The 60948-nt window shown below is 37.4% G+C and overlaps 2 protein-coding genes and 1 long non-coding RNA gene across 4 annotated transcripts; all 3 read left to right on the top strand.

Annotated features, from left to right (window-relative positions):
- Positions 1–2996: 2996 nt before the first annotated feature.
- LOC110859550 lies at positions 2997–4890 on the top strand. Its single transcript, XR_002548870.2, has 2 exons — positions 2997–3336; positions 4308–4890. It is a non-coding gene; the product is annotated as an uncharacterized LOC110859550 (long non-coding RNA).
- A 10804-nt stretch (positions 4891–15694) lies between these two features.
- LOC110859494 lies at positions 15695–18150 on the top strand. Its single transcript, XM_022108451.2, has 2 exons — positions 15695–16351; positions 16670–18150. Exons 1-2 carry the CDS (start codon positions 15757–15759, stop codon positions 17932–17934), a joined length of 1860 nt encoding a protein of 619 aa, XP_021964143.1. The 5' UTR covers positions 15695–15756; the 3' UTR covers positions 17935–18150.
- A 20317-nt stretch (positions 18151–38467) lies between these two features.
- Positions 38468–42645, top strand: LOC118438827. Of its 2 annotated transcripts, XM_035859599.1 has the most exons (7): positions 38468–38838; positions 38925–39194; positions 39256–39283; positions 39360–39441; positions 39508–40108; positions 40221–40923; positions 40995–42645. In XM_035859599.1, the coding sequence occupies exons 6-7, from the start codon at positions 40352–40354 to the stop codon at positions 42262–42264; spliced, it is 1842 nt and encodes a 613-aa protein (XP_035715492.1). In that variant the 5' UTR covers positions 38468–38838; positions 38925–39194; positions 39256–39283; positions 39360–39441; positions 39508–40108; positions 40221–40351; the 3' UTR covers positions 42265–42645. The 2 variants fall into 2 exon arrangements, with proteins under 2 accessions (XP_035715492.1, XP_035715493.1); XM_035859600.1 differs by lacking the exons at positions 40221–40923; positions 40995–42645 and having other exon boundaries at positions 39508–40127.
- Positions 42646–60948: the final 18303 nt, after the last annotated feature.

Genomic DNA, 60948 nt, shown 5'->3' with positions numbered 1-60948 from the left:
ACAACGGAAAATTACTTCCGGCTTAACCACTTAATTGTGCACGAAGCTCCTAAAGTTTTCAGACCAGTATTGACCACTCTTCTATCCGCCCACTACGGAAACAACGTGTCGACATTTCTGGCGACTAAGTACGGAAAGAACCTCTTCAAAGATAGTAAGCGAAGGCAACAGAAGAATCTTACTTCAGGGGATGTCACTCTTTGGGACCTTCCACTCATCTTGGACTGTATCGTTTCCATTCAGAAACAACAAAACGTTCAACAGGATAACAAAGATTTCCAGAAATTGAAAGAAATTCGTAACGTGCTGGCACATTCGCCATCCGGAGAGTTATCCGAGGATGATTTCATCAAGGATTTTACAACGGCAAAACACATCCTGGAGAGATTTGGGTACATGGTGACACGCAAAATACAAATCCGAATGACAATGGAGGCACAAAGCGGAACGGATATTTTATCGAGATGCTATAGTCTTTTAAAATTCGGGAATAAATGCTTTATTGATAACAAAGTGTGGAAAGCAATCAAAGCTTACACGGAGGGAATACGGCTCTTGAACAATTATGAGCGCCGTGGCCCTCTCTGGAAGTTGTACGAAGGGAGATCGATCGCTTTTTGCACGCTACCACGACAGTTTTGGAGTTATGGAAAAATGGACGCGAAAACCTTGGTGGCTCTCGACTCTAAAGGAAGTACGGGATATCTTCGGTTAGCTGCGATTTATGATAAATTGGGGAAATTTACCAAGGCCAAGATCAACTATCAGGTGGCTGAGAGGTATGTGATTTTAATGGAAAAATCATGTCGCCGGGTTTGGAGGGATGGTGAGGGATGGGTTTCGAGCGATTGATATGATATACAGAATTTGTGTGTAATTAAACTGACAATGCGATGACGCCAGCGGTCTCGCTCCGATTATGACGAAACGACGATAATTATGCAGCCTTAGATAAATAATTAAACACGTGTTTCAGGATTTTTCATAATGCTCAGTTTAAACGAAATTATGACGAAATCCGTGAGCGAAAATTCCCATTTTCATCGTGACATTTTGCTCGCGAGGGAGAAAAATACAGATTCTCGCTTACGAATTCCATCCTAAATTCACTTAAAAGGCGTGGGCATGAAGTGTTTTTTTTCGATTTGAAATTGCTGTCATAGATTTTCAAATTTTGAAAAATTTTGAAAATTTTGAAAAATGCAACACGCCAGAGATTTTGAAAAATTGAAAGTTTCTGAAAAATATGTTTCTAACATTACGCAATGTAATTATGTGGAAAAATGTTCTTTCATTTTTGAAATCGGGTAAAAATTGAAAAATTAACAGCATTTAAAAAAATCCTGATTTTGTCTGAAATTTTATTTGAAAATTCTGCCACAACTGAAAGTGCGCATTCAGAAAAATGCATAAATTTGGTTCCACTTATTTCCTTGTATGAACAATATAAAATTGGTCCGGTCAAAATCGGAGAAAAACACTTCATGCCCAAGCATTTTACGTTTAAATGAATTTAGGATGGAATCCGTAAGCGAGAATCTGTATTTTTCTCCCTCGCGAGAAAAAAGGCACGGTGAAAATGGGAATTTTCGCTCACGGATTTCGTCATAATTTCGTTTAAACTGGGCATTATGAAAAATCCTGAAACACGTGTTTAATTATTTGTCTAAAGCTACATAATTATCGTCGTTTCGTCAAAATCGGAGCGAGACCGCTGGCGTCATCGCATTGTAAGTTTGCCTAATAAATAAGAATGAGTTGAATTTCAACTGTTTCAAAAAGGTAAATAAAGATAATTTGGTACCCAAACTCTATCGTAAGACTCCACAGTTTATCAGCAGCAGCTAAACGTCATGATACAAAATTTAGTTGCAGCGATGAACTATTTACTGAAAAGCACAATTCCGATAGGAAATCTGCTTCTGTTTACATTATTTTGAGAGTGAAACCAGCTTAAATTCTCCGCTCGTTAAGGTCAAGTTAGCCATACGGGCTTTGCCACGCATGTTAAATACCGTAATGTATGACAGAATCAAGCATCAATGATGAGATTCATATGCACATAATTCAATAAGATAATAAATACACTGTTGTAGCGCAATATGTTCCGTATATGTAAATGTAAGTTCAGTTAACTACTTATGTATATACGAAAAATGAATCCGTGTGAAAAGTGGTGCTTGATATGGAAATACAAAAATACCTGCCAAGTTATTTAATCTCACTGTCCATGGCTTTTATCATGAGAGCTTAACAATGGTTTTTTATGAGAAGGAAGCAACATGACCTGGATTTCAGTTTAATATCTGTTTAGCCTCCATTGATATTTGCAATATTATTGTGCTTATGTTGTCTGAAATTTGCAACCGATTGTGCTGAAGGTTTTTTTTCTACTATTTAATATTTAAAAAATTATGAAATGTAGACTTAAGAAATTTTGCAACAATTTGCAGTTTGCAAAAAAAGTTTGTAATTTGCAAAAAAATACAATTAAGCAATTTAAAAAAAAATTCGCATATTCATGATCCGTATGAAATTACGGATCTATAGTCTATAAAATCATTGAAAAATGCCCGTTTTGAATTAACTTTTGCCAAGTATTTTGCGAGAACATGATTTTTCAGGTGCTATAACAAAGTTTAAGTTTCACTAGATTATCTATCGATTAAGGCTGTTCGGAAGTAAATTGATCTCGTTGGGAATAATAAGTTGTAGTCCAGAATATGGGGAATCCCATGTAGGCAGTTAATCATGAAAAAAAAAATTGTATGCAGGTCAAAAAAATTCGTGAAACAATTCTCAAAATAAATGGAACACCCTCTGTAAAAAGAATGATCAATGTTTGTCGTAAAAAAACCTTGCGTAATGTACTTGGAAAATTGGATCAACAAGTATCTATCTTATCATACATTAACAAACAGGTCTGCAAACAATTAATGTGGAAACATATTTCGTTGAAACTTAAGGCTACTACCTAAATTATTCAGGAAACAATTGTGTTAAGGCAAAAGTTTATCCTAATTTATTTGAGATAAATATGCCCCCATTTCCTACAACCAATTGGACTGACGCAATCAGGTGCATATATAAAGAACGGAGGTATGTCTGACAAACCTCATTAGTCAACTTTCTACGAATCCTGGTCAACATGGTGTTGCGAATATTTTGTTTTTTCGCCGTGCTCTACTCTGCGCACGGCTTCCTGCAGGAGTTGACCTTCTACACAGAACCTGACGCGGGAGGGAATGCGTTCGTGTTCCGAACTAAAGAGCCTGATCTTACGCCACACTACTCGAAATTGTTAAATGGTGTAAAGTCAGTTTGCCATAGAGGACGGTAAATAAAATTCAACAACTTATCATAAAGTAGTTTTTGCTAAACTCATTTGTTGAAAACAAGCGAAAATTTAGAACAATATGGTTTTCTACATTGAATATACATTCATATAGAAGATGTAGAATAATAAGAATGCATAAGCCACATAGAGACCCAAACTGACCAATAGGAAAGGGGACGAGGTTTCGACCCGTCCCACCTAGCGCCTGCCAATAAAAAATACTTTAAATTAAATATTATTTAGGATATCTTTTTTTAATTTTCGGAGTCCGACTTTACCAAAAATGCAGTAAATTGTACAGTTTGTACGCCAAGAGTGAAATCAGTTTATATTTGTGATTGTTTAATAAGCTGAAAAAAATTGAGAGGTTATGGGGAAAAGGTGGAGGAGGGAGGGACAGAAAACCTCGTCCCCCCTTCCTATTGGTCAATTTGGCTCTCAACGTGGCTTATGCATCCGTATGGAGTTGAGTCTTCTAGGTTTTACTTAGGTATCTACTTTTCTCTGGTTTTTCTAGAACTTACAATGGAGAGGTGTAAGGTGGTTAGTACCGATCGAGTTCGACTGCATAAACATTCATTTTTTTTTAATTTCAAAAATTTGATATTTTCACGTTTTTTGGAGTTTTTTAAAAAAAATTTTAAAACTGAATGTATATATCTTCATGGAATTAATTCTGAACAAAAATTGGGTTTAATTTTTTAAATCGGCTTAAAATTCGAATGGTTAGAGCATTTCAAAAAATCCTTTCTTTGGCTGAATTTTTATTTAATTCCGCCAAAGGCGAAAACATGCCCATTCAGGGAAACGCAAAAATACGGGTACAAAAATACCGCTTATTTCTGGGCCAATTAAAATTTCCGGTCTCGATCGGTAATAACCACCTAACACCTCACCATTGTTAGCCAAACATCCCAAATAATTTAACAGTTTCAAGGATAAATAATTATAGTCATACATATGTTCATAGATGGGGAGGGTTTAGTGAAAAAAATTACACTAATTTGTGGACGATATCCGTTCTACATCTTCTGTTCGGTATCTGCTGATGGGACTTTGCTTTGCCGTAATCAAACACTTTTCCGAACAATGAAGTCTTTGAGGTATCTTGGACCATTGGACACAACAATACCTTCCATTTCCATTTATAGCGGGACTGATTCTGACCTTGCTGGTGGGATCGAACGCACTTTTACTGGTTTAGCAGCCAATGATTTTGGTTTCCTTCCTGCTTGGATGCTACTGACAGGAAGGTCAAGTTGGACTGGCTTTTCTAGCCCTGATTTTTCTGGCAACTCGACGTGTTTCTCAACCTCAGAGCTAATGGGAGGGGCCCAGGTAGATGGTAACCCGATGAGGTCATTAATCAAAGGATGTAACTCCAAATATAGGAGTGATTATTGGAATGTAGATAAGCTTACATAGAAGGAATAATGCGCGTGTGTATTTCACGCATATTTATTGTACAAGTTTAAAAAAATAACCTGATAAACGAAATGCTTTGGTGAATAGATGAATTGCAACGAAAAGTTAAAAATAAAATTATTTAAATGTCAAATATTTAAATTTTTTGCAGCACTGCACCCTGCATTTTTGCCACTAATAGAAAAGTTTTAAATATGTCTATAGAGGTTTAAAATACTGTTCACGCAACATTCTCAACACATTCTGAATTTTTGAAATTTTGAATTTTTTCATTTTCTGCAACGGTTTCGGCCAGACTAACAAGGGAAAATACTGAGGTGTCCAACTAATTGAGTGTCGACACCTACATATACCAAAATGACCACGATACATGACTTGAATTGTTCAACAAACTGAAGGAGTTTCCGTGTAAAATTCTCTTTTCGTCAAGTTGTAACGATTTTTGTAACGAGCCTAGGACCATCAGCCGCATAGGGTGGCCGCCTGGTTGGTACGAGAAGTCGGCCGGTGAACATTAAAAATTCAGCCATTTATTTTTTTAAATATAGAATATCTGCAATTTGAACAATTTCAGAGAATTACACAATTTCGAAAAATATGTACATGCATAGGTACAAGTTCAAAAAATCAGTATGATTTAAAAACACAATGTGGCAGATTGTTGATAAATGGTTTGAAATATTGAAGAAATTTTTAATATACCCTGAAATAAGTGTTTATCACGAGTCGCACAATGTTTCTATTAGAAACTTTCTAAATGAGTTTGATCAAGGTAACAAGGTTGTTGCGTTATTTACATATGGCGTTATTTACATAAGTTGCTATAACATGCCACATATGTAAATACGTAGAATGTTGTGTGATAAATTGAAGTAAATATAATACGTAAGTAACTGTTTCGAGTCTCCAATTGCGATGTTGTGTACCTTTACAAGTTTCCATTTGTCTGAATAAACCAAATGTGGCCATGCCAAAGCATTTCCCAAACTTCAAGCTGAGAAGCCTCCAAAGAAATAATTGTTTTCCAAATGGCCACATATGTATGCGACACTAGTTCTCCAAAATTTTGTCAGCCCATCTTCAATTGCGCTAGGATGGTTGGACTTGGGGAGATATCCACATCAAAAGAGACCAGGTCGAGGCGCATGATGCTGTCGTATGGTTCGGAACCTTGTCCGAGGACGTCGGCAACCCTATTCAAAATCATTTTTCGTGCCTCTATTATGAAACATACTGCATAAAAATATCCATAGTTCTAAGTTTTCGAAATAATGCACAATGGGCCAGGACCTATGATTTGGTGGCCAAAAATACATACACGACGCACTTAAAGTCATAAAAATAATTGGTTGCGTACAAATATAAAGTAAAGTATGGGCTATCTGATTCAATGTTAAGTGGCAACCTGGCACACCCCCAGGGGGTGTGGCCATCAACACCTTCTTTAGTTTAAGTAAACCCAGGCATGCGATATGTCATTCTTCTTGACTTCATGATGGGATTACGGTGCAGAAAACGAAATTCAAAAACCCCATTTCCAGGGGGTGTGGCCATCAACGCAATATTGTCAAAGAGAAACCCAAGCACGCGACATTTCATTCTTCTTGGGTATATCTATTGATTCAGATGGAATGTATGAAATTCCAAAACCACATTCGAATGTGGGCCATGAGCTTCAAATTTCAAAATTTCAAAATATTACCAGAGTCACACGCGTCGACAATGGCAAAATTAGCGGACGCTCAATGTGCATTATGAGTAACTAGCGCATAAGCCAGTCTCGCCCGGGCCATAGTAATTTTGATTTCCATGTTCCACCAATTAATACTATTTCTTTCTCTGCATTCACTTCCGTCACGGAAAATTGCTTATAATTTCGTTGCAGACAAACATTTCCAGCTTATAATATGGATTACCAGGTTCAGTGAGTACAAGCTTTCATCAACAAAATCTTGTTATAGATATGTATCTATTTATTGTGCAAATTTTAAACAATTCATTGGTAACCTTAACATTAACAAGAATTCTAAGTTGTGTACCCCTAATAATCATCTCACTCACTCTCATACTGATCTTCCACTTCACTCGAGATAAGGTCATCCAAATGCATAAGCGTCTGTACTAAACCACTATGGTCGACAGAATCTTCTTCGTCCGTACCGGAGGACAAATCTTGATCGTCCTGACTTCCAAACATATTTATGGCATACTTGAATAAAAATAATTCAACTTAAATCGTCGACCGTCACGTTCCCCCTCACTTTAAATAAATTTTCGGAAACGCGCATACCTAAGTAGCATCAAATTCACTTTACCCCAACCACTCCCATCGCAGGAACACTCTATTTCACTGTATTTCATCGATAAATTAAATTTCAGTGAAAATCCTATTTTCCCCCAGACCACACCCCCAAGAACTAAGGGGTGTGGCACAACTCGGGAACACTTAATTTTATCCTATGTTATGTATAGATTAAATTTCACTAAGAATCTCATTTTCCCCAGACCACACCCCCTGTCGCCAAGGGGGTGGTCCGATTGACCCCAAAAGTTGATTGGATCCTCCCCCTGGGCTCATATGTATGATGCCAGTGTTGGTTGTATTTATTAACTTTTACTCTCACGGGTTTAACAAATCCTTTGAACAAAAAAAGACGTACAATCTGATGTACTATATGACTCCGTAAATTTTGAAATTTCGAAAAGGTGGACGATGTCGGGTCTCTATCGTAAACAACAAGACCAGAAGTAACCTATGATAGGACAAGATCAACCGGAACAGCCGGTGGCGAGTGGTGGCGCCCTTTGAAACTTGTTTCCAATCATCCCAATGCTTTCTGAGATTGCTATAGTCCTGTTACTTCAAAGCCAGAGCTCAATAATCAATAGAATTTTACAACAATGTTAATGGACTAATACTCTATTCATTCAGTGCAAAATTTACCCCGTAGTTCACATTCAGTTAATGGCCACAAAATCATAGGTCCTGGCCCATTGTGTAATGGTTTAAAACGATTTTTCCACAAACAACCTTAACATTCTCAAAGAGTTATATTGTACTTTGCAGACTCATGTCAACATCCTTACTTTGCAAAGGAGGAAAATCAAACTATTTGTTTAAGCTAGAAAATTCATGTGATTCAATTCCACAAATTGGTCTCAAGGATCTAAATAAATAGAAGTACAAATGAATGTGTCTGCAAATTACACAGAAATAATATTTACATAAATTTACATAAACTCATACAAACATCCACGCACAAGACTTCAACAGGGGGAAAACGTTTCGAAATATTTAGATGGAAGGCTTTCATTAAGTGTATTTCTAAACTAAACATATATCATTTCATGCCAAACTATGTAAATTGGTATTTATGTGGCGAAGAAATTTAAACTTGTGGATGGCTAGTAACTAATTTTCACAGAACAAGAAATACATATGTAAGAATGCTGGGATAAAACTACACAAACAAGAAACCCGAGAGGGGCAAATTAATATAGGTAATATGGTCATTAGAGCAGCCTTTGTTATCGGACAGGCAGCCGCACTAGCATGGAGTGATTACGAAAAGTATTAAATTAACCAGAGTTTATAACATAATTTCTAGTTCGGTTTAAATATTTCGACCTACATATGTACTGATGGCATCAATTCATACAATGCAGGAAGGTAGTTATTGCTAAATTTAAACTTTTTATAATGTTTCTTCACTACTGAAACGTACCTCAGCCTCGATGCTATTGTATCGGAGTTTCTTTGTAGTTGAGAATTTACATAAGTACGAAAATTATTCAGGATACATAGTAAAAAAAGGAGTGTTGGGCACTCTTATAAATAATTCTATATCTCTGAAAAGTGAATGCTAGCAGAATTATGTATTATGGAATTATACCAATTTAAGAATAAACTTTACTCTGCATCGAGTCATCACGATTCTGGATTAGAGACAAATAATTTACTTAATATATAATTCAGACTGCGTTTACGTTTACCACCTAGAACTGTAAAGAATAGTGCAAACGGATGAATTTTACAAGGAGATTAGAGTTTAGTGGGTTGGACACTTTCTCTAATCAATGCGAACAACATTTCGGTTGAAAAATATCCATCGGAATAGAATAATTCAGATTCGTTACGGATGAATTCTTGTAAGTCCGAAGACTACTAAATAAACGAATACTACATATCTACAACTAGTAACAGTATTTGTGTCAGAAAATTAGTCAAAATAGTACAAACTCAATGAAACGATTCATATAAAATTACTTATTTTTCTCAAATTGCGAAAGGATAAGTTTTTCTTAAAAAAGGACTGGAAATTTGATAAGACGGCGATGTCAAATATTTAATGGTACTTATGTATATTGGGCCCAAATTTTTCGTATTCAACATTTTGCTTTAAACCGTAATCGGCGTAAAATAAAGTTACGAACGAACGATTTCGTCGAATTTATTTTTGTGATGTTTTGCTATTTGACAGTTCCTTTAATTTAAGTGTGTTTATGGCTCTATCTTTTGACAACATTTTTTGGACCCCCCTATACATATGTATGTAACTATGATGTGCGACGCAGTTGGCGCACAAAGAGTGCAGCAAAATACAAGTGGTGCAACATTATGTAATACAGAATTTACTAAAATCATACCTGTTTTCAACCTTGTGTCGAACAGATCGTCTACATACGTACTTCAAAGGCTCGGTATTTGGCGTTTTATAAAATTTTCCATGATGAGTGCAACTCTAAAAATTATAATTTTTCAACTATCCTTACTTTTCAAGAAAAGTACACAAACCCTCCCCAATTTTAGCTTAGACTCCAACTGCCTGCTCCTCGCTGGTTTAGCGATACATGAAAATTCGTCAAATTTATCTCTTCTCGATTTCCACCGGTATTACGGAGAAAATTTAGCATTCTCTAATAAAAGAAGAATCCCCGTAAAGTTTGTGCTTCCAAGCTACACTCGAAATAAGGACGAGTTTCCCTCGTGGAGACAAAACTGCTTTCAAATCGTGCTATTCGAAGACAATCCCACATATTATGGAAAATACTTTGATGAACTTTTAAACTGGGGAAATCGCAATAACGTCGTCATCTACTTGGCATTGAGCATAACTAGATTTGAAAGTTTGATACGATCGAATTTGCGCAACCTTCTGTGCACAATGCCAAGTCCGGTTTACACAATTATTTTACATCGGAGCAAAATTGATTCTCGACTCGTTATCCGCACGACGATGCTTTCTCCCACGAAGGGTTTCAAGAATTGGCGACATTTCCCGTCCGGCAGGGGCAAATTGTTCCCTTCACCGGAAAAACTAACAAGTTTGAGACGAGGGTTGGATTATAGTCAAGATATGTTCCGTATGCCGCTAAACCCGGACTGGATAAGAGTATTCGGAATGGTTAATTGCGAAAATCACCGGGAATTTATCCGTGAAAGAACGATTTGTTTTAATGCGTATGCCCCATTGCAACTGGTCTCGAGAAAGTTGAACTTTACGTTTAGTGAAATAAGGTAAAAAAACGCTATTGTGTTTGTCACATGAATACAATTTGACTGGATTTATACTTCAATCAGGTCAAATCCGACGTCCAGTTTTTGGATCGGTCAACAGCAAAATGAAATTAGCCTTCTAAAGGGGGAGATATTCTTCATTGAGAAGGCATTAGATTATTTCGTTCTCTACTGTCAGAAGAATCCGACGATATCGTCCGTTGTTATTTGGCAATTCTTCACAATCGTGGACGAATATACTTGGCTGATATGTGCCCTACTTTCGTTTATCTTGGGAGTATCCAAGCTGGGCAAATTTATAGATTTGGGTGCAGCTTTTTTGCGCCAAGGAATTCAAAGAAGGTAACAATTTTAAAATAAGGTGCAAGATACATAAATACATAGGAAGCTAATATATTTGGTATACTTTGCGCCTTAATTTCTATTACAAGATGATGAACTTACCAAATCTAATTTAAATAGTAAAGTTCGTGTGTAAATATATTTTCAGGAAAAAGTCTTTTGCCGCCGTTCTGGCAATTCTTGGAGCTACAATCCTTAGTTCATGGTATGATGCTTGCATAACCTGTGAGTTAACAGAACCCTTGGAAAAATACGTGATTACCACAATTTCCGAGATCTTTAACGATTTCGGGTTTAAGTTTCACTCGGCGCATCATAACCGAGACGTCGAAATGTTTAGAATGTCGCTTCGACGACTGGATGGCAACCGGCATCTAGTCAAACAAAGTAAACTACAAAATTCTCTGAAGATTTGAACCGGAATTAAATTTATAAGTATGTTCTCTTTTCAGGACTTTCGCCAAATCTCACTTTATTCTACGAATTCACTGCTGCCGCCATATTCGCTGACGACATTGCTTTCGAACCAAATTCAGCTCATGTTCAGGCCGTGTTATATTTTCTTAAATCGAATTACCCGAACGTCACATGCAACATTGTGAAGGAGATATTTTACAAGAGAAACGTTGTCTGGGAATTCCGATACTTTGGGGGGCGTCAATTACTGGCAGTTTTGCAAGCGCTGAGTTCCAACGGAATATTTACGTTGTACGAAAATCTTTGGAGGTTCGTGGACGAGCGGAACGCTAGACGTCATCCGATTATTACAAGTACGGAGATTGGGACATTTCAGAATTTATTGGTGGCATTTCAACTGTATCTCGTGTGCATAGCTGCCACATGCTTTTGCTTCAGTATTGAATATGGAATAAGTTTAAGGTTTAAAATAGCTGGAATTGTGAGTGGTTTAGGTAGGCTGGTGTACATTTGGTGGAATTACCTCATGCTTAATTCAAAGCTACACCTTAGGTTTTTTGACTTGATTAATTATCTGACGTACGTATAGTAAATGACTAATTGTAATTGGTCCCATGGGACGCAATAACTACTTTGTCCGTAAATGTCAAAATATTAATACTCGTGTAACATGACATTTATACGACTTTATTGAGAATTATTAATATCTATTAATTTACAATCAGTGGTGAATAATTCTGAATCAGAATTTCTGATTGTAATTATTATAACATTATGAATATCGAAAGCTTGCAACAATAAATACTTCAAGTTAAAATGTCCTCTGATGCCGATGTAATGGATCAATATTATAACATTATTGAAATAACATTTATGCATTTATTTGTATCAAACTTTTCTGCTTTATCCAATCAGACTTTATGGTTAGCAGTATTCATTCATGTAATTTACCTTCTTACACTCAAACCCTGCGCAACCTATTCAAAAAATAATCTGGGTTGAACAGGGCCTGCCCCCCCTTATTTGTAGACATATTTTAACTAGATGTATAATAAATATGCAATTACAATTTGTCTTATTAAACTTATCACATGTGCAATTTATCACCTCTCCATACGTAAATCATTCCGGGTTCAGGTGGTTATATGAAAATGATGAATCGATTATCTCATTCGTCAATACATATGAACTTGCGCAATATTTGCAGTCGTTGCACAACACACTAGTGACGTCAATACAGATACATAATAATGATACTAATGGGACGTCTATAAATTATGTGACATGGCAACAAAACATTTTTTCTTGGTTTATCTTGATCAATTAAGAAAGTGTGGCTTCATTTAAGGAAACGTGGCATCATTTATTTTATGCCTAAATTTCTGCATAATATCCTCGAAAGCTTTCGTGGGGTGTAGTAGCGGGCCATGGAGTCAAACCAGTTTTGGGCTGACCAAGTATAAAACTTAGAATGGAGGTCTCCCAACGTATGCTCACGGATTTGGATCAAACTAGTGTCAATCGTTCACAAATATAATTAGTATGAAATTTGCAAATGCCACCATCTGCCCATGTTCAAGTTTAGCGCAGATATGTAGTTGTATAAAAAGTGTATAAAATGCAACTTTTTCATTTTCAAAATTTTCTGCACCTTTTTCCATTTTCCTTAGCTCGATTTGAAAATTTCCTATATTTGAATATTTGTGATCGATTGACACTAATTAGGTCTAAATATGTTAGCATACGTTGGGAGACCTTCATTGTTAGTTAAGAAGAATCGAGAGGTGGATTTTTTGTAAGTTACTACACAAGAACTGATGCCAGATTAATTCGGCGAGCCCTATGATTTGAGGGGTTTGAGAGTAACTCGAGTTAGAATTAGATAAATACATAAAACATAATTCCTTATACGCAATTATGAAATATGTAAATCGATACTGATATCTTATCTCTAATTACACAATTCGACGTGTTTGTCATACCAAATTGGTTTTTGCACTCGAACTATTTCTCGACTCTCAAATTAATTTCTGTCATTACGCGAGCATTTTAGCAAAAACATGATCCTACACCTACAGTATCCCACTATTGTACTAAATATGTTATACCCAGTGGGCTGATGCTAGCTGTAAGTAGCTCATAACGGGAAAACCACGGTTTTTAACTGATTAGAAAGCATATCAGCAGGGAAAATCTTGAAATGACGCGGGTGGTGATAATTTTTCACTTAAAAAATGGCAAGAAAAATGGTGAATATGAAAAGTTTGACAGGAATCGAACGTGGTCTTTAATTTAGTCCAACGAACCATAAAAACATTCATCTGGACCTGGGCTACTAAGAACAGTCGAAGTAAGAATTTTTTGAAAACCTACAAGGACGATACCCATGCTGAAGGCGCTGAAAGCCGAAATCAGGAGGAATCTACGAAATTCCAACGGAAAATAGCCTCACAGCTGACATTGTCGATGCACCATATTCAACGAGTGCTCAAACTGAACCTTGAACTTAAGGCTTTGGAACGTAGCACTTGCCGCATGCTTACCATCCCCCAAAAGAAAACCAGGTTAAAGAAATGCAGGGCTCTCTTTAAGCGGTACGCTAAAAAATAGAAAAAATAATTATTGTTGCAGATGAGCAGATTTTTATTGTAAAGAATTTTTTTAACCCAACAAAATGACTTCGTCCATGCAAAATAGGCCACAGATATCCCTCAATATGAAAAAAAGGTCAAAAGGTCCCGTTATCCATGTTTTGCAATGGTTTTTGTAGGTGAGCGCTGATTAGGGGTAATTTCTCCACATTTTGTTGATACGGGGAGGAAGGTCAAAGATAAAAAATTCTTGAAATATGTTTTTGAGTCCGTGGTACATCTACTAAATGAGATCCAAGTCAATGGAGTCGAATGGACCTCGCTATAGGACACAGTACCACTACATATTCCAAAAAATGAGCCAAGGGACGCTATAAACCAAATTCCGAACTTTATTTCCGCTGGGGAATTGTCGTCCTCCTTGTTGGATTTGAATCTCTGGACTATGAAAAACGGTCAAAGTTAGGGGCGAATGTGTGTTCTAAACCTCGTAGAAGTGTCGCGGCTTTAAAAAATTATTTGACCCTGAAATGATACAATTTGTCCATGGATTCAGCGTGTGCTCCAGTCGAGGACTGGAGGCGACATCTTCAGCGCTGCATTAATGGAGGGGGAGTAAATTCTGAAAACTAAAAATTGTTTTCTACTCAGAAATTAACTGGCTTTCCATTAAAATTAACTAGAAATGTGCAGCACAAAAACCGTTGATGCTACAGCGCTTCATTTCACTTACAGTTACTGAGGGCCACCCTGTAGATGCAATGCATTCATGCAGCATATGACTTATGTACCAATACTATATAACGGGTTAATACTTTCAAATTATTTTTAGTCCATTTATTAACAATACTTCATTCTATAATCGTCCAAAATTTGAAATGGATTTGGCCAAGAGTGATAAATTTATGGATATATACATATTTAAACGCCAAAAAGTTATACATGCAGCTACATAAATTGTCCATTCAATATTTTTATGACAACTTTGCTGAGCATCGATTCCACCTGTCTATTACGTAGTGACGCTTAGGTCGATCCTCCCCTCTCTTCTGGTGGGTTTCCCTTGGTTCGCCCGCCCGACGCTTCGGGGTGTCCCATAAAAGCCCAATCGGGTTGTGGACCACTACTCTCATTTTCTGTTGTCATAAATTAGTTGGAATATTGATATTTAAATTTATGGGTTAAACTAGGCTAACTTAGATTTAATATAGGCTAATTTATGTACTAGATTCTAACTACACCCTAAAAAATCAGACCAAGACACATCATCATAATTATTATATCTTTAAAATAATTATCTTGTGATTGTAAAGGCTGACGCCAAATCAATCTGAAATAAACTCTCTATCTATCTATCTATCTACCCGGAATAAGCATTCCCAAATAAAATGTGTATCCAGACTGAAAGATTGGGCATCGTAATTAATTAAACTCTGTTGCATTTACAATTTTGTAGTGTTCGATTTACAACTTTTTGACATTTAAATATCCATCAATATACCAGTTTTAACCCAGTTCGTTTGAAAGTTTGCACGAAGTGGTATGAAATATGGTAAATAATTGGGCTAAAAATAAATTTGAAATATTAGCAAGGTAAGAAGTATGTATTTGTGATTTATGTATATACTGCGTGCGTACACTGCATCTGCAATTATGTGGGATACTGTACATAAGATGTCATTAGATGACTTCATAATTTACAAACCGATAAATGCCAATTGTACATACGCTTATGTTTGTATGGAGGTATACGTAATTTTATTCATCTCTCTGATAAGCGTTTCCTTGTCACTGCCGGCAAATGATTAATGTTAATCGATTAATTGAACTGAATTTAGGCTTGACATGATTTTTAGTTTATCGGCCATGCTTGTCTGATGAAGAATTACTCTACATATGTATGTATATTCGAAAGCTTGCAAGATAATAAAAAATCCCACAATCAATATGTCCTCCGATTTAAACAACAAAAATGATTAATGTTGCTTATGGAACTCAAGATAAGAGAAAATTAGAAACAAATACTGCATCCAGACAGGAAACCTTCCATTCTGGTCCCAACCTTGGCCATAGCTTTGCCTATTTTTTGTCCATTTTGTCCCATCGGGCTTTTCTCCAGCAAAAAAATGCTAGGTAAACTTCTCTCAAAAAAGATGGAAGGCACCCCAGATCCACATTTCCTAGCCTCCCTCAAGAACCATTCCCTCATCGGTTATGGGAGCTACGGCGTCGTGGCGAAAACAGTATATCCCACCGTACATAATCCAAAAATTATGAAGCAAGTGGCAACTAAATTCCTCTTTTTGAGTGACACCCTAAAGGTCAATGAACACGAAGGAATCCTCCAAGAGTTTAACAAGTTGACGTCTCTCTCCCATCCAAACCTTGTCGAAAGACAGCACCTCGCAGGGAAACAGTTCACCGCGACGGAGGTGGCACACCTAATGAAACGTTTCTCGAGTGAGGATCAGAGCTCAAAATTATGGTATGTCGTGGAAGCCAAAAATGCTAAAAGAATTGCAGGGATCACCATGGTGATGGACCTTTACGGGGAAAATTTGCAACAATGGGTGAACCAGGTGCCGGAACGGATTGATCGACGGGTTGAATTCACTCAAGTTCAAGTCTGCCTAGACGTGAGCAACGGGTTGAAGTATTTGCATGAGCAGAAAATCCTGCATCGTAATTTGAAGCCGAAAAATATCTTATTTTCTGAAGCAGGTATTCAAATACATCTTCTTATATTATAAGCTGGAAATGTCTGTCGGCAACGGAAGTGAGAGAAAATATTCTGCAACGGAGGTGAAAGCCAAGTTTCGAATCCTGGGGTGGTTACCTTGGGACATTTAACAATGGGGCGTCAGACATTTAATTTATTTGAATTTTCGCGCTATTAGTAACTTGACTTTCTTACTTTCGCTTCCTTTGCCGAGAGACATTTCCAGCTTATACTGCTCGCTCGCCCGGCGGGAGACGGGCTTATGTGCTAGTATATTATATGTTTGAGTTATCGAGCTACTATTTTTTGTTCCCCGCCAGGTTTTAAGCTTCCCATGAAACTGGGTGATTTTGGGTTCCCCGCCTTACCCCCGATTCGTCCATCGAAGTCACAAACAACCAAGCATACCATAAATTTGGACTATACGGCACCAGGGTCCTTATCGAGGACGTACACCCCACAAGACGACCTCTTCTCGCTTGGCTTAATAATTTGGGAAACTGTGCAACTACTGAAATTTGTCGAGCGGAAGAATTTGTTCGATAGGCTGGTTAATGGGAGGGATGAGAATTTGGTAAATGACAACAAAGTCATGCCGAAAGTCAGAGAATTAGTTGTTGGCCTGGTGGTGAATAAGAGCATGAATTTTGAACAAGCATTACGAATAATTGGGAACTGGCAGGTTGCCCAAAATGTGGATGAATTCCAGTATTGCTTAGACCACGTAACGGCAGGTGGAGTTATTCAATTGGTGGATGTTGTGTACGAGGGTAACTTTGTGCTGGAAAAGGACAACGTGCGGATTTTTGTGTTAGAGGGGAGAGGAGGAAAGCCCGTCATCAAAGGGCAGATTGGTCGGTCAGCTGCATGCTTGGAAATTTCTAGTGACAATTGTTCCATCTCGGGAATTAAAGTAGTAGGAAATGAGGGGACGACAGGGATTTTTTTGAAGGGGTCGAGAAATACGGTGCAGGATGTAGAATTGAGCGGAGGAAGTAGTTACGGTGTTAGGTCGGAAGGGGTTGAGAACAAACTTGAGAATTTGACCATTTCCGATTATTCAGATATTGGAATCCAGATAAGCGGGGGAAATAGCGTTGTTAATAAGATAAAATTAGAGAATATAACATCCCACGGGATCTACGTTTACTCTGACAACAGCACCGTTTCAAACGTGACTTGTTCCAATGCCAAAAATGGAATTGAGGTTCTTGGCTCCAGCAACAAATTTGGCAACATCAAGCTAGATAAGAACAGTGGTAAGGAGAGGTTTAGCGGGGTTAAACTGTACAAGAATGCGCATGACACGACGATTGAAAACCTAACTTGTTCCGGCTACTTGAGGGAGAAGGGTGATTGGGGCTTGGAAATTGAGTCGTTGAATACCACCGTGAATAACAGTGGGTGTGGACCTATACGGCTGAAAAGGCGAGATGTCACCCTCACTAATGTTGACGGTGGGGAAGTCATCCAAGTTGGTGAAGACGTTGTAAACGTTAAGTTAATAAATTGTCGTGCAGAGAAGTTAGTCTCCAAAACAGAAGTTAAGACGACGGATTGCAAGTTCCGGGAGGTTTCGCAATAAAAATGCGAAACCATTACAGAATAAATGAGTTGAATCGATGGTCAGTTGTTAGGATAACTATTTATAATTCAAATAATTCTTAATTGCTCACTTACATATTTGGTGTAGCAAGTCACAGGTTATTATTATTAACAAATCCTCACGTTTTTCTGAGAAATCTTTTATTTACGAATTACCTATTCAATTAATAAAACGATCATATTGAATTTAAAAGTTGCCGCATCAAACTTTGACTAGTTTGCGATATTTCACCTGCATACTTCTTTAAAATAGATGTAAAACTTACTCCAAGCAACTTTGTGGGGCTTCTTAAGGTTGCAGTAATTAAATCTTGGTACTCAATGGCAACATGTGTGGGTGGAAATGACCCCCACCGGCCTTGACCGATCATGCCCATCTCCGAACCCATCCTAACTTTCACCCGAAGATGAAGCACGCAAAATTTCAAGTCGATAGCTTTTGTTTAAAGAGTTATCGTGCCTACAGACGGATGGACAGACGGGCGGACAGACAGACATCTTGACAAATCTATAAGCCCATCTTAAAAGGCCTAAAAATATATTTGTATTCGATGGCACCTAAGAAACTATGTATCAAGTGTACATAACATGATCTGCCAGAGTTGTTCAAAATCATTACGCTAAACAGAGACTTTCAGTTTGGTTAAACATTTATAAAAATAAATATGTATGTTTTAAACAAAGTAAATGCATATATTTAACTTAGGATTAATGCATCATTTAGAGATCCCGTACTATACAGTGGCGATGGGTAACTTTGACCTAACAATGGTCAAAACATGATTATAAAAATCTCAAATTTTGGCATAATATGTCAAGTACTTACATATATCTGACCATATGTCCCAAAAGTTTCATAAGTTTACCTTGACAAATAAATTTCCTACACCATTTCAAAGCGAGGAGGTCGGGAACATCGATCGGATATTTTTCGTACTCCGTACTCCGGCCAACAATGCGTACACCGGCCTCCGCGTACTCCTTACTCAAACAAAAGTCGCGTACTCCGGCCTCCGGAGCACGCGAGTACGTACCCCAAGCCCGGATTACTCCGAACCATTATCGCCACGTGGTCATGCCAAAATTTCTTTAGGTATGTTCCTTATGTTATTGCAATGGAAAGCTTAAAATATTAGTTAAACCGTTCTCTGGATATTGAATTTTTAATCGCTGTTATTGTTGTTCTAAATTTCTAGGTTGGTATTTTGTGTTGTTCGAACAAACACAAACCAAACAAAAATACGTAGCTTAAGTGTGCATGCACAGATTCTACGAGACTTTACGTCAACCTGCGCCACAATCGGCCCTTGTTCATGGACATTCGGCCCAGAATAATTCGAGACATAGAGGGGTCGTCCCGGGAAGTGTTGATCAGATTGTAATTAGTAGCAGGGTAGAACGAAATAATTTTAGAGATCTGTTTTTTTCGTATAATATTGTAAACGTATCTAGCTCCATGCCTCAAAAATTTCGGAAGTTTTGCTGGGAAGAAAAATTTCCTACGCCAATTTAAAGCAAAGAAGTCGGGAAACGAATTTTTTGTAAGTACCAAAATCTGCGGGACGGAGACTCGAAGAAGGCTTGACTAAATTTGTATGGAGAATGTGGTGGCCGTGAAAAAATTAAGACTTACATAAAAAAGTATGGAGAATCCGAAAATGTCTACCTCAAATACGTACCATGAGAAAAAACCTTCATAACGACCCCTTGAAAGTTAAAAACGATTGAATTTATTTTCGGAAAATGTCGCTCCAAGATTAATACAAACTACTTGTATCTTATTAAAGCCCATAACTTGTGGGTCAAAGTGTATGCAAAAATATCTGCCCCAAAACATACAGAAAATCGGGAAAAAATGGTAAACGCAAGACGTCCCTAGGTTTACAACAAAATCTCACCAAAAAAATTGGTCACTGACAATGTCCTACGTGCTTAAAAATGTGCCAGAAACTCCGGAAAGGGAATTTTTTCATGGCAAATATATCTCTCAAGTGAATACCGAAGAGAAATTAAAATGTTGTTAAAAATTTCTCATGAAATTTGCGATTTGGCTGGCGTCAAAATGCATGGTGATTAAATGGCAGTTTGATTTTGGAAAATGAAAACCCTCCAAATGTCCCTTATCTTCGTCCCATTGAAACATTTTGGACATTATTTAAGAAGTAATACTCCCTGCTTTGTGAAATAGTCGATATTTTAAGAAAATTTCGGTTCCGGTAGGAAAAAATTAAAAATGAAGTTGCAAAATCTTCGGGAAAAGTATTATTGGCGGACGCGACTAAAAAACCTAAATACGAAGTAGATAATGGATTAAAGTCTCCTTTGTTCGCGGATGTATAACGTCAAATGTATTTAACATATTGTATCAAAATTTGAGATTTGTAAAATCATTTTTTGACCATTTTGAGGTCGAAATTCCCCATCCACACTTCCCAGGGCGACCCCTCTATGTGCTATATTTTCTTAAATCGAATTACCCGAACGTCACATGCAACATTGTGAAGGAGATATTTTACAAGCGAAACGTTGTCTGGGAATTCCGATACTTTGGTGGGCGTCAATTACTGGCGGTTTTGCAAGCACTAAGTTCCAACGGGATATTTACGTTGTACGAAAATCTTTGGAGGTTTGTGGATGAACGGAACGCTAGGAGTCATCCGATTATTACAAGTACGGAGATTGGGACATTTCAGAATTTATTGGTGGCATTTCAATTGTATCTCGTGTGCATAATTGTCACATTTTTGAGCTTCAATATTGAATATGGAATAGGTTTAAGGTTTAAAATAGCTGGAATTGTGAGTGGTTTAGGTAGGCTTATGCACGTTTGGTGGAATTACCTGGTGTTTAATTTAAAGCTACGCCTCAGGTTTTTAATCTACAGATCTATGTATGCATATCTGTATGCAAGTAATGCCGTGTGTGTAGTAAATTACTAATTGCACTAGGTACATAGTACGAGTCCCGTGAAATGCAACCACTACTTTATCCGTAAATGTAAAACTACTTATACTCTTGTAACATAAAATTTATACGACTTTATTGATTATTATTATCTTATTTACAATCAATGGTAAATAATTCTGAATTTCCTGATTGTAATTAGTATATCAATATTTAAATAATATTATTGCATTTATTTGTTTAAAGCTTTCCTGCTTCATCCAATCAAACTTTATTGTTAGTAGTTTTTATTTATGTAATTTAGCTTCTTACAATGCGAATGCAAACCATGCGCAACCCATTATACGACGGAAATAATTGGTTTTTCAGATCTCTCAGTTCCCTAATTTTGTATGGCGACTTTGACACCATAAACAGGGACCAGCGATAAATTATGTATGGAACCCAAAGTTAATGTGACGTAATATTTACTTTCAAACTATGTTGGAAATCGGAACAAATGATATAGTTGAAAAAATTATTTCAGAGAACAATTTAAATCGAACTTCAGAATTTCTCAATCAGCAATCCCATTTAACGATAAAGTCATTAAATAGAACAACCACACAAATAATTATGTATACTAATACAATATAAATCATGCGAATATGACAAAAAAACAGTGAATATCGTTGCAAAAATATTGTAACAATAACTTCTAACACCACATAACAATAACTTCTGTTAATATGATAAAAACGGAAATTATTACACTACCAGCCCAGACATAGAATCCGAGTAAAATTTTAGAGTTCAAATCCGGCCTGGCCTCCCGTTCAACTACTGGCGACTTCCACTCCTTATAGTGATGAAACAATTTTTTCGGTCTTACAATCTTAAACCAATCAACCCAATGTTTATAAATTCCTGACGATTGCATTACGCCAAGCTTTTTGAAGGGGTCGTTTTCCCTAACTTTTACACTAAGCCATCCCCATGTTTGGGTAAAAGGTCCGTCCTCCGTCTTCAAGAATACGGCAAGGTTAACATTGTCGTTCATGAAGGGCAGAATAGCCTCAATGCTTTCCTGAGTATCGATATACCCCAGTTTTCCACAATTCGACATGTTTCTCAAGAAAGTATCGGACTCCTGGTACGAAATGGGCCTAACCCGTATCAAACCTTCATCCATATCAGGAAACCACATGTTCGGAATGCCTCGCATGAGATCTAACGCGAATTTTTTGTAACCGACGAGTCTGCTCGAATTCCCATGATAGTCTGCAAGCAAACCCAGTTTTCCTTCTAAAGGATGGTAGAATGTGGTTAAGTCCCATCTTTTGGTTGAACTGTTATCCTCAAATCCGTCGTAGGGTCCATCAAAAAGAGGCATAATGAACTTAAAATCGGTAAGATCAGTGATACCGTGCCATGGTTTTGTGTACTTCGTGGGTAGTATCATATCCATTGTAAAGGCCGACTTATACCAGTTGGTTAGCACGGTCCCGATAAAAAGTAGCCAAACGGTAACGATCATTCTAAAACTGGTGTTATGTTTACCTTCAAATTTAAGTTCGTCCGAATTTTCCAGGCAAACCCGATACATGAAAAAAATCGAGGTACTGGTAGCCTTCTGTGAAATTAAGGCAAACAATCCCGCCGTTACGGAGAAACTTGTTATGATTAAAATCCAGCCGGAAAGGTCGAAGGGACTGAGTAGAACGTTTAAAGCGTCTTGACGAGGCCGTACTTGGTGACAGGATATGACACGGGATGGTTTTATCGATTCGAGCATAAACGACATGTGCATTCCGGCCTGATCCAGAGGGATGCTGGAGAATTGACGGAGAGAAGGAAACCATATTTTTGGAGGGGGTCGTTGTGAAACATTTTTACAATCTTTGTGAAGAATCCCACCAGCCAGGAATTCAGGGAACGTGATAGAATCATGTATCCTGTGGGGGTTACTCTTCCCACAAAAAATATTTAAGACTTGTTCGAGACGATTCGGTTTTTCAGAGAGAACTTGGGCACCCCAAAAGTATCGTTGCAAGCGGGAAATCTCATTTCGGACAGAGAACAAGTTTTCGGAGCATTTCCGATGACATGTTATGATGTACCAATCCGTACCGAATTGCTCGGAAGCTTGGATGTAGTACGGGTTTGGGTTTTAGCGTTTCTTAGATTTGTTACGGCCGCTGAAACTGTAACTAATTCACGGAGCCCATTCAATAAAAATTTGGGGTTGTTAACCTTCTCAAATAATTTTGGAATTCGAGGGGAACCGTTGTCCAAAATATGTAGAACTGATTCGGCCAAAATTCATGCATAATGTAGCGCTTCCTGTTGAGATAGTGGTCAAACTTCAAGTACTCGGATGGTACGAGATTCACGTTCGGAAAGGTGACATCGTGTTCTGGTAAAAGGAAGAAATACGCCCAGCAGTTCATGGATTTTGGCCGTTTCTTGAACAACAAAAATTGTAGCGGGATTCGGAACATTGGCTGCCAGCCAGTGTACATGGATGAATCGATAATTAACCGGGGTGTTGTGTCCATAAGTCCATAAGTAATTAAATCAAATTTAAGTTCATTTGTAGTGTTTGTTAGTGGTAGTACAAAAAATGTGGTGCAAGGCGAAAGAGGTGTGAAAACCTGTCCTTCTGTTAAGCACATTTTATACAGAATTACTAACCGGATAATTCCAGAACAATGTGGAGAAATTATTTTGAATCTCATTTTCTAAAAATTATCCTGGTGGAATATCTGCTTCCGCGCTAAATACTGATTAATGACTAGTATTATGAAGGAATTTACGGGGTCTTGAATTTGAAGCCAAGATATGTACATGCACGTGTATATATGTATGTATGTATTTACATAGAATAATAATATTTTATTGTACTGATTTATATATATGACCATGAGGTGCAAAGAAAATGGTTAAGGCTAAAGAAGGTGACTCTACATACCTTAACTGTAGACTATAAATAATCAACATGCCATGTTTCAACAGTTTACATCCTACCTAAGCCATTACTACGACCGTCTTTAATTGACGTCCAATCAATAATGTTATCCCAATGAACCTTCAAAACAGTTCTTAACTAATGTGTCAAATATTTACTCAGCACGATTGGAGCCATATATTTCAAATGGGCTTCAGCATCAAGCTCTGGGTAGTCCTGAACCTTTCAACTTAAAAATTGTATAATAATATTTTATATACCTTAGACAAAACTGGCATGTATTTATACACACAAGTGATAAAACACTCGTTCAGGGTTTAAACACTTTAAGCATTTTTCAAGTTCTTGTGCTTACTGGGTTAGTTTGTCATCGTAGTGACAACTGGTGAAATTTTATTTATTTTTGAAGCATCATGGGTGAACCATCACATAGTTTATCCTTTTGTCACTTCAAAAGACGTAAGCTCGTTGGAATATAAGTTTAATATACGGTGCGGTGCTGCAAATACATTGGTTGCCCGAACTTCTTGATATGAATTCAGACAGGTTAACGAGGTTCACCGAGGTTGGTGCGAAATCGGCGAAGAATTTTTTGGAGAATGTAACTCGGAAATTCGTCCAAGGACAAGTGAAATGATGGACACCTTGACGAATGTCATTAAGTTGTAAAGTCGCATGTGTGGTATGACGTACATATGTAGGTAAGTCTGGTCAAGGGGACATAAGAAAAATCGTTATTACTAACAAGGGACACTCACGACCTGTCGTTTGAGTCCAGGGTACCCACTATGTTTTTTAGAATCTACTAGGACCCCAGATGAAGGATTCATTCATATTTCCGTGTAAAACTCATATTTGGCACCATGGCGTGGCGCCAAACTTAAAAATTTGCATTTTCGACCAATTTCAAACCCTCATAACTTTTGCAGTTTATGTCAGATTTTCAAAATTTTATGCTTAAAATGATCACAAAAGTCTAAATTTTTGAGAAAAAAAATAAAAATAACAAATTTCTAATTTTTGAAATTTTTTTAGCATTTTTTCGACGAACCCCCATTTTTAAGAAAATTACGAAATTTTGCGACAAGTTGAAAGCAATAATTTTGGAAAAGATTTCATGGAATAAGAAAGTCGAACTCCTTGTCATGATTTTTGCAAAATATTTTGAAAATCCGTCCAGGATTTCAAAAGTTATGGCGGTTTCAAAAATAAAAACATTCAAATTTGGCGAATTTGGCGCCACGGCACGACGCCAAATATGAGTTTTACACGGGAATATGAATGAATCCTTCATCTGGGGTCCTAGTTGATTCTAAAAAACATAGTGGATATCCTGGTCTCAAACGACAGGTCGTGAGTGTCCCTTGTTAGAGTAATAATGGGAAATTCCCATTATAATTGTACACACAAGTCTCGTTAAGTATTTTGTACATAAGCAAGAAATACTTTTTCGTAGGTCTTTTTGAAAATCAGCTTGGAAATTAGATGTTGTCTCATTTTATATAAAAGCTCAACTTACGACAAACGGGGCAACGTACGTCATGGCAAGCATTTTTTCGCAAATATCTTAAGCGACATTGTTCTCCGCTTCATGTATGAATTGATTCTGTGAGAAGAATATGTCAGTGACTTTCAGGTTGCTTCCTCCGGAAGTACTATGTCAACCGATGGATGCGGCGACAAATATCGACAACGTTGATAGATAAATGCATATTCCCAGGCCTTAAGCCTGGGAATGCTTAATGTACTCTTGCTAGGTGTAGGCGAATCCACTTTTGGAGCAACTCACGTTAAATCCTTCGATTGAGCGAAATTTGTGAGAAGGAAAAAAACAAGTTTTTACGCTTATTCAACTCAATTTCCACGAGAAGGTACTCAGCTCATTTCGGCTAAACATCCGCTTCAATCGTTGCACTATTTTCGCATTGTGTTTTCAATTGCCTGTCTCATTATTGATGGCGGCTTACGTCAGAATGAATTTGAACTTGGTTAGTTGTATAATTGTTGAACCTGACTCAACGTTGACCCAGAAAAAAATATGATTATCAGAATTTCAGAAAATTGTTATTCTAAAAATACTACAGATGATTTTGTATGAAATAGTTTTAATCAAGAAACAAGTTAAGCCAACTCCGGCCGGAAACATGTAAATAGCGAATAGTTTAATCAAAGCCACGCTGGGACTCCACCATAATGCTATGAAACAGCCCGAAAATACGTCTTGGTAAGAGAACTGCCCATTAAATCAATTAGTCAGTTGGAAGGGGTCTTGAAAAAAAGTCCAATAAACAGGATGTAATTTCTGCGTTTTTCTCAAAGCCTAAAATTAATTCATGAATGGAGTCTATGGATGATTCAAACTAAGCTGGGGAAGCAAATTCTACTTCGATTTCCTCAATAAAATCATTCATTTTCAAATTTGACTTGTAATATTTTTAATATTTCTAACCATCATAACTGCCTTATGAGACTTTAGTTGTGGTTGGAGATAGGACGATTTCTTTTAATTTCAACCACATTCTTAGCGATGAAACTTTTAGGAAACTCATTTAAACAACGTATGCATTACTAATACCAAAATAATATCTATGTAAAATCATATCGCGTGTGACACGCATCAGGAAAAGATTGTTTTTTAGCCGAAGGTAAACATGTTTTTCTTAGTTTAATATTCGACAGTTCTATTCGCTAAGCCTTCAAATATGTATTTACATAATTCTTTACAAAATTCTAGATAAAGTATTAAAACGAACATCATTGATTTATTGTTAATTTAGTACTCGAGAATGGAACAACCCCGTTATGATGGTGGGGAACCGATACAGATTCCAAAATTGTCCAGAGTACATCCCTTCGCTGCTGTTTTGGATAATAACCAGGACTTAGTACCAAATCCAATTCTGAAATGTATAAGAAGAACCAATTTGGGTTTGCACATCATTCTTCTTGTGAGCTTAAAGTGGTAATAAATCAATGAAATCAATAAGGTTTGTACTTTAAAATTTTGTTATTAGATTTCAGCTATTGCGGTTATTACTACTTATAGCATTATTTGGAAAGAAACAATCAGTCCAAAATTGAATCTTTCGGAAACTGGAAATATTTGGTCATTCGTTTTACTCTTTTCAACTTGTGGAATTGTGATTTTGGTGGCAAGCTTCATAATCTTCAGGAACGTTCAAGGATCCCAGCTAAAGTTCAAACAAGGTTTCAGGGTAATGTTGTTTACCTTTAATTATGTTCGCAAATCATAATTTTTTAAAGTATGATTGCAAAGGGTACCCGAGAAATTATCCGAGCTCTATACCCTGGTTGAAATGTCTGTGCCGAATTCTGCAGGAGTAGCCACAACTCCTATGCATAAATCATTATGCACAAAATTTGGTGCAGGTTTATGCACAATTTGACAAAGCAATCATGCCGACCAACTTATGCAGAAAATTATAAGCATAATTATGCATAGAACTTATGTCGAGTTTATTATGCAGAAATATGTACCCATAATTGTACACGTGTCTCATAGTGTCTCATAGCGCGTAACTCGAATTGAGACGGCATGGGTTTATTCATTTCATTGAATGATTTCGCATTTCACTTTTAAATCCCTCTTTTATCCAAACTTTTCGATATTTTCATAGCAAATTTAAAAAAAGGATCAGTTATTTCTTAGTCGAGTGGGTTAATAAACTTAATACGGTGCGAGAACTGGGTTGACAGAACATTAAGATAAGATCCAAGAGAAAAAACCTCATTGGAAGGCAGCAGCATAACTCGCAGTCTGCGCCGCAGATGCAGTGATTACCAAGATAAGTCCCACATTTAATATTTTCTGTAAGCCACTAATCAACAAAATCTACATTTTTCGAACTTGTATGTAGATTGCGTGTTAAAAAGGGACGAGTTGAAAATCCTCCAGATAACTGCACCAGAGCCGATGCTAAATTGTGAAGCAAGAAGACACTATCCGAGAAGTATCGCAAGTCACGCCGTGGGACTGGTGTTAATATTATTTAAAACAATTATATACTTATATTTATTACAAGTAAAAATAAATATGAATTTTAATTGTACTTGATGAATTGTAATTTATGCATCAATTACGACATGATTTAAAAAGCATTAATTGTTTGCATAAACCCGTCGCAATAAATTGTGCATAAACCTTTCAACATAAATTATGCATAATATATTCTGCATAAAATAGATATGCATAAACAGTTCTGCACAAAATTGGGCCAATTTTAGGCACATTTTTTCTGCAGGATTCGGCTTAACATTTCCTGCATAAAATCGCCAAAAATTTCAACCAGGGTATGCAAGTTGTATATAAAGTTGGAATAATTTTTCGGATACCCGTAGCAACCACACACAAAAGTTAAATTTACAATGAGATTATGTGAAGTGTAACCCTCCGATTTTGTTGAAATTTCGAAATTATGTAGTCATTGTAGTCAATGTGTAATTATGTAGTCAATACAACCAACGTTTCTTCAGGCAGTTTGAGTGATTGTAAAAATTTGGCAAACTATTTGAGATTAAAGTTGAAAAATGTGCAATTTTTAGCATACGAGAAGAAAATGGAAGGTGAGTTTGTTTCCTGCGCCTGTTAAAAATCGCCCATTTTCAACTTTTACCTATAATATTTTGACAAATTCCGACCATTCCGACCACATACAGAGTGTTAATAAAGTTTCTGACCACCCCAAAAAATCCGCATACCCGCGCACAAAAGTTGCTGAAACTTTCTTGGTGTTGCTTTCTCGGTACTAATTTTTTCTGACAATGTCCCTCAGATGTCCATGCTCAAGTGTGGAAAAAATTATGAAAATGCATTCACTTTTGGTTGAACAGGAAGAGGTGTTACAAATCGCTCGAAAATATTGAGTTCCCAGAAATACCTTCCAGTTGTGGAGGAACTGGAATTAAATTAGCGACGCTATTCACGTCAGGCGACCCACCACACCCGGGGGAGTAACTTACAAAACAATTTTAGAAATAATCTACGAAAAACCTGGTAGTTTGACAATAAAGTGTGGAGCGCTCCTAAATCTTACATATCAATTTTAACGACTTTAGTACAAAATCCGTCGTTCCATTATCCAGAATCATGTAAAAACCAGTGATTAGAATCAAATATCTTCCAGAACTCCGAAACCAACTTTTTTTCGAACAAAAATATTCCAGATCGAGTTAATTTTGGCCAGTTTCTGGGTGAAAACCGCTATTTGACTGCTCGTATAAAGGGTCAACAAATTTTGTGTACGCACAGTACCGAAATGTATGGTCATCCTGTGGCGAATCCTCACTATATGAGGTACCGAATTGCGAATAGAAACTGGGTTCCCGACAAGAAGATTAGAAAAAATCACTACCATTCATGTTTTGTATTTGGCTCTGGTCTGGTGGCACGATGGAATTGGACGTCAATTTTGGTTGCCAAAATTTGGACTGACCGTTTTGCTGTGACCATATCTTCCCATTGTACTTCCATACTATGGAGACTAAACAATTCTTTCCACATTCTAAAAAAATCCATGTAAACCGGATGGAGCACCAGCCCAAAGTTCATGTGCTAAAGCTTGAGTTTATAAGTATAATGCGTTTATCATCTTGAGGAAGTGGGTGTGGCTCGGGAATAACCCGGACTTAAACCAAATTGAAAATTTAGGGCCCCGCCTCAAAAGCAAGACGTGGGACGAAGCGGTTCCAGGCGATTGTGCTTCCCAGAATTGAATTTTTCAAACCCCTTTGAAAAAAATTCCTAAAACTGATTTGGAAAATCGGTCAAAAATTTACAGAGAAAACCTTCAGGACATGCAAAATCGTATGGACGGAGCACAAAGGATCAGTGCATAACATACTATGACAGTTTTCGTTAACAAAATATTTGGCCTGTCAAAATCACAATTGTTTGAAACTCTATCTCGCCTGGTCAGAAACTTTATTAACACCATGTACTGCCTGAAGAAACGTTGGTTGTATTAACATGAACCACATAATTTCGAAATTTCACAACATCGAATTGTTAGTGTGTACTTGTACTTGCCGCCTGTGCTGGTGCTTTGGGGACAGTTTGGATAGGTGCTGCGGAGTCTGTCAGGTTTCAGAAGGGGTCTGGACCATCGAAGAACACGACTTTTGGAATTTACATCCAAAAAGTGTGTGGATCAAAGGGTGATAAGAACTCAACTTCAGAAGGAAGAGTAAACTAACTTATATTTAAATACGATAACTGTCATAATCAGAGTCCGGATATGTATGTATTTTAAACTTTTTCGATAATAACCCGATCAGGTTGAAACTTTGGAATATTGTTCCTGGTCAGGCATAGGTCACACGGTCAAAAAAATTTTTTTACATATTTTAAATATTTCCAGGTTTTGGTACATATAAATATGTTTTAACATATTTCGAAGACTTTGCCGAAAATGTACATTTTTTGATACACATAAATATGTTTTTACACATTTCTGCGATTTTTTCAAAAATATATATTATTTTTAATACACATAAATATGTTTTTACATATTTAAGCGATTTTTACGAAAAAAATATATTCTTTTAGAAAAACCTCAGAAATTCACAAGTCATAAAAAATTCCGATCATCGTAGAAATAATACCAGAGCATGTTGAAATGTTTTTAGTTTGTCACTTTGAAATGTAAAAGCGTTTTTTGGCATTTCTGCAGTCAAATAAGCTAAATTTGGGGCAATTTCAAGCGAATTAAAAATATGTTTTATATACATATTTTGGCGATTTGATTGAACATTTTACATAAATATTGCAGGGTTTTTAAGAACATATTTAGCCGGACTCTGGTCATAATACCAAAGCTAACGTGAATTTATTTATTCTTCTAACAGCATTTAAGGACGGAAGACTACCTGAAATGTGAGGCAACTAAGCAACTGAAATTCATCATATACACGATGTACATCTGGATGGGAGAAATCGTTCTGGTGATAATCCTGGATTTTTTATTTGGACTCAGTAATTGGGGTCATGTTGGAGAATCTGAGATGATACTTGCTGCAAAGCCTGGTGGGGGTGGTGTTAATTGATGAAAGTAGTGATACATTGAGACGTTTGTGAAAATTTAGAAGTACCTGTGGGAAGGAATAAGTTACGGAAAATATTTAATAATTTGTATATTTTCAACAGTCATAACAATCCAATTGAATTCTTCATCGGCATTAATACTGTCTTGTTAATATTAATATTGTGCAGAATTAGATATACGAAATGGTTGAGATCCAATAAGCAAGCTGGAATTCTAGTCATGAATTATCTGCGAACGTCAAATACCTTTTATGTATATATGTACATATATGTCCTGTAAAATGGATATTAATTAATTAAAAGTTAGCACTTTTATAAATTAAACTGCCTATTTATTTATTTAAATGTATCCATTTCTATGTTTCTCGAACAACTCGATAGAAATTTCTATATACTTTTCCATACAACATTTATGTGTCGACGTGTTAGGGGTAATTGATTAAAAGTTTCCACCACATATGCCACACGGTTGACTTTAAAACAACCTTTATTTCAATTGGCAGCGGACAAGGGGGATGAAATAATTTTAGACATTGAAAGGAGTATAGTACAGTCTACATTTTTTCATAGGTTTAAGTAGCTATCAATATATTTCCATCTCGACATCTCAAAACTACTGAAAGTAAATACACGAATTGGTACATATTTATTTATTTTCAAAGTCGTGTTAAGCTTGTTTCTAGGGGACAGGACTAAGCTTAAAATATTAAGGTGGTGCAAATTTTTGCTGCTTACAGATACATAATCCATACTCGTCAGAATTTGTCGAACATTTGTGCTAGTTTTATCAAATCATCAAAGGATAATTCATGAGTAACAGACGGCTACTGTGCATGCTCGATTGCTCGTCACGTTGTCGATGGAAGGACCACTGTTTCATATGTAGGCCTGATGTACAAGAGCGTTGTAAAATATTTTTTTTGAATATACATATACATATGACAGGGTTAAAACAATATAACTCGAACAAATATTTACATAAGCGTTTTGGATGGACATTTTGCAGTTTTATTCAAATGATCTCATTTACACAGTACTCCTTATGGAGTATTTAACCAAGAAAACACTCAGGGTCTCGCCACACAAGCTGAAATTTTCTAAGGTGGAAACGATGTACCCTTCCAAAAATTTTAACTGAACGAAAAGTGAATTTCCGGAAGTGAGAATTTCATGTTTCTTAATTGGAGTGGATATTTCGAGATAATAAATCAGCCAGATTTTCGTTTACACCAGCCCATTAAAAACATTGTGAAAACTGTTTGAAATATATTGGACGATGTATTCCAACCATTCAGGCTATTTTTGCTTAACAATTCTAACAATTCTATTGATCAATATCAGCCAAACGATGATCAATAGTGGGTCACCTAATTACAAAGACTTGTTGAGAAATTTAACTGCTTGCGACTTGCAAGTAATATTCTCTAGTGAAAATAGCAGCCAATTATCTCTCAGTGGTGTAAACATGGTAACTACAACCATGTCTTTAAAAGAGTATGAAAATTGGTCCGAGTACGGCGGCACAATACGCTATTTCATGCAATATGGTGACCTCCCTAAAATTGACATTATGAAGTCTCGTGTTCCTCCATGTCGATTAAGTTTCATTTTCGTGGACAGATGGACCACGAATCCTCGCCGTGTCTTCGCACATGTAGTCCTTCAATCAATTCAAGTTGCAACACTCTTTCGTTTTATGTACAAAGCATCTACAAACCTCTTATATGATTTAGTGTATGACTTACCTACTACCAACGCGGTTATCACATTGGTCATAGACACGTCTGAGTTGCCACGATTGGCAAATATAGCATTTGAAACGCCATTGTTTTACTATGTCTCGGTAATTGTGACCTCACAAGAACAAAATGTTGAAATATGCTTACCCCAACGGCAATCATGGGAATCAATGACATGCACATTTCAAATTGATTTGCGGGAGGGCAACTATGTTGCCTTAGTTGAGCAGCTTACACGGCAATGGGATGAGTGGCGACTTATGGAGCCACCCTACGGTACTTGCGAGAAAGTTGATAGGCCAATATATATATTAAATCAATTAGTACGGGAAATATTCTTAGAGCTAAATGCAAGTCTCGTAAATAATTCACAAAGCAGGGTTCGATATCTTCAACTAAAATTCGACAGTGCAAGTCGACCTTTCGGCATGTCCGGTTCAACGAATTTAGACCTCACGCTAATCCAAACAGGGGCTGAGGGATACCAATTTCTGACCTGTTACGCCGAACCCTATATGACGTTGGGTTTTTACTTGTCCCCGTTTCAGCCTGAAGTTTGGGCGATGTTGGGAACAACTGTGTTAACAATTATTGGATTAACTGTATTATTTCAGCGTCTCCTGAAGCTATTGGAGCAGAAATCTTTCTCCATATCCATGTACGTTTTAGCCTCGCTATTTGAAGAAACGGGTTACATGCCAAGTCAGCTTGAAAAAAATACATTTTACCGAATCTCGCTTGGAATATGGTGTCTTATGTCGGTAATTTTGACTAACGGCTATAATGGAATTATGATATCTGAATTGAATTCGCCCCGTAGAGAATTTCATCCCGAGTCGTTTGACCAGCTGAGCTGCACTCCTAAATACAAGGACTTCTTAAAATACGATATTCTCGATATAGCATATTCTAACAAATCGTTAAAAGGAAAAATTGACGACGACATCAGGGTATGGATCAAAGAATTTGTTTCCTTCCACAACCAGCTAACCCGTCTTACGAATACCGTACTGATGAAGTACGTCGAAACATTAAGATTTGACGTTAACAACATCAATGTGGATAGTTCGTGTTATCGACTCCTCTCAGCATTCGAACCAGGTAACAGCGTTCAAGTTTTTCCAGAATTCTTGTCTGTTTTGCATAAGATGGCATTCAATTTGTGGGAGTCGTCTAAAAATCTGCAATTCATGAAAGACATGCACTTTTACTCTTTGCGGCATGCTTTTTATCCGTCCGGATTCAGTTATAGGAATCAAAACTTGACCTATTCAGTTGTAAGGGGAAGTATAGAAAGGGAGATTGTACAATGTGGTAAGACGGTTTTTATTGGGAAATCGTCAGAGATCGGGTTGGAAAACGAATTTTTATCAAGAAGATATCCAGATATGAAGTTTTTCCTGAGTACAGAAGCAATACAGAGTTATCCGAGTGGTATCTCATTTCAGTACGCGTGGAAGTCGCGGGTTGTTAAAAGTTTTAAAAGGGTAGCTGAATCCGGGATTTTGACCTATGTTGAAAAACAGGAAATGAGGAATAAAAACGTAAATCGAACCCCTGCCGTGTTAATGGAGAAGGTAGAAGATTTGAAACCTAGTAATATCGCTACTCTGCGGGGGGCATGGCCATCAGTGTTTATTTTGGCGGGCAGCTTGATTATTTTATCTTTTCCCGTTTTTATTTTCGCAAATCGACGTCAAGTTGGTGTATTGATTGCATTTATGAGGAAATCGCTTTTATCGAGTTGTTGTAAGAAATCGAAGAGATTAAGGGCCAGGGCTGTTGCTACCATCGCAGTAGCTGTGAGCAATACGGGGAAAAACAATTAATGTAATAGTTTTTCTCGCGTCCGGCTTTTAGTACCGGCGCTGCTAACGAGAAGAGTTATGAGTGACCCCTTCGAAGAATATTGGAGTTGTTTCTCGGAAAAGATTCGCAGGTGTAAAGATAAGACCACCCATGGAGTTCTGATCAGGCCGTTGCAAGGAATTTACCCCCTGCAGATAATTACTCCGAGAATAATCTCTATTCCTGACAACGTGAATGATTTCGTGATTCCAGTCGAATTTGAACAAGAAGAAAACGTCGAGTTGGTAAAAACTCGAAGTGAACGACAAGTGCGACGCGTTATTTAGTAAATATGGCAGTTTGAATAAGTAAATGTATATACATTTTCTCGCTTTAATTAGGTATGAAAATAGCTTGGATTTAGACAGAGTAGAGTTTAGATAATTATGTAGAAAATAATAAGTCCACATCATTGACAATTATTTATATGCGAAGATATTTGAGATAAATATGAGGAAGATGAGGAAGGTATTTGAATAAATAAATATTTGAATGAGTGTTGCCTAATATTGATGAAAGAATATTTATTTGAATGAATGCTGATTCTTGTCAATGAATAAATAATTGAATGAATATTGTCACAATTTCAAGTCAACAAATGACTATTTGAATGAATAATTTTTTGTTGAAGACTGATCTCATTGTATACATCTATTCTAATAAGTTAATTCAAACTCATTTATTATTCTGTACAGACTAAGCGATAGACATGTCCTCTAGGTATCAGAAGTTCTTACATAACGCGTAAATACATCCTAGTAAAGAGAATATTATGTAATAGAATTCTATATTTTGTACCCAAAAGTAACGCTAAATATTTATTTAACAGGCGCAACGACCACCCTTAACGCTGTCAGAATAAATACTGGATTAAAGGTGTCAATTCAGAAATGGTTGAGTAATTTATAAAACCCAGCTCGACAAGAAATATGTGCCAGAGATGGGGAAAATATTTTGCCAAAGTAAAGTAATTACTTACAATGGAGGTCTCCCACCGTATGCTCACAGATTTGGACCAAACTAGTGTCAATCGATCACAAATATGATTAGTTTGAAATTTGAAAATGGAACTATCTGCCAATGCGCAGGTTTTGCGAAGATATTTGCATTTAAAAGAGGGAAAAGGCGCCCAAGGCCTGGCAAATTTTTATTTTCCAAATTAGCTGCCCATTTTTCCCGCTTTGGATGCAAATATCTTTGCAAAACCTGCGCATTGGCAGATAGTTCCGTTTGCAAATTTCATATTAATTATATTTGTGATCGATTGACACTAGTTTGGTCCAAATCTGTCAGAATACGTTGGGAGACCTCCATTGTTAGTCTTCATCCTTCCCAGTCTTCGGATTTCCATGGATGTCGCACCCATACAATGAAAAAAATACATGGAGAATATGTACCACAGTCATACAGGTTTTGTGAAATATTAGCTCTTATAGCTGTCAAAATGCATACTGCGCTCCTGCCCCAGGTTGAATTACATAGCGCGCACGGTTCAGTCAAATCAGTGTTTCGTTTCTTGCGGGTTTTTGTCATTTTTTGCACTGCAAAGCAACAAATGCAAGAAATGCAAGGTGCAAGAAATGCAAGAAAGTGCAAGAAACACAATGCCATCTAGCGACGCGGCTTCAGAACTATGGCGGCGGGAAGGAGGTTCTTGCACTTCGCATTTCTTGCGGGTAAATATAGCTGCAAGAAACCAATTTCTTGTGGTTATTTCTTGCAGGTGGTTACTTGCACCTGAAACACTGAGTCAACTACATGAGCATTTCTGCATCGAAGTTCAGCAATTTCGGTTGGAATAAGGCTCCTGGCGATTGTACAAATAGAATCTGAAGATGTGTCAGATTTTTCGATGATATATGGGCAACCAAGGCTCATTTTCCGATGACATGTCACATTTCGTAAAAAAAAACATTTCCACAGCCAGGCTGTGGAAATCAGTTCACTTTTCGAAACTTTTTATGTGTCTAGGTATTTAGTTGCCTAGTAACATGAAATCGAATATTTGAATAATTTTATCCAACCAGGAGTAATTATAAATTTCAAGGGTACGAATACTTTTTGATGTTTAAAATTCTCATTTTTCGGAAACGTGAGCAATAGTTCTGCTACTGGCGGGTTAAACTTTGAAATGAGAATAGAGTTTGAAGCTAGATGCGATTAGTGATATTTGTTCAAATTTTCATGGGTATCAGTCAACCCATGTTAAAGTTGCAGCTTCCATCCTGAACCTTGTGCTCTGGTTACGAATACTTGTTTTATTGAGTGTATGTCTGCCTATCCATCCCATGTTGAAATTCCGAATCCCTAAATGTTTAAGTTGGCTGGGTATGGTTGACTCAAACTCAAAAATTCTTGACAACGTAACATATGGACGGCCCCTCAACCACTCTCAATCGACAAAAGGGCAGTAACCGTGCGATCAATTATTACCGCGTAGAACGTTGCCTTCGTGGAATTTTGCAGTCGGTATAAACGATATTGGAAACATGACGCATAAAACGCAATCTCCCCAATTCCCTTCATCTTTCTCTTAAAGTACTTTTTCGCACTACTCAGTCCCAGCAGGGTCGTCCACACGGTCCCCCTGATGACACGGCCCCCCTCAAAAATGGCCACCGTCATGGACAGCATGATCCAAATCAGGATCGGTGTGAGATCGTCACGTAGTTAAAGGTGACGCAGACCAGGAGCCCTAACAGCATTAAGGAGGCTACAATCGTTTCAAACGCGGCTAACGGTAACTGACCGAGGAGCACCTGTATTTGAACGTAACCGCGCAAATTCTGGGATGACGTCATGGTGCCGCGGGATAGCTGTTTACCATCCAGAACCACGCGGTCGATACAACTCAAGACCATATGGATCAGCACGGTGGAATGACTGATGACGTTGGCAAACGATCTGCAGACATGGACGCAGACGAGCGCGATGAATGGAGCCTTGACCAGTAGGAAGAGGATTGATGTGTAATTTGGCAATTTGTCAGGGTAGGCGCAATTAATTAGCATAGGTAAGGGGTGAAAGTTAAGAATGAGGGCACAAAGGGTTAAGAAAACAGGGTACACGGCGAACACGAGGACAAAAATGTTTAGCAGGTGGTCCTTCCACTGGAGTACAATTATTGGAATTCATACTCTGTAATTCGATGATTTTATTGTCTTACCCTTGTGTGTACGGCTTGGTTAAAAATTATTCACGAGAGTTGGCACATTTCACATAGTTTGTTCTGTTTCAAAATTTTTGAAAAATTTTATAATTCCATCAAAATTTCTTCAAAATTTTCAAAATTTTCAAAATTTCAAATTTTTTTCGTAATTTCAGAACTTGCGAAGATAAATTGTTGAAATTTTTGTTGTCTAGGTAAAACCCTCGCGAATGTTGGGGTTGTCTACAAAAGATTTGGACATGTTTTTGGTGGATTTTTTGGTGTTCCCTGTTTATGAAACGGTATAAAATTTTAATTTAGATTCTTCTGTGTAGAGCCATTAAAAATATCTTGCGCAAATTTTATCTTCCTAGCACCATTTTGACATTTCACAGGTTCCCATTCATCTATCTACCCATGACATCATATACCAACCAGTAATATAATTTATCTTAAAACTCGTGCTTTACATATTTTACTGACAACACACCTACAGACTGCGGAACAGGGGTAATTAACGGTTTCATAAGCCGCAAGATTCTATAAGATTAAAAAGTTATGCATCTAATTGTTTGTCCCGCATGCTTATATTTACATATGTATTCAGGATTAACAACCCAACTTAAAAAGGTGAGCATTCCATCCTTATCAATTTAGGTAGGTTTGTATTCATTATTCCATTGATAAGGCGGACGTCACATCAGCAATTTATGCATCCTATCCTGACTGTATTTCTGATGTCGAAGAGTTATGGGAGATACATTCACCAGTCTCAACGTAAATAGAATCATTCCAACGAAATCGTCAGAACCTCACTGGTATATAAGACTGGTATATAAGAGGACCGCCATTGTGGCACCACTGCACATCACAATAGCCACACCTAACTCGTTACGGGATTGTGTGAGAATAGATAATTTACGAGGATAAGTTACATATTCGTACGGAAAAAAGTGTAATTAAACTCCGATGTAAATTAAAGTGGTGGTGGAATCAATCTGTTAGAGAATACTACTGTTAAATTTTATACAATATTGTAGACGTTGTAAGAAACATTATACGGAAAATTTGGCAACCACTTTCTAAATATATTGCCACAAACTAGAACCGTTTAATCGGTTGAGAACTTATATACTTTAATTGCACAACAGGTTGGTTAATAAAATTAGTTTTTCTGTTAAACTAGTACCAGCGTTCAAGGCGAATCACCCACGGTAAATCCAACAAGATGGATAGAGGTTTGGAGCCTTAAAATTCTATTTACTCTCAAAATAATACGCACAAGTTCATAGTTAAACATACATAAATATTTTGTATTCTAAAGTGTTAAGAGATGAAAAGGATCAACAAGAAGTCGCAAAAATAATGGTACACGATCCAATCGCGATGCAAAACTGGATCCGGGTTTCACAAGAACTTGGTCTAAATGTTGAATTCGAGACCAGACATTATCCCCAGTTGGTAATGGGCCTTATAAAGTACGACATCCTTTTTCAAAAAATGCTTCAGGAATGGGCCGCTAGATTCAGGAGGGAAGCTACAGTGGGAGAATTATGCAAAGTATTGAGTCAACTCGGGCTTAAAATGATTTCGAGTAATGATTTCGAGCCTTTGTTACTATTAGAAAAATATTTTAAGAAATTTTATAATTTCAGATAATATAAAGGAACATTTTTTAAACCTGTAATGAAATCATTTCAAAGTGCTAACTGATTAATATAACTATTTTAATGCAAAGGGTTATTTTTGTCATGTTTAGAACGGATGGTCCTCCTGACAAATCTAGCCAAGCAATCACAGCGGTTGAAAGAATAAACATGGATGGAGACATGGCACCAGGAGTAATTTCTAACAATTTTTTTGCTTGTTTTTTTTCAAAAAAGTTGATAACCGACATCGTTCTATAGACCAAGAAGAGTAAGATAGAAGAAGGAATTATCTTTTTGCCATGTCCAAAGCCTGATAAAAATTTCACTGGGAGATGTCAACTTATTGAAGACGTTATTAAAAGTCTTTCAGAATTTGGAAAAAATCCTAGTAATCAGGTTGGATTTCCCCTTGCAGATCTGCACGGTCTTGGTGGTCACGGAAAAACACAAACTGCACAAAGAATTGCAGACAAATGCGCGAAAGAAAATATATTCAATGGAGTGATATGGATAGATGCCGAACACGAATCTGGAATCATAGAAAAAATTAGAAGAGAATTAATAAATCAAGGAATTCAAGACCTGCAAGAAAATCTTGGGCTTCTGCTGGCTAATAAACTTTAAGATTTTATAAATTTGAAAGGTCCGCAAAAAGTCCTAGTAATATTTGACAATGTAAATGGATTTGAAGAAATCGAGAAATATTTACCGCTAAACAAAAATATGGATAATATAGCTCTCTTACTGACATCTGTGGAGAAGATTTCTATCCCAACCGCAATGGGGGAAATTGTATCGTTTAGGGTGGATGTTTTAGAAGAGATTGAGGCCGTAGAGTTGATTTCTAAACTACTACCAGGTAATTTTAACTGTATTAGAGCTGCGCTATAAATTATTATTTACAAGGGATAAAGTATGATACTAGGAAAGACGACCTATTAATAAAATATCGACAATAATTTGATCCATAGAGTCCGTCGAAAACCTAGAGTCTGATATTTCCCTCCTTGCCTTGGAGTCTGGAAGAATCCCGGTAATTCTGTGCATTATGGCAGCAACCATTGCCAACAGTCCTTACACAATTCCTTAGTTTGTGAAAGAAATGAAGGACAGATCAAAAATAATCAAGTATCCACTCGATCCTAAAAAGAAAGATAATCTGAACTTGCAATATAAGAAAAGTTTATATATTTGTGTGAAAATTGCTCTGGAAAAATTGCAAACATCAAACAATTTGTATGCCAACGCCGCGACTCATTTTATCGAGAGATGTGTGTATTTGCGTGATGAGTTTATTATCAAATATTTTCTGAAACATAGCACCACGGTTAGACAAGATGTGGAAACAATTTCAGAAGAAAGTTTGGTACATCTTGAACCAATCTTTGTGTTGAAAAGTGTCGTCGACTTGGTTTCCAGCTTTTCATTGGTTAACTATAGAACTCACGAGTATTCAGCTGTAATGAATGAAGTAGTAGTTCATCGCTTAGTTAAAGAAACATTGAGAGCAATACAAAGGGATGAAGAGCGAGAGTATAACATATTGGAGGAGCTCGTCAGTAAGGATCATCCCGAATTGAAAGATGTGGAGGGAGATATTCTCGACGTTTATTTTATCCCTAGACAAATTTCCATCGTTTGGTCATATGCAGCAAATTATGAATGTCTAATCAGGTTCGTCTCGTTTATTCAATATCCATAAGACAACTTCATGTCAGTAAGTAATTATTATTTATGCTTCCCAGAAAATACTTCCTGGAGAAAGGATCCTTGAAAGTAATGATTGACAATAGATTTTTCAACGAAACCAAACAAATCGTCAAACAACTCGGAGATACAAATTCAGCCCGGAAAATACTTGCAATCGAAGTTCATGAAAATGGATTTGAATCAGCATTACGAAAGGATTTTTGCGGACTAAGACGTTATTTTATTCAACAACTTAAAATTAATAGAGGTGATATTCCTGACTCGCTTTGGAAAGCTGGAATAACGGATACTGTAAAGTGTTGCATGTTACGTATGAATCTTGACATATTGACTGAATTAGTGGAGGGGCTCGATTTACAGGGGGATTTTTTATCAAGTGCCGATTCTGACAATTTACTCGTGAACGCAATATACTGGGGAAAGCTGGAAGCTGCAAAGTACTTCTTGGATAAGAATGCAAATCCATGTGAGAAAGGAAGGGATGGGTACACTGCGTTACATGCTTGTGCGTTTAGATGGAATGGAAAACGAGCGGAAGCTGCTAATCTATTGACAGCCAGGATTGTCTCCAAATATCCGGAATTGGTATACGCGAAAGATAGCGTTGGGCGACCGCCTTTCATGATAGCAGCAGAACGTGGTAATAAGTGTGCCCTAAATTTTATTCTGCGGAATATGCTAGATTCCAGCTCTCAAATTAATCTTCCTGATAATGAGGGAAATACTTCGTTGATGCTGGCAATTAAAAATGTCACGAATACACCAATGTCAGACGTTATCATGGTTTTGATGGGGCACGGAGCAGATATTCATTACAGGAATCCTTTAAATTTATGGAATGCGTGGCATTATGCATGCTTTGCTGGCCTTTATCACGAAAGCATACCATCCTTACACTTCTTTGAAATTCTCGAGATCCTGGTGGCAAACATGGTTTCGCTGGACGAGCAAAATAAAGATGGCGACACATTTTTACATATGCTCATAAAGGACAATGATACATTTCCTTATATTGAGAAATCAGATCTTAGTAAGTTTCTAGACTTAATAGCGGCAAATAAGATGGGCTCGTTATTTGACTGCAGGAATGGAGATGGGTTGACGATTTTGGAGTTAGTAAATATTCCTGTAAGCAATTCCAGTGTCCGGTCATCCGTCGTTTTTGGTGAAATGAAAAAAGGGCCAAATATTGCTAGACGGTGGGCTGAAAGTGACACAGCAATAACCAGGTCTGACCACGCTATGATAAAACAGTCCAATCACGAGGTAGTTATTGAATTTATTCAGAAATTTAGTAGTAAATGACAAATAAGGTTACCGCATGGTGATCAATGTTTTTTATTAATGTACTTGGCCCTCACAAGACCGTCGGGACAAATGCATTGACTGTCCCCACGGCAAAATTTCCGTGGGGACATTGTCCCCATGTCCCCACGCATCCGCGGCCGCTGTATGAAGAGCGAATATAATAGATAATAATGCAATTTTAACTTCTACCATGCGAGATATATGGTAGTAAATTCCGTTAAACTGGTTTATGTGTACAAATTTGGTTTTATTAATTTAGAACCAAAATGTAAGTACGGGATAAAGAACAATTATAAATTGCAAAGGACATTACAAAGTGTAGATAAACCCGTCGGATAAAATGTAATGTTATAGACAATAAAATTTTTGATGCTCGTATATTGCCTTTTGCCTCGTGTCATCTTTACCATTAGGAACATGGATTGTTTCCACAAATACAATTTTTTTTTATATTTTAAACTAAATCTAATTTTCGATACTACAACAAGTCGATATGACAAATTCCCTAATTGGTTTGTAATTTTTTTATACCACACAAATGAATTCGCTAAATTTTTCCGAATGAAAACCGCTTGTAAACAGTATGCAATCGTCCAAGGACAACTGAAATGATGGACACCTTGACGGATGACATTAAGTTGTAAAGTATGCATGTATGTATTGTATGACGTAGATAAGTTTCATCAAGGGGGCATAAGAAAAATCTTTATTACTCTCTCATTATTATTGTGGCACACAAGTCCCTTCAAGTATTTTGTACATAAGCAAGAATACTTTTCCATAAGTCTTTTTTAAAATTAGCTTGGAAATTGTATGTTGTCTCATTTTCAGTAAAAGCTCAACTTACAATAAACGAAGCAACATAAAATAGCCATGGCAAGCATTTTCTCACAAATATCTTAAGCGACATTGTTCTCCGTTTCATGTATGAATGGATTCTGTGACAAGAATATGTCACTGGGCTTTCAGGTTGCTTCGTTTGTAAGGGTTGACTCCACCGATGGATGCTGTGACATACATCCACAAATTTTGAAATGCATATGTCCAGGGTTTAAGCCTGTACATACGATTACTACTTTCATAATTGATCGGTGATTACTCAATTGGTAGGGGTCATGAAAAAAAAATCCAATAAATAGGAAGCAATTTTTGTGTTTTTTTTGCAGACGAAAATTAATTTATGAACAGAATCAATGGACAATTCAAACAAAGCTGTACAAGAAAATTATACTTCCATTTCCTCAAAAAAGTCTTTCATTTTCAAATTTGACCTGAAATATTTTGATTACATATTTCTAACCATCAAAACTGCCTTGCGAGTTGTGCTTGGAGGTAGGAAAATAACTTTTAATTTCAAACAACACAGAGTTTTACATACATACCACATTTTTACTTAGCTGTCATGAAACTTTTAAGAAACTCTTTTGAAAAACGTATGCATTGCTAATGTTAAAATATCTGTAATGTCGATGTACATAAAATAATATGATATGATTCATATCGCGTGTGACACGCATCACGAAAACATTGTTTTTTAGCCCAAGGTAATCATGTGTTCCTTAGTTTAATGTTCGACAATTCTATCAAACTTATGCCTTTAAGCATGTATTTACTTCTATATAAAATTCTAAACAAAGTATCGAAATAAATATCATTGATTTATTGGGAATTTAGTACTCGAGAATGGAACAACTCCATTCGGATGGTGGGGAAATAATACAGATTTCCAAATTGTCCAGAGTACATCCCTTCGCTGCTGTTTTGGATAATAACCAGGACCTGGTACCAAATCCAATTCTGAAATTTATAAGAAGAACCAATTTGGTTTTGTACATCATTCTTCTCGTAAGTTTAAAGTGGTAATCAATCAATAAAATCAATAAAGTTTTGAACTTTAAAATTTTGTTATTAGATTTCAGCTATTGCGGTTATTACTACGTATAGCATAATTTGGAAAGAAACAATCAGTCCAAAATTGAATCTTTCTGAAACTGGAAATATTTGGTCATTTGTTTTACTATTTTCAACTTGTGGAATTGTGATTTTGGTGGCAAGCTTCATAATCTTCAGGAACGTTCAAGGATCCCAGCTAAAGTTCAAACAGGGTTTCAGGGTAATGTTGTTTATCTTTATTTATCTTCGTTAATCTTAATTTAAAAACTAGGGTGGCTACGGATATCCGAGAAATTATCCGAACTTTGTATGCAAGTTGTATATAAAGGTCGAATAATTTTAGGGATAATCGTCGAAACCCTAGTTTAAACTTAGAAGGCGATGGTGTGAAGTGTAACCATACGATTTGGTTGAAATTTCGAAATAATTTTGTCCACTTCCATACAACCAATGTTTCTTAAGGCAGTTTGTGCGATCGTCGGAATTTGGCAAACTATTTGAGGTCAAAGTTGAAAAATGTGTCATTTTTATCACGGGAAGAGAAGGGAAGTTGCGTTTGCGTCCTCGGCCGGGTAAAAATCGCCCGTTTTTTCAACTTTGACCTCAAATATGTTGACAAATTCTGCCCATCTCACAAACTGCCTGAAGAAACGTTGGTTGTATTAACGTGGACCACATAATTTCGAAATTTCACACCATCGAATTCTTAGTGTGTACTTGTACTTGCCGCCTGTGCTGGTGCTTTGGGGACAGTTTGGATAGGTGCTGCCGAGTCTGTCAGATTTCAGAAGGGATCTGGACCATCGAAGAACACGACCTTTGGAATTTACATTCACAAAGTGTGTGGATCAAAGGCCGATAAGAACTCAACTTCAGAAGGAGGAGTAAACCAATTTATAATTAAATACGATAACTGTCGTATTACCAAAGCTAACGTGAATTTATTTACTCTTCTAACAAAATTTGAGGACGGAAGACTTCCTGAAATGTGAGGCAACTAAGCAACTGAAATTTATCATATACACAATGTACATCTGGATGGGAGAAATCGTTCTTGTGATAGTTCTGGATTTTATATTTGGACTCAGTAATTGGGGTTATAGTGGAGAATCTGAAATGATACCAAAGCCTGGAATGGGTGCTGTTAATTGATGTAGATAAAGTGGTGATACATTAAGATTGAGTTGCTAAAGTTTATGAAAACTTAGAATTATGTACCTGTGGGAAGGAATAATTTACATATGTACGGAAGATGTTTAATCATTTGCATATTTTCAACAATCATGACATTCAAATTGGCGTTAGTACTGTCTTGTTAATATTTTGCAGAATTGAAATGGTTCGGATAAATAAGCAAGTTGGAATTCTGGTCATTGATTATTTTCGAACGCCAAATAACTTATGTATATACATATAAATATGTATTGAAAAAGTTAATTAAGCTGGAAATGTCTTTTGGCAACGGAAGTGAAAGTAATTTTCCGAAACGGAAGTGAAAGTGGAGAAAGTTAAGTTTTGAATGGCGCGAAAATTCAAAACAAACTAAAAATTCTAAAATTTGGTGTCACATGTTAGTTATCTAGGTGTGGTTATCTAGGAATGGTTGTCTAATGGTGCTTATCTGGGGGTGGTTGTCTCATGGTGCTTTCTGGGAGTGGTTGTCTGATGGTGCTTATCTGAAAGTGGTTGTCTAATGGTGCTTATCTGAAAGTGGTTGTCTAATGGTGCTTATCTGGGGGTGGTTGTCTCATGGTGCTTTTCTGGGAGTGGTTGTCTGATGGTGCTTATCTGAAAGTGGTTGTCTTATGGTGTTTATCTGGAAGTGGTTATCTGGGAGTGGTGGTCTGATGGTGCTTATCTGGGAGTGGTTGTCTGATGGTGCTTATCTGGGAGTGGTTGTCTGATGGTGCTTATCGGGGAGTCTTTGTCTGATGGTGCTTATCTGGAAGTGGTTGTCTGATGGTGCTTATCGGGGAGTGTTTGTCTGATGGTGCTTATCTGGGAGTGGTTGTCTGATGGTGCTTATCTGGGAGTGGTTGTCTGATGGTGCTTATCGGGGAGTCTTTGTCTGATGGTGCTTATCGGGGAGTCTTTGTCTGATGGTGCTTATCTGGAAGTGGTTGTCTGATGGTGCTTATCTGGGAGTGTTTGTCTGATGGTGCTTATCTGGGAGTGGTGGTCTGATGGTGCTTATCTGGGAGTGGTTGTCTGATGGTGCTTATCTGGGAGTGTTTGTCTGATGGTGCTTATCTGGGAGTGGTGGTCTGATGGTGCTTATCTGGGAGTGGTTGTCTGATGGTGCTTATCTGGGAGTGGTTGTCTGATGGTGCTTATCTGGGAGTGGTTGTCTGATGGTGTGCTTATCTGGGAGTGGTTGTCTGATGGTGCTTATCTGGGAGTGGTTGTCTGATGGTGCTTATCTGGGAGTGGTTGTCTGATGGTGCTTATCTGGGAGTGGTTGTCTGATGGTGCTTATCTGGGAGTGGTTGTCTGATGGTGCTTATCTGGGTGGTTATATCACTGCGAAGTGAAGTGGGAATGAGTTACATTTATCACTCCACTGCAGAGTGGAGTGGAAGTGGAGTGGGAGTCAGACACGAGTACTCGGAATTTGTCATTCCACTGGAGAAAGTGGGAGTGTGGTCCAGTTACACTGAGACACCGCATCGTAGTTCATAGTTTGAAATCAGAGGTTTGGGGTTTTACTTGATACGATTGTACCTCCAATTAAATTTAATAAACACCATGAATAAAGAAAAACACAAAAGGAAATATTCTGACGAAGGCACTAGCCAGCAAGGATATTATTTACTGTACTTCGACGTGTTATTGTACTCAGTGAGTCTAAATTAACCTCACTTCCACTTCACATAGCAATGAAATGATCAATATAACCACCCAAGATAACTATGATCAGACATTGAAGCTTTTAAATTTAATTTGTTTTTAATTCTCGCGCCATTCGAAACTTGACTTTATTTACTCTCGCTTGCGTTGTGGAAAATAATTTTCGCTCGCTCGGCTGGAGACGGGCTTATACGCTAGTATACTCATATCCGAATATGCTTATTACTCTGATTCTCGCTAAATTTCATTAACCCTCAAAAATGTGTCATAAAACTCAATAAATCTGAGGAAATCTCAGTCTCAGTCTCAATTTGGGATCAATACATGAATTTTTGTTATCGTGGAGACAAATTTATTTAACAGCTAACGATAAGCTCACACGTAAATTCTTTGTTCAATACAAGCATTCTTCTCCTGATGAATTACCCACATAGTTCACGTCCAATCCCAATTTTAGTATGTACTTGTTTATCATGACTCATGCTTTTTATCTGGTATGCAATATTATGCAAGGCTATGCAGTATAACCGATTTAGATATTTCTTTGCACCTTTGCTGTGTTGTCTTTATGAACAAATCTTTATTATAAGTCTTTAACTAAATTTAGAAATGTAATTCTGCCGGGTCCAAAATTTCATGAAATTACATACTTCTCAGCCTTTGACAACTTTCCCATTGATCACAATAGTTCCACCATTACCATTACTTCCATTCCCATTGTAAGTGCAGCTTCCATCAGGCCTGCATTGCAAAAGCAATTATTTTTTTCGTGACAACTCCAAAATCCTCGATACATACTTACATACAGGGTGGTTTAAATGTCAAGTTACACTGGAAAAATTCGCAAATCTCCATTAGTTACCGAAATTTTACCTCTGATATTCAATATTTTAGGAATTTTGTCATCAGTGTTCCATAATTTTTGATAAAAACTGATAGAAATCTCAATCCCAAATCCGTAACTAATGGAAATTTATGAATGTTTCCCTTCGAAAAATGTTCCATTGTAACCTGACATTTAAACCACCCTGTATATAAATTAATTTGACTATATTTAACTTACTTCGTTATCCCATATTTCTTGCAAAATTTTTTGACGGCGGCCATATGTTTATTGAAACATTTCCAGTACGGCGCCCACGTCGAGTCCCATGGGGCACCTGCTACCCCGCAGTTCATCACTGGTGGTGACGGAGTGGCACCGTCCGATAGGATGACCATTAGAGTCAAGATGAGAAAAACTTTTGCCAATATGTTTGCCATTTCTGCAAAATAAAGATATGGGAAAAAAGTTTTAGAAAAAATCGAAGTATATTTAATTCTGAATCCTACTCTCTGGATTGAATTCTACAGATATAACTGTATACATATAAATCATTTGCTGAAATACATTTTGACATGCCAACAAAATTTGATTGCATGTTCTTTTGTCGTGATTGAGGCGTATTTTATATAGATTATGAACAGATTATTTGATTTATGAACACAAATCAGAACGTGATGTACAGACGGCGGATATATGTCTAACCTTTTCATACCAAACCGGATCAAGCAAGAAATTTTTGAATGGATATCCCATCGAAGCACGATCTCTGTTGGGGATGACGGCTCCCAACGAGCAGGGGGTTTGTGTGAGTGATTAAAATGAATGTTCCCTGATTATGGGTATTGAAATGTGTGCAAATATGTGTGTGGATCGGTGAGAAATAAGATGGCAATGTGAAGTACTTGATTGTAGTCAGTTTATACAAGTTATTAAATTCATACAAATTGAGGCAAATTGAGATTAGGAAAATAGACTGACGTGACCTGACTGACTTGGACAAATTGTGTAACCAGAATGACAACGAGGAAAAATATGTAACTTGTATTTATAACCTATGGTAAGTAAATGAGCAATTAAGTATGTAAAATTAGACCTTCTGGAAAGTTACTGTCAAGGTAAAATAAGAATACTTAGAACTCGGGTTCAACTTATTAGTCACAATAGAGATTAAAGGAAATGAACTCGTACACAATTACTCAAATGAAGTTACATGGGTAACTTAAATGTAAAATACGATAAGGAATGAACTCAAGTCAGTGCACAAAATTACATAAATAAATAAGCATAGCATAATGATTATTGAAGGTTATTTTGGATAAAACTTGAACTAAAGTTTAAAACTGTACGAATCCCAACAATCTCAAATCATAGTTTGTACATATTTTAGGGTTTTGTTTCATAATATACATATGTACATATGTATGTAGGTATATGTACATATTCCAACATATTACGGGTCTTTTTCAAACGTAAATATCTAAGACATTTATTTAGATCGTTTATATGTAATTTTTTTCTTCATTCAGTAGCTAAAATTTTCTCCAAATTATATTTTCGCGAGAATGGTGCTCAATTCGTGTGAACGAGTTGCAAATTGAGTTTGCCCTTTTTTGAAGTAAATAAATGAAAGTCTTGAAAATCTCGAAATGAAACTGGTGTCGTATTATTCATCATTAGATGAATATTCAAATATAATTCTGATATAACGTATTTATCGGTATGTTAAAAAGTTAAATCTTCAGATAAAATGCAAATGTAGTATCAAATGTCGTTCGAGAAACATTTTTTATATGCATATGTTCGAGTATTTTAAGTACATACCTATTACATAAATATTTCGAGGAATTTAAGCATATATTTACATATCCGCCCTGTGGTAATGCATGGTTTTTATTTTAATTGAATAGATTTTTTGCATGCACCCCTTATTGCGCGCAGGCTATTTTTCTAACCATACATGCTGTTTTCATGGGTATTTGCGTCTGGTAATACATGTAAAAAAAAACTCGACACATTAGCCAAATCCCTGAAATTGAGACTTGGTCAGGATTATCTACATTATGTGACTATTTACTCTTGGATATGTTCCTTTTTCCTGGATTTTTAGAAGGGCATTGCAACCTGTGTTTAACAACAGATGTTTATGTAAATTGGGAATTTGAGACAATATTGAAAATAATTACAAAGTATTGTTACAATAGCATCCATAATCTCTACTTGCTTCAAACAGTTGCAGTGTTTAAAAACATCTCTCATGACATTGTTTACTCTTGTACTTGTAAAAATCCATTTAGGTTTTAGTACGATTGAACAAATCGTATTTATAAATGTACATCATCCAGCCTGTACATAAATATGTACATGTTTAGAACACAAATAGAAGCACGAAACGAATATCTATCTATGTAGATTTTGGTGATTAAGTAGTGACATTGAAGATTAATAATTTTTTCATGAGTACGCATAACGAGTATGCAAATATGTAATACATATAATTTGTTTGATATTGAATCACGATAATTTTTAGCTTCATAAATTACATTTCGAATACAACAAACACGCATCTATGTATTTTATAGCTGGCCAAAAATTACTACACTATAAGAAACAAAATGAACACTTAAATATGTACATATGTATCTAAATATCTATGTATGTATTTCATGTAGTCATTCCTATTCAAAAAAACTTATTTCATTCAAAGTTCCAACTGACGCTGGGACAAGTTGCGTGTCTATATGTTTTTGATTTGATCTTAACATTTTTATAATTCTTCACAAGTTAGTGTCGGTGTGAGCGAAAGTTTAAAACTTTCGCGAATCGCGTCTGCCAAAACCACAATGTAGATTTGGCAAGCGCAATTCTCGAGTGCTTATGTACCTTTGTTTTTTGTCCTGGTCGGAGTAGTTGGGTCTGCGCTGGAGGGGGCATTGGATAGTTAAGTGCGATTTAAGTTAACAAATCGGGAGCTTGTTGCGTATGTACAGTCCATAGATTTATAGATTTGAACTGAAAGTTATATTTACATATGTGGATCTGTGGTTATGCATACGTGTTGAAAAAAAAATCTTGATGAAACAAGCCTCGCGCACCAATTAATTGTTAAATAAATGCAAATATTCTGATAACTAATAATCCTTAAATAATGGTCCAGCAATTAAAATTAGGCACATATCTGCATAAGTAATTTTCCCAATTTAAATGCCTCAAGGATACATATCTTTATAAAATTTGATATTACTGCATACAACAAGAGACTAAACCCAGCCTTACGTACAAATTTTGTGATCGCACCCAACATAAAATTAGTGTTACATGATTTATAATCATCTCCATAAATTATAATTTCCCGCAAAATAATGAGTATGGTGAAAGAAAATTTATGTAAGAAATAATAATAATTATAATAATACACAATTCGAAGTTATTACATTGTCCACGTGGCTGTATAACTAATTTCCTGCCAAGCCCTTCGTTTGATCGATTATTCACAAAATACTTATGTATGTACCCGAACAAATATCATTTAAGGACATATTCAAATCTTGCCAAAATGGTAAAATTAGGGACTTATGAAAGAAATATTTATACCACCATTTACAGTATTTTTACTGACGCTTGTTCGACACCTTTACTAAAAACCTAATGATTCATTCAAGCGTTATAATTTTTGTGAATCTGACTAAGAATTAAAAACAATAATTAGCAATCGGATACTGAAAAAGTCACACAACTATTTCGATTCCTTCGCTAAATACATCTTTCTGAAATATACTGACTATTTTACATAATACAAACCAAACACTAATCGTGGTACGAGAACAACCAAATAAACCAAACTGGGACCTCTTGTACCGAATACTTGCTGGCAACTAATTTTTCATTCAGAAAGCCACTACAGGAAACCTGAAATGTTTCTCAAACCTTGTCTCGTGCCAGTCTTGCTGGTTATCACGGTGTCATCCACGTGCGCCATGGTAAATCCACCGCCCGGTAATTTTGGACACTTTGGACCCTACGTGATCAAATTCGTAAAATTGAGCAATAATTTGAGATACATCGACTTAACAGAGCACCTCATCCACGCCAACAATCCAATCAATCTGATCTACACTATTTCTGATCGAAAAATAATATTAAACTTTTCTCTCAACGAGGAGAAGAGGGTACTGGACTTCACGTTCTACGAGGTCTGCACGGTCACAGTATTTGTTAAATATGGCAATGAAGATAATAAATTTCGCAGTGAGTATCTGCTCTCGACACGGGACGCCTTTAGAGATTTGGCACATTCCACATTTATTCTAATCTCTGAACTCCCCAAACCACTCCTAACGACGTTTCAACACATTTCCGAATATCGCCTACCGTACAGAATTTTTTTTGTTGACTTAAAAATAAAGCTGGGTTCCTCAAATTCATATCTTCCCCTAGAAATGGAATGGTTTTTTCTTTGCATGTATTGCAAACACCAATATATTTCGGTCAGCTACACCCCAAAGATTAAGACGTTGACAGTAATGTCCCTCCAGGGACACGAATGGTTAAGCCATATCGCCATCGCAACCAACTTATACCATGCATTTAAGCCAGGTAGGATTTGTGGGCGGGGGCGGTACTACATTACACCTCAAAGGGTAATGTGCGATACAAAGGAGATACAGTACTTATCGATAAGTTACATTTTGAACATAACCTTTGTTCAAATTCCTCAATCAATTTGGCCAATATATACTCCGGGTTATTACCACCAACGTACGTGGCAACATTTCTACAGGTATGAAGATACCAATAAACTATTCAGATTCCAATATCAGGGAAGTAACGCGATATACTGCAAGTTCAAGGTGTGGTCTGAAAATACCGAGTTAGGCCTGTGGGTGTCACCATTTGCCCCTGAGGTGTGGCTGGCTAGCTTTCTAGTCATCCTGATTGCGGTGTTCGTTCAAATTTTGAAGAGTATGCTCCAACTTGAAAAAATCGCTGTTAGCCACGAATTTCTTAAACCAGTGGGAGAGGTGATATTTGCGATTTGCTCAACTTTTGCCAGACAAGATTCAATTAGTAAGCGGCTCTCAATGTGGATCGTGGTGTCACTTTTTTTCACAAGCTTTATGCTACTTGCTCACTACGAGGTTTATTTCACGACAAATCTAATTGCGCCACCGCGGTATGTGCCATTTCGCACCCTCAGGGAATTGTTTGCCAACGATTATACCCTGGTTTATGCGTCCGAGAACAGAAGCAACTTTACTTCAGTCCAGTCTCAATTGCGGGAGGAGTTTTTGCTGAAGAAATTGGGCAAATTTCCCGATGATAAAACCATAATTATTGGGTAAGCCTATCTGAATTGCTGATGGATAATTTGCTGTACCAAATTTTTACTAGCACTCTACCTGTAATTTATTAGGGCGAGTATTAGTGCATGTGTGACTGTAACAAATGATGGTGGTCGAGATACATTAATTCAACATCGTACTCATAAAAATTCATTACAATAGTCATATCAGCATGAGGGCAAAGACTTATTATTATCATAATTATTTAATCAAATATTCATAAAACAATAATTGTTCCAATTGACGACACTACCACTAAATGCAAACCGCTCTTTGTGTTGTAAAACCAAACTAACCACCAGCTTGAAAGGTTCTACTTCTTAAAAAGATTGGGTCGTTGCTTAAAAAATACTACTACTGTGGTGTAAATGAAATTTGTATAAAAAACTCAAACTTTAATTTTACTCCAGTCGAGCAATAACAAATCAATTTATTTAATTATTTCAATTCAATTAAATACTGGACAAAACTTTACTGACTTTCTTCTGTCTCGCATACATACATTCACCTACTGACAAAAGAAAGATCTGGAAAAATGCTGATACCACCAGCGCTCAATTTAAATTCTAGGGGAAAAATAAGACTATGAATTCAAACATCCTCCCACTTCTTTTGGGAGAGAATGCGGACAAAAGAACAATACAACATACATAAAAATTTCACACATTCATATAAAAATTACACTCCAAATCTCTCAGGGTTCCTAATCTGTCTTCCAAATCTTGTACGCACATTTTCTTCTTTCTTGGCGTCGACTGACTCCCACACTTGCGCTGATATCTTCACTCTATTTTGAATTGGGGGAATCTCTTCAGTTGACACCTCCAGGGGGAACAATCTCTGTAATGGTCGAGTCAGCAGTCCATTCTCCGTCTTGAGTTTGGCTACTCTCACATGACCGTCCCTTCCAACAATCAGTTCCAGAATTCTTGCCATCGGGCCAAATGATCCTTCTCTTGTCATCTGAACCGATGAGCACAACATCGCCGACCCGAAACTCAGGCGATTTCTTCTCCTTTCCTCGTTGAACCAGTTGAGGCAAGTACTCTTTAACGAATCTTGACTTCAATTCTTGTCTCAATTGGCGTAGATCTCGATACTTGCTTCTCAGTGCTTGACCACCCAATAATTCCTCTTCAGGGAAATCCGCTTCGGTGATGTCGTAAAGAAACATCGCAGGTGTCAAGGCCACTAAGTCGTCTTGTTCTTCTGACAGGTCAGAGGACGGCTATTGACTACCGCCTCCACCTCAAACATACACGTCTCCAACTCTGCAAGGTTTAGCTACTTGCGTCCCAGCATTCGCTTCATAATATCCTTGCAACTTCTTATTAACCGCTCCCACCATCCGCCCCACCACGGCGCTGCTGGTGCGTTGAATTTCCACTTAATTCGACTCACTCTGGACTCCTGTTCAATTCTCTTCCAGTCCATTAGCTTAATTGCATTATTCGCACCTTCAAAATTGGTGCCATTGTCCGAATAGATGATGGCTGGTCTTCCTCTTCGACTGATGAATCGGTGTAAACTTAACAAAAATCCTCCGTTGATAATGATGACACTAATTCCAAATGAATAGCTCTGTAAACTGCACAGGTATACAGCACCATCCAGGCTTTTGACCCATTTTTCAGGAAGAACGGTCCTGCTAGGTCAACCCCCACCACTTGAAACACCTTCTCGGTCGTCGTCACTCTGTCCTCGGGAAGTGGGGGGGCACGGAACTTCTGATTTCTTAGTGGTAAAACGGCGACAGATCACACATTGCCGGATCACCTTCTTAACTTGTTGTCGTAAATGGATTATCCAAAAACGCTCCCTTAACTTGCTCATTGTAATGCTTAATCCTGCATGCATATTTAGAATATGCTCCGATCTAATTAACTGCCAAACAACAGGATGATTTGATGGCAGCAAAACTAGTTTTCTAAATGATTCACTCTCTGGCATGTTCGTAATCTTGGTCTTAATTCTGAGCAAGTCGTCTTCTCCTCGAACAACTTGTAAATTTTCCACCACATTTTGATTAAGGGGAAAAGATTCTTCTTGTATCTTGTGGAACATAAAAGTTTCAGCTTCTTCAATTTCTCGCTGTTCTAATTCGCCAACTATCTTCTCTCCTTTAAATCGACGGATGCTGCGCTTCAACATCGCAACAACACGAACATTCTTCACAAAAGAACATGACATCTCTCCATACCAGGGCGTAGATGACAACGTCGCAATAAGTGACACTTTTGCCACTTTCTTCATTTCGGCACGAACTTGATCATCATCCGCTTCTTCTTTACTTGATGGCCATTCCGATTTTGGTTTCTTTAGCCAATCCGGGCCCTCCCACCATTTAGAATTGATAAGATGAGAAGGACTGCATCCTTTTGAAGGTAAATCGGCTGGGTTGAGGACGCCCGGCACATGGTTCCATTCCATGGAATTACTGAGGGAACATATTTCCTTAACTCGGTTTCCCGCGGACTTGGCCTCCTTCACTGATTTCGAAAGTCTGGCAGCGATGGTACATCCTAATAGTTCCAGTCTCGGAATTGTTACCTTCTTCATGGGGGCAACTCTCGCCTTAGCTTGTAACAATTGGACTGAAACTTGTTCATTATCTTCAACTCGTACAAAAACGGCGGCGGCATACGCATGTTGACTTGCGTCACAAAATACATGAAACTGGCGATTGCTTTCATAACTTGAGCAAAATGCCCACCTCGGAATTTTCATTTTTTTAATAGCTGAGCCTGAGTCCACCAATCTTCAAATTCTTTCTTAATTGTTGAATCCAACTCTTCATCCCATGAATTCTTCTCCGTCCAGGTCTTTTGCAATAACAACTTCGGGATGATAGTGGTTGGACTCAAATATCCCATCGTGTCAAAAAATTGTTGCACTTTTGACAACATCACTCTCTTGCTAATATTCTCAATCTGTTCTTCTTTCGGGACGGAAACTGATAACTCATCCTTGTTCTTGTCCCAGTTCAGTCCGAGTACTACAGTTGTCTCTTGACCATTTTCATCCTTGTCTAACTGCTCGAAACTGATCCCAGCGGCCCCAGAGGAAGAACGTTCCCATTGACGAAGCTCCATCCTGGCGTCGCACATCATCTTGACTGCTAAACTCTTGAACTTTTCATATTCTTCTTCCGTGTCAACTGACGTGACACAATTGTCCACATAAAGAGAACGCAGGAGCTTATTTGCATACTCGTTTTCTTCTCCAGTAACCTGGCTCAAATGGTACTCGATAACAGCTCCGAGTAAGAATGGGCTGCACTTGACCCCAAAAACGACTCGCTTATGTCGATAAATCTTCATTCTTGGATTTTCTTTATTATTCCACCACAGGAAACGCTGGAAATCTTGATCCGGCTTCGCAACTTCGATCATTTGAAATGCTTTTCTAATGTCAGAAATGACACCAATTTTCTTTTCGCGAAATCTCAACAGAATTGCAGGTATGAGCTCCAATAAGTTCGGTCCTTTCTCCAACAAATCATTCAGTGACGGGTTTCTTCCATTCTTACAGGAAGCGTCATAAACGGGACGAACTGGAGTTGTGTTGCTCTCTAATTTGTAAACTGGACGGTGGGGCAGGTAATGACAAGGCCTGTCCACGCCTCCAACTACTTCTTCAATTAATCCTTCCTTCTCCCAATCTTGAAATACTTTATCATAAAGTTCATAATTTCCTGACTCTCGTAATTTTGTAGTAGTGGAAATTAACCTCTTCTCCGCGACGACCTTGTTGTCGGGAATGGTCCTTTCTTCATCAACCCAGGGAAGCGCCACGGCGTATCTTCCTTCTTTAGTTCTTGAAACTGTTCTCAAAAAATGCTTCTTCTTCCTTTTCATTCTTGGTTTTATGCTCGGTAGGATCAGTGATTCCAATTGTCTCCAGCTTCCATAAATCCTGGACACATGCTTCTGCATTGAATAATGAGTGATGAATCGTCATCACTCCCATGCTGACTTCTTTTCCTGGGACAGGTCCACTCAGGGTCCATCCAAAAACAGTCTCCACTGCGACAAGACCACACGATAACATTAACGGTCTGCCACACACAAACTGTCCCCAATAATCACTTCCAATTAATAACTCGATGTCCGGGTGGTCCACATGGCTCATCTCAAAATCTGACAAAAATATCTTTTCTTCAATTCATTCATCCACGGACCGGCCGGAATTCTTGGTATGTCTCCACAAATAGTTGGGGACTCCCTCAAAATAACGTCTCTCTTGAATCGCCCATCGAGGCTTTGAACTTGCACCTTAAATTTCTTAATTTTCCTTGGCTCCGTCAGAACCCCACCAAACAGAACATTACAGTCCATTCTTCTCCTACGAGAGGACTCCCGATTGCAGAGATCGTCCTCTGACCACCCCTGCTCTGCTGGCTTCCCTCGTCGAACAGCAACCTCACTATTCTTGTTCCTTTAGGACCAGCCATTTTCACCAACAACGTCTTCATCAGTACATCTTTGCTGCAAGAATGGTTGGCATTTGCTGCTGTCGCTGGGACCTCATTATGTACCTCTTCTCTTCCGGTATTGTTCCTCTGATTAGAAGGAAGTCTTGCACACATTGATCTTGCATGGGGCTTGCCGCAAGATGAACATTTTAATTTAACTTTGCAATCAGATTTACGATGTCCATATTTCAAACACCGATAACACAAATTCTGGCTTCTTATCAGGTCACTCTTCTCTGAGCAACTCATCCTATCCGCTCGATAACACTCGGTACTTGGATGGTTGGATTTGGAGCAAAACACGCAATTGCTGCTCTGCGCCACGAACAATCCTGCTGCGGTTGGGATTGAATCTTTCTTCTTTCCATGATTTTCATATTTTTCTTTCTTGGACTTGCCAGAAGAATCACCTCCAATAAACATCTTCAGTTTTGCTTCTCGTTCCACTTCCTGTCGGACGAACTGCATTAAATAGTCGAGTCTTGACCTTGGTGGGTTAACTTTCGCACCATCTTCCTGGTACAATGGAGATCGATACCAGGCATTAAATATTTCCTTAGGTAGACAGGTCTCAATAATGGGGCGAAGAAACAATGTATCTCTTTCAGACTTCACTCCCAACGACTCCAACGCCTGCAGCTGCGTTTGAAGACGATCATAAAACTTCTCCAATGATAACCTCTCTTTCTCGAACAAAAACTGTGCCAGCTCTTTTGTATATAGGTCAACTAGGATATCTTCTTTCCCGTACCTTTCTTTCAATGCTCCCATAGCTTTCGGATAATTTGCATCCGTCTTCGGATAGCTTCTGATAAGATCCGCGGCCTTTGACCCGCTGACCATACTCTGCACTAAATAATGGAACTTGTCCGTCACATGTAAATCTTCATCTTCATCAATCTTCTTAAATTGCGCCCACCACTCCAGCCAGTTCTTGATCTCCCCGTCAAACTTCATTAACTCGATCTTTGGTAGCTTATAATTCTTCTTAAGAAGTCCTCCACTAGCAGTGCTGTAAGAACTATTTGTCGGGCTTGATGATCGTTCTGGACCAAGGAATTTTTCAACTTTGTGGCGCACAAATCTACACTTATCATTGTATCCATCAATTGATCTTGATTCTTCTAAATAATCTTCTTCAGTAAGTTCTTCATTGTCCAGAATTGCATCCAATACTTGCTTATCCAAATCCACCGCGGTGTCGGTAAGCTCAATCAACTTCTTCAACTTCACAATCAGGACGTCCTTATCTTTATCTTCTTTCGTCATTTCCTCATCCAGCTCGTTGACCGTCCTAGTCATCATGGCTCGAATGGGTGTGCGCTGCTTCTTTAGACGATCCATCCTGTCTCGAACCGAATAAAGCCAGCAAAGAAAAAACAATTAGTTTAATCTACTCTAAAATTCTCCAAAAATATCGACGATCCCACCTAGGTAGGCTACGCTCAAGGCCGTAGCAAACCGTAAATTCAATTTTTACAATTGATGCAAGATCCACACGGGTTGCTCCTCCCACTCGACCTCTGAAATCAGTCCTCGGTGATAATGACGGGGCGGTCCACTCTTGTCCTTCTTGCTTAAAAACTGCAATCCTCTCACTCGTCCTTTGCTTCCTCGAGGGGATGATGGATGCACTCAATCACTTGACACTCACAGATAAATTCACTGCACTGTAACAACGACCTCAATCACGTCGAGGTCACCAAATGTTGTAAAACCAAACTAACTACCAGCTTGAAAGGTTCTACTTGTTAAAAAGATTGGGTCGTTGCTTAAAAAATACTACTACTGTGGTGTAAATGAAATTTGTATAAAAAACTCAAACTTTAATTTTACTCCAGTCGAGCAATAACAAATCAATTTATTTAATTATTTCAATTCAATTAAATACTGGACAAAACTTTACTGACTTTCTTCTCTCTCGCATACATACATTCACCTACTGACAAAAGAAAGATCTGGAAAAATGCTGATACCACCAGCGCTCAATTTAAATTCTAGGGGAAAAATAAGACTATGAATTCAAACACTTTGGGTTTGATTCAGCCATTATGACAAATTTAAATTTGGCGGATTGTAAGGTTGTGTAGATTGCGGTCGGGAACTTAATCATAGTAACGCAACGTTCCAATTTTATTTACCTTTGTACGAAATTACATGTTACCCGAGATTCATTTAATTACCAGGTACTACTGGGATAATTCGCCTGCGTACGTTACCCAGCGAGGCTCAAGAAATGTCGCCCTATTCTCCCAGAAGGATACAGCATTTGCTTATTTTCTCCAAATACAAAATGCAGTCTTGAGGGGACGGTATGAGTGCTTTCTGATTTGTGATATTGCTCTAAACTACGGCCGGTTTTCCTTGGTGTACTCCATGCTCAGAGTTGAAATTGGGCAGACAATCAACGCCCTGGACCGGGGAGGATTTCCAAATTTGTGGAATCGTCAATTAATGCATTTGGCTAGGTTGCAAGCGATGAAATTTCCCAAACTTCGAGAGGCATCACCCTATATTTCTATGAACATGTTGTCGTCCTTCTGCTACACTGTGGGAATAACGATGATCCTCCTTGGAGTACTTTACTTAGCAGAAATTATGTCCGACGAAGTAATACGAGAGATAGTGTGGGGCTGTTTAAAAAGATTTGTCACCTTTACCATAATTTATGTCTGTATTGGATTTAGCAAGTTCGGCAGGTGTTTTGCAAGTAATCTCTTGAGAGTTAGGAAATTGGTAGTGAAATAGGTTTGATTGTACGCTTAGCGTATTGATGACTAAATATTCCAACCTTTGGTTTGGATATAGGTATTAGTCTTGTCGTCGAGATTTACATAATTTAAACAAATATATGAACTTTTAATGATAATGGAATTTGCATGACATGATAAATATGAGATTTTTGTATGGTTTTGAGACTGGAGTCCGGTAGGGAAATTTTAACCGGCTCCAGTCTGCCTGCGGATAATTGAGTTTTGTTCACATTTTCTTTCTCTCAATTTGTATTTTTTGAAGTTTGGACCTCTCCTCTCCTCCTCTTTAATTTAATTAACTTCGAAGGTGTTCCTTTGTAATTGGTCGAGAGGAGGAAAGGAGGATGTTCCTTTTTGTAAAGTAGCGTCGCTTTTTGTGTGATATTCGTGCACAATTGTGAAAATTAAACAGTGTCACTCCAGCTCTCAAGATAACAACACATATTTTATCCTCGTCTCCTTAACACTCTAAATTTGTAATTGGCTTTTGTGTGATAATAAATGACACCGCAAAGTAACTAATTGTGACCACGCCGCCGCTTCTTTGCA

The sequence above is a fragment of the Folsomia candida genome, unplaced genomic scaffold, assembly GCF_002217175.1.
Source record: "Folsomia candida strain VU population unplaced genomic scaffold, ASM221717v1 Fcan01_Sc026, whole genome shotgun sequence".
NCBI lineage: Eukaryota > Metazoa > Arthropoda > Collembola > Entomobryomorpha > Isotomidae > Folsomia > Folsomia candida.
Note: the sequence above shows the minus strand (reverse complement) of the source record. Positions and strands in the feature narration are given on the sequence as shown.

Coding starts and splice junctions, on each gene's coding strand:
- LOC110859494 (XM_022108451.2), top strand. CDS start 15,757: ATGCTAGGTAAACTTCTCTCAAAAAAGATGGAAGGCACCCCAGATCCA. Junction 16,352..16,669: donor TATCTTATTTTCTGAAGCAG/GTATTCAAATAC, acceptor GTTCCCCGCCAG/GTTTTAAGCTTCCCATGAAA.
- LOC118438827 (XM_035859599.1), top strand. CDS start 40,352: ATGAAGGACAGATCAAAAATAATCAAGTATCCACTCGATCCTAAAAAG. Junction 40,924..40,994: donor AATTATGAATGTCTAATCAG/GTTCGTCTCGTT, acceptor TATGCTTCCCAG/AAAATACTTCCTGGAGAAAG.